Raw genomic sequence first — 72089 nt, forward strand, 5'->3', positions numbered from 1 at the left:
ATAATGTATGTAAAACCAGAGTGCTTAGTACGTAGAAAATCCTGAATAATCATTAGCCATCATTATTATGATTATTATTAGCGCTGTCCAAGATACACATCTGATGTATGATATTATATATATTTTCTATTTACCCAGCTTCACAGAATACTTAAATCTTTTCTTTAGCACTAGAAAAAACTAGGTCCTAATGGAAGCTATTACTTCATCCATTTTACAAACATAAGTGATCAATGAAGATAAACAAAAATTCGTATTTTAAGGATTTTCTTTTTTATGTCACAAAGATTATCAGTGATTTTACATGAAAGGGCATCTATACATGTTTATTAAACTATTTAACGTTTACACACAATACATAAATGTTTGGAAACCTCAAAGTTCTTTGATAATTGCAATATCATTTTCAAATAAAGCATGGTAGAACCTTAAATATTACATCATTTAGATTATTTTTTAGAGAGATACACCTCTAAGAGATCATGCCAACGTAACTGTCCTTTAACTAACTGGGTGCTAGTAGATGTTTCAGCATATGGTTGGTTCCTCTACTGCATGGGCACCCTCTGTGACAGCTTTGACACATTTAGCCATTGTCTGTGAGGCTCTGCTAATTGAATCTGAAAGATATCAAGAAAATGTGCGTTTTGATAATACAACTTCAAAAGAAGCACACAGTAAAACTTTCCTGTTGCACATATTCAGGAACAACAACAACAAAAAAGACTGGAAGAGTCTATGTAACTATACGTAAACATTGTAAAATCAATAAGTTCAGAAGATAAGCCCATTAATAGCTAAATGCTTTTAATAAGTACTCCTAGGAATGATTAAATAATTATATACAGCCATACAAAGGGCCAGTATGCAACCATTAAAAATATTATAGAAAAGTATTGAAGATAGGAAAAGAATGTGCAATATACCATTATTGAAAAAAGGTTACAGAACAGTATAATAAAATCCATGAAATCACTTTATGGGTGAATTTTATGTATGTGAATACTTCAATAAAGCTGTCCAAACCCTCTCTCCCACAGTAAATAAGTAATCTCATTTTTAGTTTAAATAAATTAATATATGTGTATATCCCTGGATGACTGGCCAAAATGTTAAACATAGTTATTTCTGGGTAGTGGGATCATAGTGATTTTTCCTTGCTCTTGTGGGCTTAGGTATGTATTCTACAATGAACGTAACTTTTATAATACAACTGAAAAAAACCTATTAAAAATAATCTTAGGGTTTCCCTGGTGGCGCAGTGGTTAAGAATCCGCCTGCCAATGCAGGGGACACGGGTTTGAGCCCTGGTCCGGGAAGATCCCACATGCCGCGGAACAACTAAGCCTGTGCGCCACAACTACTGAGCCTGTGCTCTAGAGCCCACGAGCTGCAAATACTGAGCCCGCGTGACACAACTGCTGAAGCCTGTGCGCCTAGAGTCCATGCTTTGCAACAAGAGAAGCCACCGCAATGAGAAGCCCGCACACCTCAAAGAAGAGTAGCCCCCGCTCGCCGCAACTAGAGGAAGCCTGCATGCAGCAACAAAGACCCAATACAGTCAAAAATAAATAAATAAATAAATTAAAAAAAAAAAAATCTTAGATACAAACTGCACCAAGAACTTGAAAAATATACTCCTATCTGCTTTTAGACAGAAAATTATTTTAAATTGTCTATCAACTACCTCATAACCTAGATGTTATATCAAGTGTTGTAAAATCTGTAGTAAACAAGTTTGTTAGTCTGCATTCCTTAAGCACATTCTTAACAATTTACATCAGAAGCACCATTTAGCATGTTTCACATTTTAGTGTTTTGATTCTTCTACTGTAATTCTCAGAAAAACCTTCACAGATGTTTGTCACTTAGAAAATTCTCCCTAAATTGCTACACAGTAATTCTTCATACAGTAGTAAAATTTTATATTTAAAATCTGTTAATTCTTGGATTTTCAAACTCTACTTACATTTCAGAAAGAAAAGAAATTAGAGTAAAATCAGAAAATATAAAGTTACATTAGTTCTGATATTTGAAAAATCTTCTGAGATTAAAAACATCAAATACTACCACTAGCACGTTGGAATCATAAAGCTAAATTAGGTGATTTTACTCCTTTCTACCGTTCATGTTGGGCAGTCATGCTGACAGCTGCGTACCTGTCATGTAGAAGTCTCTTATCGTTAGCTGAGGTGGAACAAGCGGATCAGCAAGAAGCTGCTGGTTCACTAGCTGCAAAAAGAGAGTTAAGAGATCAATAATAATAGTATTGAAAATCAGTACTGTTACACCAGAGGATACATTATAATGAAAACTGCGTATAGGCGTGTTTTTACCTTGGAAAGCTCATTTGCTTGCTGGAAATAATTAGCTCCTTCGACATCATCATATCGAACAAGATTAGGAGAGACTTCTTCCAATCTGTTCCTTACTTGATCCAGAGTATCATATGGAAGAGTCATACCTGCAATCTATAACATAACAGGTTCCAAAAATTGACATAAAGCATTAATACTTAAAAATTTCAAATAATACATCATTGCAACTATGGTAAAATAATGCAGTACTACTATGAAAAATATATTGGTGTCCATTTGTATGTATATTAAGCAGGTGGTTAAGTGGGGAATACTACTGTCAATAATTCTTCTAATTCATAAACAGCTGTCAATACATTAGTAATTTGTTTTTAGAAAATACACTGATTATGAAATAAAGAATTGCTTTGCTAAATTTGAATGCTTTGGCTAACCTGCTATTGCTCATATATAAAGTTGACAGACAACTGTATATTATTATTTTAAATCTCATGATGCTTCTTTTTATAGTCAAAAAGTTAAAAAGACAAGTCAAAAGTAAAAACACCTATTTCAAATCCCCATGGTTTTTTTTTTTTTTTTCGGCCACGCCACGTGGCCTGTGGGATCGTAGTTCCCCCACCAGGGATCAAACCCGCGCCCTCGGCAGTGAAAGTGTGGCGTCCTAACCACTGGACCGCCAGGGAATTCCCCAAATCCCCGTTTTCTGAACAAGTTTTTCCTACAGAGATTATTCAAATCATCTCTGCATTTCAGACGTGCATCTTCCTTGACTTCGAAAATCATTCTGACAAGCTAACATGTCAAACATTCCATTAGCAGCATCACTAAGGACAAATACCTCAGAAAGCGCTCTTATAATTTTCCAGTCTTCTCTTGCCAAGCCAGGAGGTGTCACTGCTACTTTAGTCTGCTGAGCTCGGCCCTCAGTATTGACATAAGTAGCAGACTTCTCTGTGTAAGCAGCGCCGGGGAGAATAACATCCGCTATAGGAGCTCCAACATCACCATGATGTCCTGCGAAAAGATGGAAAATGGCAAACCACATTTTAGCACAAAGCTGATTAGGTATTATACATGAACACAGGATATATCCTTTTAAAATTACATTTTTATAATTACAAGTGTTTCAAAAATTAAAACAATATAGTATTGAAGTATTTGGAATAAAAATTAAAGCCCACTTTGCCCACAGTTAAACTCCCTTCCCAAAGAAAACTATTGTGAAAGCATTTGGTATGTGTCTTCCCAGATTAATTTTTGCAAATACACAATTACGTATAACAGCATAAACACACATATTATGGGCAACTAGGTGTATCATTTCTCTTGATCATTACAAAGTGGAAACGCTCAGATGTATGTTAGTGAAATTTGGTAAAGTAAACTGAAATGGTGGAGGAACAAAAAGTGTCAGGAGTATGACATACAGGAGTACGATTAAGAGCATAAACAGAAGATTACAGAAAATAGTATGCTGAAAGACTATCACTCATTAAAAGTTTAACAGAAGTGTTGGGAAGAAAAAAGAAACTTTAGTTAATTGAAAGAAAGTTATAGAACAATATTTAAAGTTTGATCTCATTTATGTACATGTTTGCATATGCATAGAAGTACATATGAACTGTGCATATCTAAACCATCATCAGTGATTATCTCTGGATAGAACTAGGACAGGATTTTAGTTTATGCATTTTGGTTTAACTTTATTAAACTAAAGATAGGAAATATTACATAATGCTTTTTATGTGGCATGGCAATAAAAAGCCTAGTATAAGTGTATGGTGTTTGTGTTAAACGAAGTGAAAAGTTATATAATACCTTTCTCTATAAAATATCCAGGAATACTTGACTCCATTTATTCCAAAGAAGCTTGATTACATTTGCAATGAGTTAGAGTTCAAGAAAATGAGTCAAACACAAAAAACCAAAGGAGTGCTATTAAATATAATTCATTAAGTGTCTTATGACACAGGACTCGTGATTTTCTAACTTTTACACTGTTTATATATATAAAAAAGCTTCCCCTTGATTATATAATAACACTAAATATTCTTTGAAAAACTGAATTTAATGTTACATAATATTTTGTCATTTAAATTACTACTACTGGGGGCGTTTAGGTTTCTTCTAATTCTTTGTTATTAAAAAACATGAGGTGATAATTCTTGTTTTGTTTTTTGTTTTTGGCCACACGTCGCAGCACCTGGGATCTTAGTTCCCCGACCAGGGATCGAACCCACGCCCCCTGCAATGGAAGCGCAGAGTCTTAACCACTGGACCACCAGGGAAGTCCCTGAGGTGATAATTCTTAATAGCAATAGCAACTATGTAACTAATAAACCTATTTTTTTATAAACCTATTTTTTTAAATATAAAATCTAAAACATTTAAATATCTATAAAAATACATATTAACAAATATTTTTTTAAAATTGGTGTGTGTAGGGAAATTCTCAAATGGAAAATATTCAATCCACTAAATATATTGCCATACAGTTTCTAATATATACAATGTACTATTCTCTTCTGTTTCTAGTGCCATAGATGCTACTAACCTTGATAAATAATGAAACAATCCTTTGGCAAATCCTGTCGAGTAATACAACCTCCATCTGCTCCCAGGAGAAACAGCACTTTGGGAGGGTTCTTCCGAATTGCTTCCACCCCAGGTTTATAGCCAAGGTCCAAAGCAGCTACTTGGCTTGCAATCCTGTAAAACAATTACGAGCTTTTAGCATACTTGTTGTGTTTTCATTATAAAAATTTAAATGTGATTCTTGAAATGATACCTAGTCTCTTTTCTATTCAATGCTGTCAAAGATCTTCCCTCATCTTTTTTACCCATTTGAAATAGATGTCAAAACCAGAAGCAGCCGTCTTGTACTGTTTTAAGGATGGCAAAAAAGTAAATAAGATGCTTAGGACACTGTTTCTTCATGAAATAATACTTAATGGACTAATTCTGGAAACTTTATGCCAACTGCAATCGTCTTAAGTTGATTTTTATTCAATACAGTAAGACTTGATAAGTCAAGCACAGTCATTAGAGAAAAATTAGATGATTTTGAAAACCAAAAGGGAAAAATTTAAACACCACTCATAAAACTAATTCAGAGAAAACTATAATTAGTACACTGGTGTATGTCCTTATGGAATTTTTTCAATGAACATATATTACTATTACAAGCAGATAATAATCTTTTAAAGAAAGGTTTCAAAGAACTATACTTTGAGCATTTGGGAGTCTTCGGTCTAGTTTGCTATTGTTAATTTTCTTTAAAGAGATAGTAGCCACTTTGAGGACCTACTGTGAATAAAGCTAGTTGGGTTTTACCTATTTGGTAAGGGAGGAGAGCAGGTCAAACGAACTCCCACTAGATGCTGCTGCTCTGTCAAACTCTCTAATGGGACATCAAAAGAATAAAATACTTTGAAAAATTTAACAAAAGAAGTGCAAGATTTGTATAATGAAAATTACATAACAACTCCAAAGGAAATTAAAGACCATAACAAATGGAAAGACATCCTATGTTCATGGATTGGAAGACTTAATATTGTTAAGATGGCAATACTTCCCAAATTGATCTACAGATTTAATGCAATCCCTATCAAAAAATCACAGCTGAATCCCTTGCAAAAACTGACAAGTTGATCCTAAAATTCACATGGAATGCAAAGGACCAAAAATAACAAAATCTATCTTTTTTTTTTTTTTTGTCACTCTGCATGGCTGGCAGGATCCTAGTTCCCTGACCAGGGACTGAACCTGGGCCCACGTCAGTGAATGTGTGGAGTCCCAACCACTGGACTGCCAGGGAGTTCCCAATCAAATCTATCTTAAAAATGAACAAAGTTAGAGAACTCTCACTTCCCAAGTTCAATTTCAAAACTTAGCTCCCCCTGCCGCCCCACCTACACAATATTTTTTTTTAATGTCTCTCATTCTAAGCCTTGATGTCTCTCAAAGATCTGAGCAGAGACTCACACACTAACTTATGACAGAGCCCACCTCATCTTGGAAAACAAACTAAGTAACCTAAGTTTGCCTCTGCGAGAATGATCAGTAAACAAAAAAAAGATTAAAAGATTCTCCAAGAATTAGAAAATATGCTTTACTCTGAAATATACTATAAGAAATAAAGACAAGGGACTTCCCTGGTGGTCTAGTGGCCAAGACTCCGAGCTCCCAACGCAGTGGGCCTGGGTTCGATCCTTCGTCAGGGAACTAGATCCCACATGCCGCAACTAAGAGTTCGCATTGCTGCAACTAAAGATCCCGCATGCCGCAAGTAGAAGACCCCCCATGCTGCAACTAAAAGACCCTGCATGCCGCAACAAAGATACTGTGTGCTGCAACTAAGACCCAGCACAGCCAAAATAAATAAATATCCAAAAAAAAAAAGGAAAGAAAGAAAAGGTTTTAAAATATGTTTCATGTTCTCAACAAGCATTAAAAGGTATGTCCTAATAAACTACATTGAATTTTCATGAAAAGGAAAACTTAGGTAAGAATGAAATGAAATAAAAAAACAAGGTTAATCAATTAAAAATTACAATGATGTCAGTGCGCTCCATAATGAAAACTCACAAATGACAAAAGAAATTCTACCTAAACATCGAAAAAAAGTGAGAAAAATTATGAGAGAAAAGATAAGAGATAAAAGTCTGAAGGGCCAACCAACGCATAACAAATAGAAGCTTCTGCATGAGACCAAATAACAATGTAAAAGTAAACCAACTGGCTTTTTCTGAACTTAAAAGAAAAAACCATATCAAAAATTTCAATTTGAAAATGGAGAGTTCTATGATATTCCCAGGCAAAGGTAATGTCAAATGAATGTCACTCAGTTATATTCTAGTAGAAATTTTTAACATCAAAAATAAGGAATCCAAAGGGTGAGCAGGTGCACAAAAACACATACATATATAAAATCAGGTTATAATCAGAGAGAAAACTCAGATTAGATGAGATCTTCTCTAAAATGTGAAAGAAAGGTGAAAAAAATACTGAGTATTAAAGGAAACAACTTGTGATCTTTGTATCTAGCCAAGTGGTCATCTGTGAGAAGGCATCAGGAAGACATTGTTAGACACAGAAATTTTTCTTAAAAAGTTATTAAGGGCTTCCCTGGTGGCGCAGTGGTTGAGAATCTGCCTGCTAATGCAGGGGACACGGGTTCGAGCCCTGGTCTGGGAGGATCCCACATGCCACGGAGCAACTAGGCCCGTGAGCCACAACTACTGAGCCTGTGCGTCTGGAGCCTGTGCTCCGCAACAAGAGAGGCCGCGATAGTGAGAGGCCCGCGCACCGCGATGAAGAGTGGCCCCCGCTTGCCGCAACTAGAGAAAGCCCTCGCACAGAAACGAAGACCCAACACAGCCATAAATAAATAAATAAACCCAAAGTTTAAAAAAAAAAAAAAAAAAAAAAAAAGTTATTAAGTACCCATTCAGTAAAAACAAACAACAAAAAATATTAATAAAGACATGGATTCAAAAGTGAATTAAAAATAAGAAAATATCTAGTCTCTTTTCTATTCTAAAAATTCTAAAATGCTAAAAATTGTGGCTAGAAAGGATCTAGAGGTGGTCAATGCAAATAAACTATTTAAAAAATATAAAGTTTTTGGGACTTCCCTGGTGGCGCAGTGGTTAGGAGTCTGCCTGCCAATGCAGGGGACACGGGTTCAATCCCCAGTCCGGGAGGATCCCACATGCCTCAGAGCAGCTGAGACTGTACGCCACAACTACTGAGCCTGTGCTCTAGAGCCCACGAGCCACAACCACTCAGCCCGCATGCCGCAACTACTGAAGCCCGCGTGCCTAGAGCCCGTGCTCTGCAATAAGAGAAGCCACCGCAATGAGATGCCTGCGCACCTCAACAAAAGAGTAGCCCCCGCTCGCCACGACTAGAGAAAGCCCGGGCGCAGCAGCAAAGAACCAACACAGGCAAAAATTAAAAAAAAAAAAAGTTTTAGAAAATGTTTACGTGATAAACTACAATGCCAAATTAAACCAGTAAGTGGGGAAACAGAACACCGAAATTAATGTTTAAGAATGCATTTGAACACTTCTAAATTTAAAAAAGTTTGCCTAGCAAACTTAAGAGTGTTTAGCCTCAATCCTTAAACAAATTTGAAGATTTGAAAAATAATACTTAAGGTAGAAAGGATTATGGAAAATTGGAAATTCATTCACTAATGCAAAATGAATTACATGTTAAATAGAAGGAAAGGCTAAAAAAATTATATATATTCATATTATATAGCCATTAATGTTTATGTTTATAAAGAATTTCTAATCATGAGGAAATTGTTAATGAAAATCAATCAAAATCAGGACACAAAATTGCACACACAGTATGACTTCAACTATATAACTAAAATAATATTTATACACACACACAAAGAAACCCAGAACAAAGTGCACAAAAATTGCAACAGTAATTATCTACAGATTGTGAACTATGGATAATTTCCATTTTTGTATTCTTTCTTCTCTTTCCAACTTTTCTAAAATAAATCTGCACTATTAATACTGTCAGAGAAAAACCTCACTTTATTTGACTTCTCACGTTAGCTTACATTTTTTTAAAAAAATAAATTTATTTATTTATTTTTGGCTGCGTTGGGTCCCCGGTGCTGCGCGCAGGCTCCCTCCAGCTGCAGCGAGCAGGGGCCACTCCCCACTGTGGCGCGCAGGCCTCCCACTGCGGTGCTCCCCCTCTCCGCCCCCTGCCGCGGAGCATGGGCTCCAGGTGTGCAGGCTTCAGTAGTTGCGGCACGTGGGCCCAGCAGCCGTGGCTTGCGCGCTCCAGAGCACAGGCTCAGCAGTTGCGGAGCACAGGCTCAGCTGCTCCACGGCACGTGGGATCTTCCCGGGCCAGGGCCCGAACCCCCGTCCCCTGCATTGGCAGGCAGACTCTCAACCACTGCGCCACCAGGGAAGCCCAGCTTACATTTTTATCACTTAAAAGTCAGAGGACTTATTGCAATTTTTGAACCACAGTATATTAATATGATACATATTTTTAAGATTTTCTTAGCACTTAATGCAATTTGGATATTTTTAATATTATTTATTATCTTGGCTTCTTCTCACACAAAATAAAGGTTTCTATTTCACATCTGCTACTGAGATAATGTCGCTAAATATTAAGTTGTTTGTAAATCTAAATGTGACAGTGTACACAAAATATACACAAAATTACAGATTATAAAACAACTGCTCAACTTACCTATGAAGGATATTCATAACTTTCCAATCACCAGTAACACCACTACTCATCCGAATCTTTTGAGCAATGTTGGAAACAGCTGCAAGAATTGCTGCCCCATCATTTCTTTGGAGCGCAGAACTGCCTAAAACCACCATTGGTTTTTTAGCTTCCTTTAGGACCTTTTAGAAAAAAGAACTTTCATTTAAAAAAACATTAGAAGTGGGAAGGAAATCTAAAAAAGAGGGAATAAATGTATATGTATAACTGATTCACTTTGCTGTACAACAGAAACTAACATAACATTGTAAAGCAACTAAACTCCAATAAAAATTAATTAAAAAATAAAATAAACAAACATTAGAAGTAACTAAATCTAACCAAATTTGCATCTATAATATGCTGTCCCAAGTTTTAGTTCTAACGTGAATGTCTTAACTTGCTAGTCGACATATGGATATACATACAACCAGATTTACTCAAAAATCTCTTGCCAATGCTACTGTGAAATAGCTAAACTAGTATCAAATAAAACAGATTTTCAAAAAGGAAGCATTGGGAATGAAAACCCTAGCCAAACATCCTTTGGTCAGAATGACTATAGGTAGGTCCCAGAAAAAACTGAGGAATGTCCGTACAGAGGTTCAGGTGATACTTTGTAACAGGAGAGACCATGCTGAAGTACCATGTCTGCTATACTCCATCTGCTCTCTATGCCCCAGACAGGGAGGAGAAGGTAGGGAAAGCAATGATCACTAGATCGCAATGCAGAATACCTTAAAGTTAAGGGCTTTGCTTTAAACCACAGTAACTACCTGAATACCAAAAACTGAGAGGAAATGCATTGCAAGTGCAAAAGAAACTACACATACAGTGGAGGATGGAAAAATTAGAAGTAAAGCTGTAGACTATAACAGTTCACTCTCCTGCCCATCTTCTGTCATTCTTCAATAAATAGCTGGACCCAATCAATGAATCAGCATGAGAATTATGCCTAGATACTACAAAAGGGAGGACATTGACAAGAGGAATTTCCCAAGGAAATGTGAAGAGCTTTCAGTAGCCTCAAAAAAATAAGAAACAGTTTTCAATAGCCTCAAAGAAAATGAAAAACAAAACAATTCCTCACTTAAAAAAAGAGCTCAGAGAAGTTACATAATAGAGAGTATTATGGAAGATTTTCATCAGAGAATTCAAGAAAGAACTAGAAGAGAAACAAAGTAGAGATGAAAATCATTCCAGAAACAATAAAAAACAGAATTAAACACGACTGTAAATACCGGGGGAAGAAAGACAGTTTATATGAAATTATATAAAATAAACTGAAAAAGAACAAAAGAATAAAGAAAAAATGACAGAAAAGATAGAAGAGGAGATCCAATATCTGCATTGTTAAGAGTTCTTAACAAAAAGAACTAATTAATGGAAAATACATTTAAATATATTAGAGAAGAAAACTTTCCTGACGAACACTCATCACCTTCTGGGGCATGGGGATGCGAACTAGAGAGAAGAGAAGGATTCTTCTCAATACATTTTTAAAAAATATTTTTGATCACAGTAACAATAATGATGTTATTCAAAACCAACAAACAAAGAAGTTGGGTTTGGCTGCTTTGTCCCCTCACACTTGACTTTCTTCTTGCCTACACATGAAGCTGTCAGTAAAGCAACCATCTTGGAACCATGAGGAGAGGCTCACACACAAACACACGTGAGTGAGTAAATGCACTGAGGATAGCAAAGCAGGAAGGTAGGCTCCTGCCTTGATGACATCCTTGGACAACTGCACCATCTGTCAAACTGCTTACCTTCAGAACCACTGTTACGTGAGAAACAGAAACCTTTTACATTTTTTTAACAATCACCATCCCACACATCACATACACACACACACACACTACTCCTAAAATAAAGAGAATCTTGAATCTTCAGACTGAAAGGTGCATGTCCCATTAAAAAAAAAAATGGTAGAGAACCACCATCAGTAAGACATATTCTAGTGAAGTTACTAAATTTCAAAGATAAAATATCAAGCATGAAATATCAATAAAAAAGTATCTAGACAACAACAACAAAAAATAGGACAGGGTTGGAAGAGAATATGGCTGACACTGGGCTTCTTCTCCAGTTACAAAAGGCAGTATCTATAAAGTTCAGAGGGCAAAAAAAGTATAACCCTAGATCTTTATATCCTGCCAAGGCTCTCTTCAGGAATAAAATAAACATTCTCAAGTAAGAAAGAACTCAAGGAATGGTGCACCTACATCTCTTATTGAAAACAAAAACAAAAACAAGCAAACAAACAAAACCAAACCCCAAAGCTCTAAACTCCAGATGGCAATTAAATGAATGTAAATAAAGAACTTAGTAATGAAAAAGTCATGTAAAAAAAGCTGGTGAGGGACTTCCCTGGTGGTCCAGTGGTTAAGACCCCACACTTCCACTGTAAGGGGCACGGGTTCGATCCCTGGTCCGGGAAGTAAGATCCCGCATACCGCGTGGTGTGGACAAAAAAAATAAAAAATAAAAAAAATAAAAAACAAACAAAAACTGGTGAAATTTCTTTTAGGAATAATAACCCTTGCTGTAAAGAAAGATTTCACTGAAGTTTAAAGTTTAATTCTTTCAGTTTTACTTCATTTTTTAATGATAACTTCAAGTAAAATTAAACTCTGATAAATAAAAATGTACAGTATGATTTCATTTTTGTTTACCTATCCATCCATCTTGCTCTATATATGAATAGAGAAATGACTGTATGATGTTTCATCAATGCTTGTTTGGGGTAGTGGGATTTTGGATAATGTTTACTTTCTTATATATTATTTTCTATGTTGCTATATATATGTAGTTTTTAACAGCAATCACATATTATTCCAAAAATAATAAATTTTAAAAATAATACTTAAAAATCAACAAGAATAGATACATATAACTCAAGAGTACCTGGCTGAAAGGATGGCTGTCCGAAGCAATGTCTTGAAGAATTTTGGGAGAATCTCCCAGATGGTCGTAGCTGTAAGTGAGGTCAACAGGGCTGCCTATAAGGGCCACTTTTAAGTCATTATGAAGCCAGCTGAAAGAAAAACCACAGAGTTTTTAGAGCTAAATCACTAAGTTAGCAGTTACTGGTCTCTTCAATGCTATGTGCTACATCTATTTAAATTAGAAAATGTTAAAAGCACTAAAGCCCTCCTAGAACATTTAACTTTAACAGATATTATTGTGTACCTTTCAAAAATAAAGTGTTGTAAAAATACAGGCATACCTTGGAGATATTGTGGGTTCGGTCCCAGACCACAAAATAAAGCGAGTATCACACTAAAGCAAGTTACACAAATCTTTTGGTTTCCTGGTGCATATAAAAGTTATATTTACACTACACTGCAGTCTATTAAGTGTACAAAATCATTGTCAGAAAAACAATATACACACCTTAATTAAAAAATACTTTATTGCTAAAAACACGCTAAACATCGTATGAACCTTGAGTGAATGGAAATCTTTTTGCTGGTGGAGAATCTTGCCTCGTGCTGATGGCTGCTGACTTTGATCAGGGTGGTGGTTGCTGAAGGCTGGGCTGGCTGTGGCAGTCTCTTAGAATAAGGCAGTAATGGAATGTGCCGCATCGATGATCTCTTCCTTTCATGAACAATTTCTCTGTAGCGCTGTTTGATGGCATTTTACCCACGGTAGAAATTCTTTCACAATTGGGAGTCAATCCTCTCAAATCTCAAATTTATTACATAAATTTAAGTAATATTCTAAATCCACTGTTGTCATTTCAACAATTTCTTCACAGAATTCACCAGGAATAGACCTTATATCAAGAAACAACTTTTTTTGCTCGTCCATAAGAAGCAACTCTTCATCCATTAAAGTTTTATCATGAGATTGCAGCAATGCAGTCACATCCTCAGACTCTACTTCTAATTCTAGTTCTCTATTTCCACCACATCTGCAGTTACTTCCTCAGCTGAAGTCCTGAGCCCCTCAAAGTCATCCAGGAGGTTTGGAATCAACTTCTTCCAAACTCCCTTTTAACATTGATATCTTGACCTCTTCCCATGACTCAAGAATGTTCTTAATGGCATCTAGAATGGTGAATCCTTTCCAGGTTTTCAATTTACTTTCCATCAGCAGAATCACTAGCTATGGCAACTACAGCCTTATGAATGTATTTCTCAATAATAAGACCCAAAAATCTTACTCCTTGATCCATGAGCTGCAGAATGGACGTTGTGTTAGCAGGCACAAAACAACATTAATCTCATTGTATATCTCCATCAGAGCTTTTGGGTGATCAGGTGCAATTATCAATTAGCAGTAATATTTTGAAAGGAATCTTTTTTTCTGAGCAGTAGGTCTCAACAATGGGCTTAAAATATTCAGTAAACCATGTTGCAAACAGATGTGCTGTTATCCAGGCTTTGCTGTTCCATTTACTGAGTACAGGCAGAATAGATTTAGCAAAATTCTTAAGGGCCCTAGGATTTTTGGAACGGTAAGTTGAGCACCGGCTTCAACTTCAAGTCACCAGGTGCATTAGCCCCTAACAGAGTCTGTCCTTTGAAGCTCTGAAGCCAAGCACTGACTTTTCTTCTCTAGCTATGAAAGTCCTTCTCCAGCAATGGCATCTTTTTCCAATATAAGGCTGTTTCGTCTACACTGAAATATCTGTGGTTTAGTGTAGCCACCTTCATTAATTATCGTAGCTAGATCTCCTGGATAACTTGCTGCAGCTTCTACATCAGCACTTGCTGCTTCACCTTGCACTTTTATGTTATGGAGATAGCTTCTTTCCATAAATCTCATGAAACAACCTCTGCTAGCTTCAACTCTTCTTCTGCAGCTTCCTCACCTCTTTCAGCCTTCAGAATTGAAGAGAGTTAGGGCCTTGCTCTGGATTAGGCTTTGGCTTAAGGGAATGTCATGGCTGGTTTGATCTTCTATCCAGACCACTCAAACTTTATCCATTATCAGCAATAAGGCTATTTTGCTTTCTTATCATTCATGTGCTCATTGGAGTAGCACTTTTAATTTCCCTCAAGAACTTTTCCTTTGCATTCACAACTTGGCTAACTGGCACAAGAGGTCTATCTTTTGGCCTGTCTCGGCTTTCAACATGCCTTCTTCAGTAAGTTTAATCATTTCTAGCTTTTGATTTAAAGTAAAAGATGTGCAACTCTTTCTTTCACTTTGACACTTGGAAGCCATTGTAGGTTATTAAAACACACCAACATTTATTAAGTTCACCTTATTATATGGGTATGGTTTGTGGTGTCCCAAAACAATTACAATACTAACATCAAAGATCACTGATCACAGATCACCATGATAAAATGTAATAATAATGAAAAAGTTTGACATATTGTGAAAATTATCAAAATATGACACAGAGACACAAAGTGAGCAAATGCTGTTGGAAAATGGCACCAAAAGACTTACTTGAATGAGGGCTGCCATAAACTTTAAATTTGCAAAAAACACCATATCTGCAAGTACAGTACAGCAAAGTGCAACAAAATGAGGTAAGCCCGTACACACCAAGGAAATTCAATGAATTAATTTGCTGTGTTAGAATGCTAACTCTAAGCTAGCTATAAACAAAGACTTTAATTTTAGAATAAATGATCTGTAGTTTTTATTTTGTCATATTTACACAGCAGAGTCAGTTACCTCCTAATTATCCGTTAAGGCCATTTAAATAAATTTCATAAAAAACAAACTACATCATTCATATTTATTCTCTATGACAAGGAAGTATGGATCCAGCTCCTCCAAAAATAGTTATAAATGTGGTGACCATATACTCTGGTTTGTCAGAGACAGTGGTGGTTTTAACCTGTCATCCTGGAGTAATTAACAACTCCCCTTTCTACTCTCAACAGTGTCCCAGTTTAAACAATCAATTATATGGTCGATCTATTAAGTCTCTAAGATATAAAAAGATGGAGAGTCATTCTACAAAATAACTAGCCTGTACTCTTCAAAAAAAATGTCAAAAAAGGAGACTGAAGAGTCATGACACTAACTGCAATGTGTAACTCCAGACTGGATCCTGGGCAGGAAAAAAAAAAATTATAAAAGAAATTATGGAAGAATCAGTGAAATCTGAACACAAACTATAGATTAGATAATAATACTGTATCAATAGTAAAGTCTTGATTAAATAAAGAATCAAATTCTTAAATGGAGACTATCCCTTGTTCTCAGGAAATCCACACAGAAGTATTCAGTGTGGGATAAAAAGGGCATCATGTCTACAACCTACTTTCAGATGATTATATTCACACAAATATATACATGGAGAGAGAATAAAAAAATATATAAAACATGAACATTGACTAATCGGGTGAACATTACACAAAAATGGGTATACAAAGAACATTTCAAGTATCTTGAATTATTTCAAACTAAAAAGATAAAATAAAAAGATCAGCAGGGGGAGAAGCAGGGAACGGACCTGTTAGAAATTGCCCTCCAATTATCTTTTGGAGCCTCACTCCCACTAACACTATTAGGAATCAGCTAAAATAGTCATTTTTTCATATATAAAACAAATTATCATATAAATGTTTTTAAAACCCTGAATATTATTACTAACCTCTTTCGAATTCTAGCATTAAATAGTGGTGCCTCAAAACGTGGATTTGTACCAACCAGGAGGACAACATCTGTCTCTTCCACACCGGCAATTGTAGTATTAAGAAGATAATTGGAACGTAGATCTGTGCTAGAAACACGAAATATAAAATGCAAGTTTTACTTTAAAACTAATACACACTGACAATCCATGAAATACTCTCCTGTCATCAAACCCACGGCACTCCCAGACAAAAAAAATCTATGAAGCATTCTTCAATTACATCAAAGGTTCAGATACTTATTAATAACTGGATTCTCTAATAGCTCCTGCTTTGACTTTGGTCTATATGTGATAATAAGCTGGTAGGTATGTTGGAGTATCCAAGCTGTCACATAAAAGTCATTGATGCCATAGATGTGTTGGTTTAAACAAAACTTGTAACCAGAAAAAATAAAAAGAAAGAAAAAAAAAAGAAAGCCTAGATTCTAGCTTCAAACTTCTCACCCAGCTCCTGTGGTGGGGAAGACCTCTTCAGTGCATAGGGTGTCAGAGTCCACTCTATTAAGTAAATCTTTGAGTGCTACTAGGGCTTCAGCATCCACCAAGCCACCTGCAATTGCTGCCACATCGTTGCCTTGAAAACTCTGCAACTAAAAATGGATGAAAAGGCTATCACCAAGAAACCTTCATTCAGCAAAAGATCACAATGAAATGTTCAGAAAACAAAACAATAATGTCATTTTCAAGTACAAGAAAAGGAACAAACTTCTAACTAAAAAGTTCTGATTAATCTGAAAGTGAGAAGCAGAAGCGTATGTGGGGCCAAGGTTAATAACATCAGCCTGGAATAAAGATGTATGTATGTATGTATGCATGTACTTATTTATTTATGGCCGCGCTGTGTGGCACGTGGGATCTGATTCCCTGACCAGGGATCGAACCTGTGCTCCCTGCAGTGGAGGTGTGGAGTCTTAACCACTGGACAGCCAGGGAAGTTCCTGTTTGTTTGTTTGTTTTTTTTAAATTATTTATTTATTTATTTATTTATGGCTGTGTTGGGTCTTCGTTTCTGTGCGAGGGCTTTCTCCAGTTGCGGCAAGTGGGGGCCACTCTTCATTGCGGTGCGCGGGCCTCTCACTATCGCGGCCTCTCTTGTTACGGAGCACAGGCTCCAGACGCGCAGGCTCAGCAATTGTGGCTCATGGGCCTAGTTGCTCCGCGGCATGTGGGATCCTCCCAGACCAGGGCTCGAACCCGTGTCCCCTGCATTGGCAGGCAGATTCTCAACCACTGCGCCACCAGGGAAGCCCCCCTGTTTGTTTTTAAATTAGGAACAAAGGGTCTCAAAATGAGGTCTGGAAAATGAAGACTGTGGAATTATATCTAAATACAACTTCATCTGAAGGATCTGTCATTCCTTCAAGCCCTTTATGTATGTTGCTCTTCTCTGACCAGAAGGCCATTCCCCCTGTTTTTGCTCTGGCAAGCTTGTATTCATGCTTAGACTTTGCCTAAGGAGTCACCTTACCTATGTGACACGATACCTGGTTAGGCATCCCTCCAATGTGCTCTCTCATATATCATTTTCTGCACAACTACCCAAAGCAGCATATGATAATTGCCTAATTATGCATCTTTTCCTAAAAGACTGTGGGAGGTTAAGAACTATGTGCTAGTGGTCTTTATATCCCTACATCTAGCATGACATGTTGTATAATTCTCAATAAATGTTTTCTTTTTTTCTCAATAAATGTTTGTTAAATGGAAGATAATCTTGGCAAGATGAAAGAAGTGAAGAGAAACATATCCCCTCTTCATTAGAAAGATGTGCCTTGGAAATCACAAATATAGTTATTCTATACTTCAATTTTTTACCATTCCAGCTACACGCGAGAGTGCGTCCTCCCAGGTGGTGTATGTTAAAAGCCCCTTTTCATTTCTGACCATCGGCTCGGTAAGTCTTTGACGTTTTAGCCCATCATAGGCAAATCTAGATAACAGAAATTATACCATTTGTGGAATCTTGCTAAAAAGGCAACTATAATTTTCAAGTTTAAAATCTAAAAGAAATGTTATTAAAATACAGTACTGGTTAAAGGTCAAATAGAATAGTAAACACTTGGATAAAATAATTATTCCAGGTTTCTTTGGAGATGAACTAATAAATATTCTACAAACATCATCTAAAACTAAAATACCACCTAAAATGTTTGAGTTCTTATAATTTATTTTCAGCTACCTGAATAATCTTAAAATTACAATACACAAAAAATCTGGTAGCTGAAAAAGCCAAACCATTTATAAAACTTGAGTATCTTTAGATATTTCATCAAAATTATATTGTGCAAATCTAACTTATATTTAGCTTCTATTCTCCAATGAAACAGAGGTAAACTGAAATAGATTAAGTATCTTAATTTACTTCAACTTCTCTATCTGGGAGGAAAAAACATATTTCTCAATATGAAAGCCAGTTAATATGAAAGCCAGTGATATACCTAGGACTATTAAAGTCAGTTTTGTCCAATTCTCTATATAAACAGTCCAGATTTCAATAGTCTATATACATTAATTTGCAAATATAAAAGACTGTTCCTTAAAATCAAAATTATTATAAAATTTCCTTTAAATCAAGTCCAAAAGTTAAAGGAAACAATATAGCACATACCTGGTTTTATCAGAGATCCACTCTTCATTGATGTCCTCATGCATCCTTGGCAAAATCCTCATTACCTCTCCGGTTCTTGTGCTGACCACAATATTACTTCCAACTGCATCCATTACATCAATGGATTCTGTCTTTCTAAGAAAATAAACACATATATTTACTAGTTGATTTTGAAAATAAGGAAAAAGTTTCTGTTACCGGGTTTACCAAAAACAAAAAATTTTACAAATTTCCTTTCTGAATTTCTAAAACTAATGGAACTCAGAGGAACTGTGATTTAAAAAATAAAATAAATAAATAAATAAATAAATAAAAAATATACCCTCATATTTGAACAGACCATAATGCAAAAATGAAGCCTTTAAAACTGTTATCTAAAACAGAAACCAACTGGAACGGCTGCAAATAGCCAAATGTGGACAATTAGAGTACCAAAATGAATAATAAGAGGGGCAAGATTTTGGGGTATGGCTGATTAAGGAGCTTGACAAATCCTCCCCCCAAAAACAAAAATAAAGCTAGACAAAAACTGACAAAAGCAACCAATTCAGCTCTTTGGAGAGCTAACAAAAGCACACAATATCATGAGAAGCTTTCATGTGTGGGAAAAACTCCTGAACTTCAAGTAAGAACAGTGGAAATCAGTGGTGTTCTGGCTTGGGACTATTCTTATCCCCTTTCCTACCACCTTGAACTGGAGGTTCTGCCAAGATGGGGCAAGCTATGAAGACAGGAGCTTCTTTCTTTCCACAGACAAGGCTCACTCGTTTTGGAGAAATGGCAAAAGTTGTCTGTGGAAGTGGTATCTTGGAGGTCACTGAGCCAAGGAAAGTCAAGAGTACTAGCCTGAGGCTGTAGTCACAGTCAGGGCAAGCATTCCTACTGGAGGCTGCACATATGTGCAGCTGAGACCAGAGAGCGCCCAGGCTATTCGTACTCTCCTGGACAACACAGAGACCCAAAAGACCTGGTGTAAAGTACAAGCTGGGTAGACTTGAAAACAGCCTTAACTCTGAATATGCTCTTCTATCCACACACAGATCCAATGGCAGAGGATGAAAGCTTTATTGGCTCAAAGAATTTAAGCACAGTCATTATCTGACTACTAAGCTATGCAGACACAGGAACAACTCCTAAGAAGCCTTGCTTAAAAATAAAAACAAGAATATTAAAATATGTTCAAAGAAATAAGGAAAATCATGTTTAAAGATTAAAGGGAAGTATGAAACATTGAACCAACAAGGATTCCCAGTAAGGATACAGAAGTTACAAAAAAGAATGAAATAGAAATTCTGGAGTTGGAAAGTGTAACTGCAATAAAACAAATCACTATAGGGGTTGAACAGCAGATCTGAGATGACAAAAGAATGAATGAATGAACTTGACAGTAGATCAACAGAATTCATCCAATCTGAAGAATAAAGAAAAAAAAAGTTTTAAGAAAAATGAATAGTGTCTCAAAGACCTGTGACACAACATTAAGTGTAGCATTTGTATGTATTATGGAAAGGAGAAAACACTCTCTACTTAAACATTTCAATTACGTACTGTCTCCTCCCTGCCCCCAACTCCCTAAACCTTTTGTATACACAAATACATGGTTTAAAGCCTGGAATTTTAAGATACTCCCATATACTCTGGTAAGAGTTTAAAATTAGAAGGCAATTTGATGATATATTTTCAGAACCTTAAAAGTATTCAAATTTATTGCAACGATCTATTTCATTTCTTAATTTAATCAGAAGAATCAGAGATATATAAGAAAAGTTATAAATATGTTTATTTTAGATTTGTAGGACTTCCCTGGTGGTGCAGTGGTTAAGAATCCACCTGCCAACGCAAGGGACACTGGTTCGAGCCCTGGTCCAAAAAGATTCCACATGCCATGGAGCAATTAAGCCCATGCACCACGACTACTGAGCCTGCGTGCCACAACTACCGAAGCCCGCACGCCTAGAGCCCGTGCTCTGCAACAAGAAAAAGCCACCACAATGAGAAGTTCGTGCACCGCAACGAAGAGTAGACCCCGCTCGCAGCAACTAGAGAAAGCCCATGCACAGCAACGAAGACCCAACACAGCCATACATAAACAAATAGATAGACAGATTTTAAAAAATAGATTTGTAATTATAAAGAAATAGAAATAAACTAAATGTCTAATAAGAACTAATTAAATAAAGTATAATATGTGTACATGGTTGAAAATTTAATGTACAATGAGAGGAAACTGTAAATTTTTAAAAATCAAGACAATCTTATTCTTTGGAAGAACAAGTGAATAAAACAATTTTGTGATTAAGTACTTTGGAATTAATTTCCAAGAAAACTACAATTAATTTGCACAGGTTCATCCTATCCTTCAATTTAACAACTTATCTTCTATTAAAAGGGTTTTACTTAAAGCAAATAAATAAAAACTTGGACCAGAACAATTAGAACTCATGAAGAAAATGAATCTTAAATTTTTTTGAATAGTACTGAATTAAAGGACAAAAAATACCATGATGAATACCTTGTTTCCCAAGGCCGAGCAGTAAAGGCATAGGGCTTAGAGGTCAGGGCACCTACAGGGCAGATGTCAATGATATTCCCAGAAAGTTCAGACATGAACATCTTTTCAATGTATGTGCCAACTTGCATATCATTTCCTCTGCCTGTTGTTCCTAGATCATCTACTCCTGCAATCTCACTTGCAAACCTGCAAGATAAAAATGTACCATCAAATGGTCAAACGCAGCAAACTTACCTCCTTTCCTATTCATTATCACAAAAGTAATGATTTTCAAAACACTAAAAAGATAGATTTTCAATGGAAAATGCAGTCCCTGAATAAAAACAATAAATGTTTCCATTTAATTTGAGGTGTAACACACGTACAGAAAATTGCACAAATCATGTGCACAGCTCAGCAAGTTATCACAAAGTTAATGCTTTTAGATTTTGATTTTTAAATCCAAGTGAAGTTGATATTAACTAAAAGTGAAAACTTATTCATTTTACTGGCTTATGTAAAAAACAATGAATACAACATCCCTCTTCTTTCACCAAAAAAAAGTTGATATCCGTTCCAGTGGTGTTATTCCACCAAATTTTGTGAATATTAAATAAGTATACAAATGATATTGCAGAACAGAGAAGGAGAAAAAGATTACCTGATGCACCGAGTACACTGTATACATCTAGTCATAATGGTTTTTACCAATGGCCCAATGTTCTTGTCCTCCACAGCACGTTTCCCCTCTAAAAACCGGCTCCTATCACTTCCAAACATCATGGACTGATCCTTAAGTAGATTATGAAAGAGTTAACCAAATTTTGCTAACAAAATTAAGACAAAAAGATGTAAGGAATTAGACTACATACCTGCAGATCACATTCACCTCCCTGGTCACAAATAGGACAATCCAGTGGGTGATTTGCTAGTAAGAACTCCATCACACCTTCCCTGTAAAGAAAATTGTAATATATAAAATTACATAAATTGCTGACATTCAAAATGGTTTACATATAGACTATTTAAATAACTGTCACAGATGAATACTCTCATATAGTTAACATGGATTTTACATTTACTATCAGAAATGCCAATGTAACTATTATAAGAGTAGTATTAAATACATAATCTAAAAAATGTTTATAGGAGTCCAGAATAAAATATCATTAGAGAACCTAGAAATTGAGGGGTTTTTTTAAATTTATTTTTATTTATGGCTGTGTTGGGTCTTCGTTTCTGTGCGAGGGCTTTCTCTAGTTGTGGCAAGCAGGGGCCACTCTTCATCGCGGTGCGCGGGCCTTTCACTATCGCGGCCTCTCTTGTTGCGGAGCACAGGCTCCAGACGCGCAGGCTTAGTAATTGTGGCTCATGGGCCCAGTTACTCCGCGACATGTGGGATCTTCCCAGACCAGGGCTCGAACCCGTGTCCCCTGCATTGGCAGGCAGATTCTCAACCACTGCGCCACCAGTGAAGCCCTAGAAATTGAGTTTTAACAATACAGAAATACCAAAAGTTGCTGAATGGTCTTCAGAAAACACTGGCATTAATTCAAAAAAACATGAATGCAAAGCAAAAACAAACACAATCAGTGCCAGTACAGTACAGTACAATATCACTGCAATAATCTCAGTTCAATAAGCCCCAAACTCACTGTTACCACAAGATGAGCAAGGTTATAAACAAGGGATTTTAATGCTGATTCTGCTGTAGGCTCAAAACCATAAACACCTGACTTCACCTCCTCTATGTGCACTCACTTCCAACTGCTCCTAGAAGCCAAGCACGCCAACTTCTTCAGAGTTTGATACTGAATTTCTCACCTATGGGAAGGTCTACCTACTGAAATGTGCAATTTTCTGCTCTAATAAAAGTCACTATGCCGAGTTAACAATAAAGTACCTGGCTTTCTTAGTTTTCTCTGAGTTTGTCAGGATGTTCCAACCTTTCATTACTGGCATGGCACAAGCAGCTACAACCTGGAATTTCAATGCAAATATCTCTAAGTATTTGTATTTATTGGTAATTATAAGTTAACCCAATATAAAAAAAATATTAAATTATACATATGAAAACAAGGAAAGAACAGAGTATTTTTGAAGACTGAGTTTTTCAGTTTTCATATTTATAATATGATAATCTGGCACGATACATTTCTCTTAGAAACTAGACATCTTCTTAATTTTATTCTAATAATTTATGAGATTTTTTTTAAGAGGCTCTGAAATAGAACATCAGATAACTGTGTTTTGATTAACAGGCAGTACTGAATTAAAATTGCACAAGCCAAAACGAAATTAAACTGAAAGTGAACCTCTTCACTGCAACCCTTTTCTCTAGTGAAAATGGCACAGCATAAGCACTTCTAATGTGCTGCTTGGCAGCTCCACATCCTAGCTGTGTGTCACACAGCCATTTGGAAATAGTGACTGCTCTAAAAAGACCCATTTAATTTCTAAATGTTACCATTATATGCCACTTGCATTTATATAAAGCACTTTCTTCAATGTGTTTCCAGTTTTGAAATGAAGAGAATCAATCACACAAAAAATAAATTTATAGATAGAAGTAAACACGACCAGATTCTCCACTATAACAATATTGATTCTAAATAAAGTCTGCTGCAAGATTTAAAGTTTTCTACCTTCTACGGCATGGTGTGGAATTTTAGGTATCAAGTACCTTAGGAGCTTTCTCAATTTCAACGAGGCACATCCTGCAGTTTCCAGCAACAGACAACCTTTCATGATAACAGAATCGAGGGATCTGCATGCCAACCTTCTCACAAGCCTAGAAGACAAAGTAAAAAATGTTTGCTCTAGAATAACCTGACCTCATCCTTGTCTTGTCTAAAACACAGTAAAAACAAACAAAAAACAATCAAAAAAACATGAGGCCATCCCCTACCTATCTTATTACTCCTACCTACAAATACCTGTAACTTGATCCTCAAAGAGATTTCCCTCCTTTTCTTTGCTCTTGATTCCAACCCCCGTCTGCTCTGAAGCTACCTCTTTAAAGATCCTCACCGTGCCTATACCTTACGTGGAAGAAACTGGATAAAGAAGCATATTCTGACTGTGCTAAAGGCTTGACTCCCCATTTCTACTCTGAACCATTGTCTACAAAGACTCCTCCTTCAAACTCTGTCCCAGTGGTTTCATACCTGGACTTCCTCATTGACTAGCCTTCCTCCTTTAGATTAGACTCCATTTTATACCACCCAGCTGACTATAATCTGGTTCTATCTTTGGCTCCAAATACCCAACCCAGGACTCTCACTCCCTTCCCAGTTCCCATTTGCTTAGTGAAGGATATTAGTTCCCTCTACCAATTATCCCTGCTCCTTCTCTGAGCCTACAAATGTACTCAAATTTCCTCTAGAATTAGTTCTTCCATCCTTAGCCCTCACTCTAAAGCAATCTCATCGATTTTCAATATTTTAACTACTTAGCAAAAATGTATGGAGTCTTCCTGTATGCTAGATGCAGTGGGTCAACTGTCCCAGCCTTCACACTAGCTCATTTACATATGATTACATTCAAAACTTCATCTGTAGCCCTGATGGTCTGCAGCCCTGATAGTCCTCCACTTCTTTAGATGTAAGTAGGCATTCACATGTGTACACTCTATAGACAGTTAAAATTCAATCTATTTCTGTCCCCTACTATACATCCCCAAATAAGCTAACAAAGGCAGCAATCACAAAAACTCCTCTGCTCTTCATCATTCCTGAAGGCCTGTCTACCTACATCTCACTCTCCCTTGAATAGACCCTCTTGTTTTCATTCCATTGCCACTATTTTAGGCCTTTTCACTTCCTGCTCCACTAATGCAAGATATACTCTTTCCGTGTCTCATTCCAGTCTTATTATTCTCCAAACCACCATCCTCTACAGTCACTGTCATACTGCTTAGTAGCCACGAATATTCTTGATGGTCCAAACTATAAGCTCTTCAACATTGCATAGATTGTCTTTAATGACCAGACCTTCTCTACCAGAATAATCTGATTTCCTGTTATCTCCTCTTCTACACATACCTTATGTTCCATCAATACCAAACTACCTGAAGCTTCCTTGTCCACATATAAACACCTACTCATCCTTTAAAATCTTCTCAGAGATCACCTGAGATATTCCTGACATCTCTTTCTACCACCTCCTATACATGCCAAAATACTCTCCACTGTACATTGAACATAATTTTGTTATACATTTATGTTTACATGTGTATGCCTGACAGACAGTCTAGAAATTACTGTTAAAATGAATAAAGAGCATTTAGCTCTGCAATAATTTACGATGGAATGAAGCACTTCTTCTCCATGACCAACTCTGTTAGTTCTGGAGGAATTTGGAGAAATTAAATATTTAGGGCATAAATTCGAGAACCTACTACCCTCCATTTATCTGCTTTGTAGGACACATTCCTAGAAATATTATTAAAAATAGAAAGGTTACATAAAAGTGAAAAGCATCAAGCAGGCTCACAACAAAGGTTACCTTTTCCCCAAACTTACCTATATTAACTAATAATTTATTTTAGGTAACTTAAAACTTCTAAATGGGAATTTATTTGAAGGCAGAAGTGAAACAAAAGAACTGCCACAGTTCACTTAGAAAGTCAGAAACTGATAAATGATAGCTCACTCACTCTGAAATGCCAAGATTTCAAATCAAACTTATTTTCATATAATTTTACTATCTATATATAGTTCTTTAATGAGCATTTGTCAAGGAATCTTGAAAATTTTAGAAGTAAATGAACAGTATAAAGAAAATAAATTATTTTTGTTTTTTTAAATCGGAACATACACAAAAATAAAGAATTAAAATGAATGCCTACTTGGAGGATGGTAGTTCCTGGTTCCACCATGACAGACTGACCATCAACAAATACTTCAATCAAGTTGCTTGCTGCTGTGGCAGTTGCTCGAACTGACCATCAAAAATATTAAGGTGAAAACGAAATTAACAGAGTTCAAGTTATTACAGCAGAGGATAATGGATTAATTAACCTTCACATCTAAATTTTTTCCTCATTTTATACTATTCCCTTCTATTTCTCTAGATGCAAACTTCTAAATTATTGACTTAGAGGAAAGCTTTTCCAGTCCTGAATACCAAACAGAATATGGCTGTCTACTTTTAACAGCAGTTTAAGTTGTAACTTTTAATACCACTGAAAATATGTTCCTAGGGAAGACCACTTTTCAAAAGCAGAATGACTGCTTTTTCCATTTTGGCACTGATGGGCAATTCCTACTACTTTCTATTCCACGATAATTTCTATAAAATGTTTAAAGTTGTATTTTGAAAATTATTCTATTCAACTTGGGTCACTGTTTCCATTTTTATTTAATATATATTATGGGTCTTTCAAGAAACATTCCATAAACCTATGAAAAGACAGCAAGTCTAGTACCCACAAATGCAAATTCAAAAAAAAGACACTCACCACATCCTTTAGGAGACTTAGAAAGGCTCACTAAGGCCCTTCTTACAGGTATCCTTAACATATTGCTAAGAATAAAACAAAGAAGAGTTATATTATCATAGGAAAAACAATGCCAATCACAAACTTTTTGGTAATATTTTATGGTTTTAAAGCACTTCATATATATACATTATTTCATTGAACATTTCACAAGTCCTGATATTTTTCCTGAAATTCTAGAGATGAGAATACTCCATCTCAGATAGATTAACTGACTTGTACATCATTAAGAAGCTAAGAAGGAGCAGCTAGCATATAAAGTTCAATCTTCTAATTCTATATAAAGGGCAGTTTTGTTGTTTTTAATTATAAACAAATGATCAAACTTAATACACTACTATATAGTAAAATAAATTTCAAGAATTAACAGTGAGTTTACCATTAATTGCCATGTAAAATAAAGCCTACCTTTCTGCCTTCATTTCCTGCTAAAATGCATTCTAACATTCTACGTTCTGAGCAGTTATCTACTAAACGCTTCTGAGATATTCTGAGCTGGCTCACAAGCCCAAGCCTTTAAAAACTCTGGAGTGCTATTTTCTGTGTCCAGTAGTACATTTATCTTACAGATTTGCAATTATCTGTTTATGTGCCTGTTCTACCCCCACTGTATTATGAACTTCTTTATCTTTCTATCCTCAGTACCTACACCCAAGGCTGCCACACAGTAAGCTCTAAAACAGTGGTTCTCTATAAGAGATAATTTTGCTTCCCAGGGAACATTTAGCAATGTCTGGACAAACTGTCTGTTGTCACGACTAGGGGAAAGCTATTGGCATCTAGTGGGTTGAGGTCAGCGTGCTACTAAAGATCCTACAAGGCTCAGGACAATCTCCCATAGTAAAGAATTATCTAAAGTGTCTACAGATCTGCAGTTGAGAAGCCCTCTCTAAAGGATTTGCTGAATTACTGAAATAAACGGAAGTGGATTATATAAATTAACACCAATTAAAGGTATACATAAGCAAACAGAGAGAAAAGTTATCTGATCTTTTAGAGTTTTTTGTCCATCCACTTGATCATATCGGCGAAGCACTGAACCTTCTGTCTACTCACTTGATTATATGGGCTAAGCATCTAATTTTTCATTTGGAACTCTTAAAAATACAACAAATTATGTGATCAGGATGTATCACATAAAGAATTTCAAAGTTTATATTAGAAAAGAGTATATATACATAAGTTTTAAGCATAAGTTTCACAGAAATTTCGTTAATTCAGACTCAACTCAAACAATTCATTAATTCAGAATTTGTGATACTGAATCTGCAGACATCTGTCACCTACTAGTGAGTGACTTTTTGGTAAATCACAGTTTCTGTTTATCTATAAAAGAAAACAATACCTCTTAGGCTATGTGTTACTAGTAGGAGCTCAATAAATGTCAGTTATATCTGAATTCAATTTAGATGGGACTGGCCACTGAAAATCAGTTTTAAAGGGCTCTTCCTTTGCGCTCCTTCTCTTTACTACCAGCACACACTGTGTATGTGTATATATATATATCTATATATATATCTTTATTATTCCACCTACTAAACTGTAAGCTAGCAATCAATTTCAGTATCTCTAGTCTGTAAGCTCCTTGACAAGGAATGGTGCACTTTGGTCATTTCCCTTTTCTGAAAACCTAGCACAGTGCCCCTAAGAAAATGAACCATCAAACAGAGTTGACCCTTAAACAATATGGGTTTCAACTGCACAGGTCCACTTACAGGTGAATTTTTTTCAATAGTAAATACTACAGTACTACAAGATGTGAGATTGGTTGAATCCTCAGATGCAGAACCATGGATATAGAAGGCCAACTATAAGTTATATACAGATTTTCGACTGCACAAAGGGTTGGAACCCTTAATCCTCTCATTGCTCAAGGGTCAACTGTAGTCTTACCACCAAGTTCCAGAATGAGTAGCATCTGTCCTATTAAAATCTATTCATATAAAGGTAAAACTGAATTTGCTAAATTAAAGACAGATCAAAATCAACAATATTTCACACAACAATGTAAAAACTTTAATATTACGTTTGTCTCCAATATAATATGAAAGTGGTGCCCACTTTAGCTAGGAAATCCACCAGGACTAGGCTGTCTGTTGAAAACCCAGCATCAAGTGGAAGACTGCATAGCCCCAACATAAGAAATACAGATTTGCAAAACTTTGATAAGCACTTTACACTTATTTGGCTACCATGTAAGAACAGAAATAATCATCCCTAAGATGGGAAAATGCTAATGAATAATCATTTCTAAAACTAGACTGGACACTTTTTGGTGCAGGGACAATACTACTCCACATTCTCCACCAGGTATCCCACATCCATCCACTTCTCTCCCTCCAAGGTACTGTCCTATTCCAAGCCACCATCATCTCTTGCTTGGATTGTTACAGTAGCCCCCTAACAGGTCTCCTGGCTTCCACACTGCTCCCACAGCCTCTCCCATCTTCCCAGGGGCTGTGACCTCAGACGGAAATGCTCTTCCCTCAGATCTTTCTGGCCCCTCCTCATCCTTCAAATTTTGGCTTAAAAGGCATTTCTCAGGGAGATTTTCCTTGACCAGCCTAACTAAAATATCCTAACTACTCCCCAGTCACACCACCCATTTAATTCTTCCTTGTGGACTCACTTCTAGCTTATAATAGGCATTCAACAACTATTTGTTAAATGAATTCTATCTCTACTCTCTAGCCATCACTTCCACTTTCCTGGTATTAAAGAGTGCAGGTGCTCTGGCAGCCTTACAACACCCTGCTTAAAGATGCACACACAATTCAGCGGAAAAAAAGGACGTTCCGCAAAAAACCAACTTGATGTTTATTCATCAGAAACAGTTCACGTTACATTTTCTATACCCTCAATTCGTTTTTGAGCAGAGCTGTGTCTGATCCACGTTTTTACAGTACATGTACATGCATTAGATTCCCAAAACTTTTAAACAACGTAGCTTTGTTATTTGCAGTGCGACCTTGGGCCAACTTTTTAAACGTCTTTTTTCTTCAGTTTCCTCACCAGTGAAAAGGATAAGAAGTATTAGCCAACGCAATCTATGGACAAAACCAAAAAACAAAACAACAGAGGCATGGACGGTTGCTAAGGCAACAGCAGCCAAAGATGCACTATACCAGGTATGTAGTAATTGGGAGGGAAAAGGCTCAGTCTTTAGGCCTAAGTCCTTGACAGAGGTCCTCTCCCGGGAAACAAAACGGCCTCCTCTCCAGGAAGGGGACTGTCCTGCATTCCCCTGCAGAGGGAAGGTTACCCACAAGGCTGCACTCGGGCCAGCGCTCCCCAGGGCCTCCTGATTTCCACCTCCTCTCTGCTCCGTCAGACCAGAGACACTGGCTAACAGTCCTCACCTGCCAGCTCTCGGGGGTTCCCGAGGAGGCGGGGTGGGACGCAGCGCCCACTCAAGGGCAAGAGGAGAAGGAGTCGGTTGGGCCAAAGAAAACAGTCTCGTCAATAAACAAACTCCGGGGACCAAGGCACCTCAGCCTTCTCACCCAAACACAACCTCACCTTCTCCCTGGAGCCGCCGAGGCTGCCCTGCAGAATTGTCTACACCCCGCCGACCCCTTCAGAAGCCAGGCTTCTTATTCAATATGGCGGCCTCGGGTATCTCAGTCAGCCGGGCCTGGAAGAACGGAAACGCGGGAGGGACTAGAAACCCCAGTTCGACAATTTCCCGTTTAGATTGAGCTCGGCAACTTCCGTCAGCTTGACAGAGGGCGGGGCGGAGGGCGTAGCAGCCGGGAGGAAGCGGGGGCAGGATAAGGGGGCGGGCTCGGACCTCAGTTCCGCCGGAAGTAACCTGGCGGCCGAGGCCGAGCGTCTTTCGTCATTTCCGGCGCTTCAAGGGGCGGTTCCGGTAGTCTTCGCAAACCTTGGAGGTAGTAATTTAAGCAATGCCCATTTTATTAATTGATTTGCAAACACAACAAAAGCTCGGAGGATAATTTGTGGGCGATTAATTACGAGCCCTTGATTTTTACGTTGAGAAATCTTAACGTACTTTACTTTTAACCTTTAACCTGCTGCTGGGGGCATCGGAGAGAAACGCCTCCGTGTCTATATAAGGCATTTCCGGCCTTATTGCGGGCCTTTTTCCATCTTAGCGCTCGGCAGCGACCGTCTGCGCTCCTCTTTTCCTCCACTGCCGCCCAGTTCCCTGTCAGCCGTCGCCATGGGTTTTGGAGACCTGAAAAGCCCCGCCGGCCTCCAGGTGCTCAACGACTACTTGGCGGACAAGAGCTACATCGAAGGGTGAGCTGACGGGCCGGGGTCGGGGCAGGGCCGGGAGCAGTGGTGCCACGTGGCGCGGCCTCGGCTGCGGCTGTAGGAAAGGAAGCCCGACCCCAGGGCTCTCCCGCAGGAGGGGACTGCGAGGGGAGAAGGGTTAAAAATGTGCTTTGTTTCGGCTTACTTGACTCCACCAGGTTTTTCCGCGTCTTTGCTCAGTTAACAAATGTAAAACTGTAGGTCCACGTTAGCGATTGCAATTTCTGAGGTCTAAGTGGCAGTTGTGTCTCAGGATAGCTCGGAGAAGCAAATAAATGATCCCTGATCCTAAGGAACTTATTTTTTACAGAAAACTAAGGCTGCTTAGGTAGCCCGGTAACAAGAGGGCGAATTGCCACTAATTAATTTGACGGTCTTAGCGTTTGTCGTTCGTTGGCTGGTGTTTGTGTTTTTTCTTTTAAAGGCGTGTGTAATTAGTTTTGCATCATTGGCAGGTATGTGCCGTCACAAGCAGATGTGGCAGTATTTGAAGCAGTCTCCGGCCCACCACCTGCCGACTTGTGTCATGCCCTACGTTGGTATAATCACATCAAATCTTACGAAAAGGAAAAGGCCAGGTAAAAGTATCTTTGTGTTTATCTGAAGAATAAAATGCTTTCTAAGCTTAAACTCAGGGTTTTCACGTGACAAGTTAGGGTTCAGGCTACTTTAGTTTTGTGGGGATATTGTAAGCTAAATTTCTCTGTGACTTTAGAAGGCCAAGAGGCTGAAATCCTCCATTTTTTCATGTAACAAGTAGAACATGACAATTTCGAAGAAAAAATTAGTCAATCTAAGAAATAGAAAATTTCATTCAAGCCACACTGAGGATTATAACCTGTGAAAAGCTCCTCAGAAACCTCTGAAAACTGTTTTGTGCATATAAGTTTTTTTTTTTTTTTAATTTATTTATTTGTGGCTGTGTTGGGGTCTTTGTTGCGGTGCGCTGGCTTCTCATTGCGGTGGCTTCTCTTGTTGCGGAGCACGGTCTCTAGGTGCGCAGGCTTCAGTAGTTGTGGCTCACGGGCTCAGTAGTTGTGGCCCATGTGGCTTCAGTAGTTGTGGCACATGGACTTAGTTGCTCCGCGGCATGTGGGATCTTCCCAAACCAGGGCTCGAACCTGTGTCCCCTGCATTTACAGGCAGATTCTTAACCACTGCGCCACCAGGGAAGTCTCCGTCCATATAAGTTTTTGTTTTGTTTTGTTTTGGGTTTTTGTGTTGTGTTTTGTTTTTTTTTTTAACATCTTTATTGGAGTATAATTGCTTTACAATGGTGTGTTAGTTTCTGTTTTATAACAAAGTGAATCAGCTATACATATACATATATCCCCATATCTCTTCCCTCTTGCATCTCCCTCCCTTCCACCCTCCCTATCCCACCTCTCTAGGTGGTCACAAAGCACCGAGCTGATCTCCCTGTGCTATGCGAGCTGCTTCCCACTAGCTATCTGTTTTACATTTGGTAGTGTATATATGTCCATGCCACTCTCTCACTTCGCATATAAGTTTTTAAGACAAGGTTGCGCATTAAATAATGTATTATTGACAGTTAATACAATCCAGATCTACAGGTACAAAGCGAGTAGTGGGTCATGGGGTGATCATGGCCCAAGATTCAGAAGGAGTGTTATCTCCTCAGGAGGGCTGGTTAATGCAGATGCACAATACACAGTTTAGAGGAGGGAGGTGGCCCAAACAGGCAAAGAAAATTTTTATGTTTAAATTTTTCTTGTCTTGCCACAAAATATGAATTTTAGTTCATCAACGACAGCAGTTCAGCTTTTCCCCACACTGGCCTGCCAGTGTGCCTGACCCTGACCTGGGGACCCACCTCTGGGGTGAGGGGTGGCTCGTTCTTTCAGTCCTTTGCCATTTTTCTGAAACTGCTAACAAGGATGGAAGTTTGGGCAGGTGGACTCCAGTTCACTAAGAATGGAACTGAGCATACTTAATGAAATCTCAAACAGAAATACTCATTCTGAAAGTAAATCTTTGTGCATATTGAATATAGCGTTTCACATGCTACTGATGTTTGTTGGGTGAGGAGCTAAACATATAAAAGCATTTACCTGGGAATGCTGAAGGGTAAATTCTTGGTACAAAAGGGGTCTATTGATAAGTTGTAATGAAAACAAGTTCTCATGTATTGTTTGAAAAGGGACATCATACCGACCTAATAGTAGCTAGCTGATTAAATTTTTTTCAAGCCTGCCAGGAGTGAAGAAAGCTTTGGGCAAGTATGGCCCTGCTAACGTGGAAGACACCACAGAAAGTGGAGCTACAGATAGTAAAGATGATGATGACATTGATCTCTTTGGATCTGATGATGAGGAGGTATGGCATAAGTTGACATTTGTGCGTATCATTGTGCTTAGGCACAGGCTCTGTAGCAAAGTGCCTGGGTTTGAATCCTGGCTTCACTTTATTACCTGCCTTTTAAAAATTCTCACTGGCTACATGATGAATAAAATCAAATCACCATCTTTCGGCTGAGCTCATGATGGATTTGCTTTTTTCTGATAAAGCTGGTCTGCTTTAAGCTGAGGACCCACCAGCCTTAAGCTGAGGAACAACCAGCTTTGTGAAGTATATTAAATTTTTTCTTTACAGGAAAGTGAAGAAGCCAAGAGGCTAAGAGAAGAACGCCTTGCACAGTATGAGTCAAAGAAAGCCAAAAGTAGGTCATTTTATAATTTGTGTTTAACTTAATTGTTTTCATAATAATGTGAATAATCTTTTTTAAAGACTGATCCCCAAAGTAATTTCCTTTCTTCCCCATTCCTTGAATATGTCAGTATTTCAAAACCTTCTGTTGAACTGGAGCTTCCAAACTTCCACAGCTACTGGTCTGCAGCTGTTTTTATGGTAGCAGCTGTGGCATTCCTCTGTGGGAAAGAAACTGTTACACAACTAACACCTCTTTCTCAGCAAAATAGAAAGTGGGCATATGTGTGACAAACACAAGGTGTATTTTCTATAGTTTTATGTGGCTAAGGAGATGATCCATTTAGAAACAAATTAAGATTTGTTAAATGTCTTGAAGTAGGGCAAAAATAATTATTTGAATAATGCTGTTTCTTGTACTCATTTTTAGAACCAACACTTGTTGCCAAGTCTTCCATCTTATTAGACGTGAAACCTTGGGATGATGAGACAGATATGGCAAAACTAGAGGAGTGCGTCAGAAGCGTTCAAGCAGACGGCTTAGTCTGGGGCTGTTGTGAGTTTAGTCTTTCCCTTTGGCACTGGCATCTGGAGTTTGCATACAGTTTCAACCTTTGTCACTCAACAGGACTTTTCTAACTAAGATTTTTCTTGATGCTCTTTTCAGCTAAACTAGTTCCGGTGGGGTATGGAATTAAAAAACTTCAAATACAGTGTGTAGTTGAAGACGATAAAGTTGGAACGGATATGCTGGAGGAGCAGATCACTGCTTTTGACGAGTATGTGCAGTCTATGGACGTGGCTGCGTTCAACAAGATCTAAAATCCATCGTGGATCAGTGCTCTTAAATAAAAGCTCGAAAGACACCCTTGGCTCTTGACTTCTAAATAAGAGGATGGTATTTATTTATATTCCTTCCATTTTGAAGGAAGAAATTTAATGGATAGATAATTCATAAATAATATAAATTTGGGTCCGCATTGTCGTTCGACGTTTAGCCCAAAAAAGGAGGGAACTACCTGTTATAAATACTGTGACTATGCATAGATGTAGAGTAGACTTTATAAACAAATTAACAGAAGTGGACTCAGTACAACTTCTTTACCCATTAGTGATGTCCTCAGTGTGTGATGATACAACTTTTTTTTTTAAGTTAATTAATTTATTTATTTATTGGCTGCGTTGGGTCTTTGTTGCTGCACGCAGGCTTGCTTTGGTTCCGTTGAGCGGGGGCTACTCTTCGTTGCGGTGCGCGGGTTTCTCGTTGCGGTGGCTTCTCTTGTTGCGGAGCACGGGCTCTAAGCATGCAGGCTTCAGTAGTTGTGGCTCACGGGCTCAGTAGCTGTGGCTTGTGGGCTGTAGAGCGCAGGCTCAGTAGTTGTGGTGCACGGGCTTAGTTGCTTCGCAGCATGTGGGATCTTCCTGGACCAGGGCTCCAACCCGCGTCCCCTGCATTGGCAGGTGGATTCTTAACCACTGCGCCACCAGGGAAGCCCCCGATGATACAACTTTTACCGCAGTATTTCAAGTGTTTATATTTGCCTCGTTTTTTAAAAGAAATTGGGGAGGTAAACTTGACTGAAAATTTTGTAGTAAGAGGTGTTTTTTTTTTTTTTTGACCACGTCACGTGGCTTGTGGGACCTTAGTTCCCCGACCAGGGATCGAACCCGGGCCCAAAGCAGTGAAAGCATCCAGTCCTAACCACTGGACCACCAGGAAACTCCCAAGAGTTTTGATCTTAGATAATTAGTCCCATATATAATGATTCAAGACCTTGCCCTTTGCAAGGGATTACAAAGTTACTTAATATCTGAGCTGGCTTTCCTCGATGAGAATGTTGGGAGTACCTTAAAGAATCATGAGAAATGAGTCAAAAACAGGAAAGTGCTCAGGTCAATACACATAGCAAATAATGTCATTTGCCAGGTCATGAAACATTTGGAGGTAAAGGAATTAAATGCCAGGACTAATTTATAGTTAGTAACCAGTGACTTACAATGGCTGACAAAGTAATTTGTTGTGACCTAGCATCTTCAAGTTAGGGGTTACTTGTGACTAAAAAAAAAATCACATTTACAAATCCTACCTAAAATTAATGTTAAGTTATGAGTTGGCATGTGCGATTTACTAAAGGACACCTAACCCAGGGGAGGGGAGGATTCCCAGAGTTTGTCGAGGCAGATGTTGTAAATTTAAGGGATGCTTCCTGTACTGTTCAGGGAGAAGTTGTGTTGAGCATGTGATTTTGAGTAGTAGTGTGTCCTGGGAGGGAGGCTATACGGGTGACTGATCCCTCGGCTGCGGTTTGTAAGCCTGGCTTGGGTGTGGAGGTGGGACATCTTACCTGGGTTTGTAAGTCTGATTGAGCCTGTTGGGGTGCGGAGACTTCAGTACTAAGGTGGCGCTGCAGGTGAGTGTACTCAGGATGGTGTTGCTGTAGTCAGGTGAGAGTCCAATATTGGAAACCGCTGCATCTTAGTTAATTTGGGATGTATCGAACATTTGAGTATATATTTTTTAGAGTAGTAGTTTTCACAAAAGTAGAGCTTGGGAATTGTAGACCTCTAAAAATCTTCATTTTGTAGTCTCTCTGTAGGCCAAGGAGATGGAATGTTTGAGGTCCAGGTTTTCCTAGCAGAACCAGACGATGCTGTTTCCTTCCCTCTCAATCTGATTTTCTTTGTATGTGGGCAACCAACTTGAATGTGGGAAATTGTTTAAATTCTAAAGAAAATGTGTACTCAATCGGACATACATGTACTGATGAATAAAATCACCTTCAACATTTAGTCCAACAGACCCAGTCTGAAATCACTGGGGAAATTTTCAGGTTGTCAGTATCGTGAGAGCCAGCAGAGGGCAGCACTTCATTTTCTGGAGAACAGGAGAGCCCAGGGATTCTAGAAATGCTGTGGAAAAGTAGAGGTGTAGTAGTGAATAGCCAAAAATAATTCACAGTCACTGTAGCGAGTAACAGATAGCTTGATTGAGTACCAAATAGCTTGGCCAAAACGTTAAGTATTAAAATTTATTAATGATAAAAAAACCCAATGATTAAAAATGTGGTTAAAAGTTAAAAAATTTAAATAGTCAATACAAACCACAGCTGTCTTGTGAATCTTAATGAATGATGAAGCATGTGACTTTAAGATCTTGACTCCACGGCCTTGAATAAAAAATGTGTTTAATGGTATCTTTTTTTTTTTTTTTTTTTTTTAATTTTTTTTTGGCTGTGTTGGGTCTTCGTTTCTGTGCGAGGGCTTTCTCTAGTTGCGGCAAGCGGGGGCCACTCTTCATCGCGGTGCGCGGGCCTCTCACTGTCGCAGCCTCTCTTGTTGCGGAGCACAGGCTCCAGACGCGCAGGCTCAGTAGTTGTGGTTCACGGGCCCAGTTGCTCCGCGGCATGTGGGATCTTCCCAGACCAGGGCTCGAACCCGTGTCCCCTGCATTAGCAGGCAGATTCTCAACCACTGCGCCACCAGGGAAGCCCCTAATGGTATCTTTGAATGTCATTTTAAAAGGTAGATGATACATTAACATCATTCAAAATTCTAGAGGTTATACAGTGACGTCTTCCTTATCCCCCAGGTCTCCCATTCACTTCCATAAAAGCAACCAATGTCACCAGTTTTTTAGGTCTTTCCAGAGCTAGTCTAAGCATACGTGTAGGCTAATTGTAGCATATGATACAAACTTCTGCATCTTAAGTTTTGTCCATAGAAATAGACTTGGATATTTTGGAGATTATATCTTGGATATTTTGTATCGGTACATAAAAGATTTCCTCATTTTTTAACAGTTACAGAATCCATTGTCTCATATCTTATTGAACCAGTCTAGTTATTGGATCTTTAGTTTGCTTTCAGTTTTTTGCTATTATGAGCAATGCTCACATATTCATGTGAGCCAGTATACTGAATGAACTGTTTTTGAACCAGTGGGTTCAGAAGGCACAGGTGTACATAAAGAGATTTTTTTTTTTCTGTTTCTGGCTTTGGAATAAGAACCCACCTTTTTTTGCATGCTCCATAAGTGATTACATGACCGTGAAACCTTGTTTCTTTTTCACATTCAGCCATCGCTAGTACAAGGACTGGGCAGTGGGGGAATTCAAAACTGATTCATTTAGTGTCACTATGTTAGATGCTACAAAAATACAAAAGCATTAAGAAAATAACCATAAGGGTTATTCAAACCCTTAGGGTGGTTATTCAAACCACCCTAAGGGTGGTTCAAACATACTTAAAATTGTTAAGAATAAAAGTAATTTTGTGATTAAACAAGTACAGTCATCCCTCAGTATCCGAGGGGGCATTGGTTCCAGGAACCACCCCCCAACCCTCAGGTACCAAAATCCTCAGATGCTCAAGTTCCTTAGATAAAATGGTGTAGTATTTGCATATAACCTACTAATATCCTCCAGCATTAAATCATCTCTAGACTACTCATAATATCTAATACAATGTAAATGCTATGTAAATAGTTGCCAGCAGGCGACAAATTCAAGTTTTGCTTTTTTTGCAACTTCCTGGACTTTTTTCAGATATTTTTGCTTAGTGATTGGTTGAATCTGTGGGTGTAGAACCTGCAGATAAGGAGGGCTGACAATAATCCAAAAGTCCAGAGGGTCAGGGAAGGCTAGAATTAAATAAAAGTATTTTTAGAGGAGTTAGGACTTGAGCTGGATAGACCTTAATCAGTAATTCGTTAAAAAAAAAAAAAAAAAAATCCAGGATGGTGTGAAAGGCAGAATGATAAAGGCAAGAATGAGAACAGAGGTTTGGGAGGCAATTAGACCAGTTTGGCTGGATTTTGCAGTGTCAGTTTGGGATTAGATAGGGCCAGGTTGTAGAGGCATCTGAATTATAGGCTGGCTTATTCTGTGAGGGCAATGGGAAGCCTGGTTTCCAAGCCAGAGAATGACAAAAGCAAAGCAGAGGTGGAGGTGGGAGTGGGTGGGAGGGGTGGAGGGTGGTGAAATAGATGAGAGGAATTAAGAGGGACAAACTTCCGGTTATAAAATAAGTCACGGGGATAGAATGTACAGCATAGGGAATATAGTCAGTAAAATCGTAATAACTTTGTATGGTGACAAGTGATTACCAGACTTAACTGTAGTGATCAATTTTAATGTTTATAGATGTCAAACCACTATGTTGTACACCTGAAACTAATATAATATTGTATGTCAACTATATTTCAGTAAAAAAAAAGAAAAAGGCAGAGCTCCAATCTGGAGATGATGTGGATAGAATCAGGGAAATAAGAGGACTGTTTTAATAAACAGAAAGGGCTAAATTATGGCATATGTGAAACATTTTATAAATTTAATATATTTACTTTAGAAAGTAATGGAGACTATAGCAGCATTGAAAAATGCTTGATTTTTCATTGACTGTAACTATGAAAAGGTAAACTTACGGACAAAGACAGATACCAAAAGAGTTGCATTAGTGTTTTGGGATGTATGTATATTTTTTTTCCAAACAAATACATTTGGCAATGGCAGTTATTGTCCTTAGAACAAAAAAGGAAAAAAAATGCATGCCTCACATACACTGTCTAATATGAACCCCATTATAAGCCTGTGAGATAAAGGCAAACACTGTTATCAGCACTTACAGATGAGGAGACAACTCTGAAAGATGATTCCCCAGTTATCCACCTAGTAAGTGAGAGAGGAGGAACTCAAAACCAGGTCTTCATGGGCCAGATAATGTATTGGCAATAGAATGGGGAAAGTTCTTCATCCCTGCTTTCAGACAATTTGATTCTGTTTCATGTAACCCTTTCTTCATATCCTCAATTAGGAAAAGTAAGAACATTAAAATCACGTAAGTGTAAACCTAAAATGAAAATTGAGACAGATAAACAGATATTCTCTCAATACATGCCCTGTATAGATGATATTAGTTGCATTTAGAAAATGTCCCAAATGGAAGTCTGTCATTTGGAATGTCATTGGCCTGAATAGCTTTTAGTAAAGTGAAAATCAAAGGAAACTGTCCGTAGACTTCTAAGTACGCATCGCCTAAAGAACTACTGCTCACATGTGAGGATATTGAAGAACTATGAGTTACTATTCAAGCCTGATTCCAACCTGGAAATCTTCTATCCTCATGTTATCCCTATAAAATGGGACTAGTCTCTCTTTTCTGAACACAGCCTGTTTTCCAGCCTCTGAACATTTGCTCTTGCTATGCCACCTACCTGAAATAGCCTTTTTTTCACCTGCACTTGTTAAAATTACAGTCATTCTTCAAGATGCACTTAAATTACCTCTTTCAAGAAGTCTTTCAGTCTACTTTTTCCTGCCCCTTGCAGCCTCTCAGCCCATATCCTTTTATAGTATTTATAAACTGTGTAAATTTAAAAAAAAATTTTTAGAAAACATTTTATTTATTTGGCCACACCTCGCGGCTTGTGGGATCTTAGTTCCCTGACCAGGGATTGAACCCAGGCCCTAGGCAGTGAGAGCACGGAGTCTTAACCACTGGACCACCAGGGAATTCCCAATAAACTTTATGAATTTTTAAATAAAATTTATAAATTTTGAAGTTCTTTGTGTAAGTTCCCTTATTCTTCCTATGAGATTTTTACGTTCATTCAAGAGGAAGAAGGGATCTAACATTTACTAGGTAATTACTATGTCGGAAGGTGCCAAGAGTTTCACCAAGTATAATACCAGGTAATATATTAATATTAGGTATTTATAGGGCTAAGCACCACTTTTAGTGCTTTACCTGTGTCAATTCATTTAATTTTCATAATAACCCTATGTGGCGGTTACTACTATTGTGATCCCATTTTGCAGATGGGGGAAACTGAGGTCTAGAAATTTGGATTAATTTAGCCAAGGTCATAGAGCTAGGATATATTGGAGCCATAATGCAAAGCCAGATAGCCTGCCTCTGGAGTCCCTGAAACTTGCCCCCTGTTTCGAAGAGCTTCCTTCCATCGAGAGGGAGCCAGGTCTGTCTTGTTGGGTTTATGCCCCAGTCCCTGGGAGCCCTGAGATTCTTTATTCTCCTGCCAACTAGGCATTGAGCTTCCTTGCTTCCTCCTCAAATTGCCCCAGTGCCCTCCTCTCCTCCAGCCCCTCTGTCCTTTCAGTCACTCATCCTGTTCATTAGGGGTCATTAGACCCCTGGAGAGCCCCACTATCCAGATTCCAGCTGCCAGGGGAGGAAGCTGGCTGGGGAGTCTCCAATGCTGGGTCCAAGCTTGGGTCCTATGCTACACTTTACATCAAGCTGAGAATAAAAAATTAACTCCTGTTTCTGCTGGAAAGTTCCTGCCCTGGTTGCTACTTTCTACTAGTAGATTCCTGTAAGTCACATCCCCACTATCAGCTATTTAAAAAGCCACTAAAACTGGAGTTCTTAGCCTAGGGTACAAGGATCCCCTGAAATTTTATTTAAAAGCATTTTTCTGGGAAAAGGACCCATAACTTTCAATAGATTTTCAAATGAATTCAGAGTATTTATTAATTCTGACTTTTCAAGTTATTTATTATTTATTTATTTATTGGCCATGCTGCGAGCCTTGCGGGATCTTAGTTCCCCGACCAGGGATCGAACCCAGGCCCCTGGCACGGAAAGCTCGGAGTCCCAACCACTGGACCACCAGGGAATTCCCTCAAGTTTTCTTTTTCTATTCTAGAGCCAGTGATACTTTTCAGGATCTCAAATATTTTCATAGGCCTCTGGAAAGCTCACAGGCCCTAGATACTGTGCCCGTAGCCCGTAGCGTGGGAAAAACGAACAGCTCTGCATGGGTTCCTAACTCACAAAGCTTAGGAAGCACCGCCCTGAAATGTAACTTCCAGACCACCACCAGCTCTGTAACGTACTTTTGCCCCTGGTTGCTTAATCCCCTTCCTTCCTGCTCCTCAGCCTTCCTCTTTCTCCCCCAGCCTTGAGAGTCTGTCTCCCTTTGCCCAAACTAGGGATGAACCTACAGAATTCTCTTCTCTTTCTTGGATCCTCCAGCTTTTCTCCTGATCCTGGGAGCCTATCCACTGAGGGTCGAGGGGGACCCTGGAGTGGAATATCGCAAGCCCTGGTGGTGCAGGGGCGGGGTTCAAGGGTGCACAAAGGACTGGAAACTCACAATGAGCCTTTCTTTCCTTGTCTTCCCTTAACCCATACTGAGTATGGCAGAAGCCAGGAAGCTTGGGAACGACAGAAATTTGGGATATGCTGAGCTATGCCACACATTTTTTTTCTTGGAATAATTTCCAAACCAGATCTGATTGTTGCATGGGACTAACAGTAAAGAACAGAGCCAATAAATGATCTGATATTAGCATTTCTAAAAACTATGAGATGAAATAAAAAAGGATACCGATTCAAGGAATAACATAGCTCCCCTCACGACTTTCAAAATAAAACCGAGAAATTATAGAAAATTACATGTTTTAAAAATTGCAGTAAATAGCAGAGTTTGTATTCATAAAAGACAGGGTACAAGCAGAGACGTGGAAAAGGAGCAGGCTCTTTAGGAAACCCCAGTGGCAAGGACATAGATTTCCAATGTTTCTTTACCTGCACACTGGAGGCCATCTCTTTCCTCTGAACAGTCTACACTTGTCTTGGCTCTTTTATGGCACTTACTACTCTCTACCTCGTTTTAGGATTGTTTTTATGCAAGTTTAATCTCACCCCGTAGAAGTACCTTATGCATCTTGGCATCCCTCACAGTATCTGTCTACCATGGTTCTGTATAACTCTTATTCATCAATTTGCTAAAGGCATAAATGAATAGAAGTCAAAATACTATTAGTCTTAAATGCAACAGATTTGCACCACGAAGAGGTCACTGACTTAAAGGTATACTTTATTGGTCTTATAAATATAGGAATAGAAGGTAGAAATATATCAATACGTCATACATACTTTATTTTCCTGAAATCATTCTGATATTGAGCTGGCCTATCTACTATCTGGATGTCAGTGTTTCATGTTTATAGCAATCTTATACTTATTTGCATACATACATACTCAGAATTTTGCAAAAACATTAATATTTATAATGATATTGTGGGGGATTAAAGATGGGCATATATCCCCATTGAGATGTAGGGTGTATGTCCCCTCCCTTTGAATCTGAGCTGGCCAGTGACTGCTTTGGTCAGTAGAGTACAGTGGAAGTGATACTGTGCCAGTGTCTGGCATAGCCTTTAAGAGGAGTAGAAATTTCTACCCTGGTCTCTTAGAGCCCTACATTGCTATATAAGTCTGGCTAACCCTGAGGTGCCATGCTGGAATACCCGTGTGAAGAAAGGAGAGGAGAAGATAGAGGAGAAGAAGGGAGGAGGGAAGGGGAGGAGAGAGAGGGGAAGGAGAAGGAAGGGAAGGGGATGGGGAGAAGGGAAGAGAGCTGCTCAGTCAGTCGGGTCATCCTGGTCCAGCTGAGGCTCCAGATATTGCGAAGCAGAGAGGCGAATCGCCCTTCTGTGCCTTGTTTAAATTGCTGATCCTCAGAATTGTGAGATATAATAATAATAAAAAATTGTTATTTTAAGCGACTAGATTTTGGGACAGTTTTAACCTACTATAACCAACTATTACTTTAATTCATAAATGCAATATATAGATTACATGAAATAAAGAAATTAAGTACATATGTTGTATTTTAAGACTAGGTCTAATAGGTTACTTGTGCAAAATTAAAGTGAGCTTAAGCACACATATTTTTATATTTTTGAAATTAGTCATATATTTAATATTAAGATTTAGAACTTTAAAAAAGTCATTAAAATTGAAAAAATAGTGTTAATTAATCCATTACAGTATAATTAGCAAGAATAACACAGATAATTTAAGTTGCTGAAAAAAAACCGAAGATCCTTCTTATGTTTTATATCAATAGAAAAATATGATGCCAATAAAATGACCGAAAACAATAAAAAGATACAGTCAGCTCTATGTCTTGGACCCAAACAATCCGAAAGCATCTGTCAGGGGACCCACACGAAAGCCATATACTGATTTGTGGAAGAGTAAGAATTCACTGGGCTGTTTCCAGGAGACGCAGACTCTTGGTTTCAGAGTTCCTGAGCTGTTCGCTCACTGTGCCAGAACAACTCACTTCCCACAGCGTATATTTTAGTATCTCAGCAACTGAGGCCCGAAAGCGTGCTTGGAACTTCTTACTAATTAGGACATAAAGGATGGGGTTCAAGCAACTATTGAGGAATGCCAAGCCAGTGGAGAGGGGGATTCCGGCCTGCAGCACCTGGTGGAAATAGCTATTGTGGTGAATTGTGAGCTCCCAAATGCTAAACAGGTGATAAGGAGTCCAGCAAATCAAAAAGGCAATGACCACAGCCAGGATGGTCCAGAAATGCTTACTGGAGATCAGGGTGCTTCGCTTCTTCACCTTGAAGATGAGGCACAAGTAGCAAATGCTCATTGTTAGAAGAGGGAAGAGGTACCCAACAATAACTTTCACCCAGGTCAGGATATGATGCCTCATCAACGTGAGGTCAGGATCATGCTCGTGGAAGTTGTTATAGCAAAGAGTGTGGTTATTGAACTCCAGAGTGTCCCGGAAAAACAGGGCTGGACCACCCATTAGTGAAGCCAAAAGCCAAACAACTATAATAACAATCAGAGAGTTCCTTAGGGTCCGGTACCGATGAGATAAGACAGGGTGGATCAAGTAGATATAGCGGTCCAGGCTTATCACCGTCAGGAAGAAAACACTGGCAAACATGTTCAACTGGGCAATGAAGGAATTGGCCTTGCACAAGCAGATGCCAAAGGGCCAGTGGAAATTCATGGCCACATAGGAGATATACAGGGGCAAGAAGAGAAGAAAAATGAAATCTGCGATGGCTAGATTGAGGAACCAGAGAGTGGTGACTGTCTTCTTCCACTTGAATCCCGTAAACCAAATGACAAGGGCATTTCCTGGAATGCCCAGAACAAATGCCAAACAGTATAACACGAGGGAGACCCAGTGAACGACTCCTAGGTGTGCTTTCTCCTCCAAATCAGTCTCTGGGGAGTAATATTCCAGGGCATAGGAGTAGTTCTCAAAGTCTTCAAATAATGTTTCCTCTAGATCTTCCATGACCTTGCTAAATGCAGAATGAAGAAATCTATGGAAGCAAATTTAAAAAGAAAGAAAACAATTTTTAAAAGAACAAATGTTTAGTGAATGATACAGAACATAAGGATAAAAATATTTTATCTTAATAGACACTAATAACAATTTAGGACCAAAAGGGGGACGTAACCACAGAAGTAGAGATTTTTTTTTTTTTAATTATTTATTTATTATTTATTTTTCGCTTTGTTGGGTCTTCGTTTCTGTGCGAGGGCTTTCTCTAGTTGCGGCGAGTGGGGGCCACTCTTCATCGCGATGCGCAGGCCTCTCACTATCGCGGCCTCTCTTGTTGCGGAGCACAGGCTCCAGACACGCAGGCTCAGTAGTTGTGGCTCACGGGCCTAGTTGCTCCGCGGCATGTGGCATCTTCCCAGACCAGGGCTCGAACCCGTGTCCCCTGCATTGGCAGGCAGATTCTCAACCACTGCGCCACCAGGGAAGCCCCGAGATTTTTTAAATGAGAGGAAGCTATGAAAAAAATACTTATTTGAAATATTTGGCAAAATGTTTCCTAGAAAAAAATGTACTCTTCCAAAATGGACACAAGCAGAAACAAAACCTGAATAGACTTACAACCATTAAAGAAATATCATAGTTAAAAAAATGTTTTTCATCTTATGAACTAGAAATAGTATATTTCTTGGTAGGACTTGTGATTAACACTCCAGGTGTCCAAGTCTCAGTGGACCTAAGTTTTGCTATAATTATTCTCAAAGCTGTGAGAGTTTATTTTTGTAAAGTATTCAGTAAGTGCTAAATTAAAATGATTGACTCTATAGGTACAATTCCTATGTTCATAATGCTTGTAGGGCTGACTAGAGAGACTCTAACATTCAACAAATATTTATTAAGTTCTTACCAGGCATTATTATTTTATGCAAGATGCAAAAGAAAACAGATGAATACTTATGTGGTGATGACTTCAAAATCCTTATTTGTACCCTGACTTCTTAAGATCTAGACAGAGTTCCAATTGCTTCTTTGGCTCATCCACCTGGATGTCACGGGCAAGCACTGGAGATTTTGACCCACTCTTTTGCACCCATGGATGTTTTGATTCTAGGTTTATAAATTCAAATATGTTCATCAGAATTATATCAATATGGAAGGCTTTTCAACTACAAGATATATTTTGGAATGAACTTGACTATGACCACTTAATTCCTATATTAATTTCCTATAGAGTGCAGTTAAGCTTTGTTTAAATTTTTTATTTTCCTGAAATTTCTTTGTTTTGAATTAATTCAAAGTAATTCTTTTCTACATTACAACAAAGATTTGATTAATCAGTTTTGTTTATTTCTATTTTTTTAACATCTTTATTGGAGTATAATTGCTTTACAATGGTGTGTTAGTTTCTGCTGTATATAACAAAGTGAATCAGCTATATGTATACATATATCCCCATATCTCCTCCCTCTTGCGTCTCCCTCCCACCCTCCCTATCTCACCCTTATTTTGTTTATTTTTATCCATACCAAATGTTATCTATTATAATTTCATGCAAAGTATGTTTTCTTTTGTGGCCTTTTTTTTTTTTTCCCTGCTATCAAATCCAGTTTCCTGCGTTAAGAAAACTTGAATGTCAATTTTTCAACCAAAAAAGTTTACTGGGTGTAAATATAGCTTCATCAATTTATTTTGTGTTATTTCTATCTGTAGTATTCAAAATCAAGTAGAAAGAAGACTAATAGTTATATTCATTTCATGGAGCTATAGTCATTAATGGGGCAAATATGTATGATTTGAGATTATAGTAGGGTTAGAACAAAGAGGTCAAAACATCTTGTGTTGCTCACAGCCAGCTCAAACTCCATTTGACTAACACTAAATTCATCATCCTAACAAAAAACAAAAGCACTTCATTAGCATCCTCCCAACCCCAGACCCAGCTAACTTCTCTTTATTTTTCAATATTCAGCTCAAATGCCACCTTTTCTTGGAAACATTTTCTGACATTACCTTCCCCCAGATAATTATAATACATAATAAGAACTATTATTACACACAATAGTCAATGCTATTGGGAATTTACTAGATGCCCGGCATGTATGATCTAATTTGACCCTTGAAAGAATCATATAAAGTGGATAAGTACTATTATTATTTCCATTTCCAAGAAAAAATACTGAAGCTTCAAGAATCTTAGTGACTTTCCCAGTTTCTCGCAACCTATAATTAGAGAGTCAAGATCTAAATTCAAGTCTGTTGAACCCAGATCCTGGGCTCTTAACCACTACGACATTCCCCTCTTCTGCCATACTTCTTATTGTACTTAATACACTATACTGTCATTGATTTCTCTTTAATTCCTGCCCTACCAAACTGTGAACTCCTTGAGAATGACTGTCATCTCTGTAACCCACAGTGCCTAGTACAGGTCTTAACGTATCACAGGTGCTCAACATGTGCTCAGTAAATAACTGGCTCTGCTATAAAGCTTGTTCAAAACCAAATGTAATTTGAAAGCCTCAGGTGAGAGTTTGTGAGTTCACCCCTAAGTCACTCTCATTGCCAGAATCTCTCTGGCCTTGACCCACAGTTCTATCCTCAAGATCTAGACTTGTTCCTTGTCACTGAGTCCTTTCCTTCATGTGTCCAAGACTGGCTTCTTTCTTGCTACCCTTTTCTTTCAGGTCTGGGACCTTACTCTGCCCTCTTCACTCCTTCTGGTAGCTGAACCCCCTCCGTGTCAAATCCTTTCCAGCCTAACCTCCAACTCCCTGTCTTGGTTTTCTGCCTGTATACTAAGACACCCTTACCTTCCTGGTGCCTATGACCTATTCTTTTAGGCTATGAGCAATTCTGAAGTCAAATGGCCCTAAATCACCTTACAAAACCCTAAGCGGTGAGTAGATGGAACTTGATTCCCCAAACACAGAAACGCCAGTGGAGGACTTCTAATTACACAAAACCACTATCCTCAGCAAGTCAGGAGCTTACAAAGTCATTGCTGACTGTGCTGGGCCAGAATGGTCGCTGGGCCTGCTGAAGGATACCAACCACCCCTCATCCCATTTCTCTTGGGGAAGGGGGAGGTACCTTGAGGATGAGTGATCTTTCCGAACAGAATCCCTTCAAACAGAAACCCTTGTTCCAGAGAAATTCCTAATCTTCCAGAAAGCAGATGAGTAGGTTAGATGCAATGACCAGTTCAGGCTTGGAGAAAGATCTTCAAGAGGAGCTGAATACTGTGTGGAGAAAAGGGAACCCTCTTGCACTGTTGGTGGGAATGTAAACTGATACAGTCACTATGGAGAAGAGTAAGGAGGTTCCTTAAAAAACTAAAAATAGAACTACCATACGACACAGCAACCCCACTACTGGCCATATACCCAGAGAAAACCACAGTTCAAAAAGACACATGCACCCCAATGTTCATTGCAGCACTATTTACAATAGCCAGGTCATGGAAGCAACCTAAATGCCCATCGACAGAAGAATGGATAAAGAAGATGTGGTGCATATATACAATGGAATATTACTCAGCCATAAAAAGGAACAAAGTTGGGTCATTTGTAGAGACATGGATGGACTTAGAGACTGTCATACAGAGTGAAGTAAGTCAGAAAGAGAAAAACAAATATCATGTATTAATACATATATGTGGAATCTAGAAAAATGGTACAGATGAACTGGTTTGCAGGGCAGAAATAGAAACACAGAAGTAGAGAACAAACATATGGACACCAAGGGGGGAAAGCGGCAGGTGGTGGGGGTGGTGGTGGGATGAATTGGGAGATTGGGATTGACATGTATACACTAATGTGTATAAAATGGATAACTAATAAGAACCTGCTGTATTAAAAAAATAAAATTAAATTTAAAAAAAAGAAAAAAAATTGCAATAAATGCAGCTTTTTACAGCATTATACAAAAAAAAAAAAAAAAAAAGAGGCGCTGAATACTGCCCAGCTGAATCCTTCACAACAAATATAAGCTAGGAATTCCCCTCAGACTTGAGTAGATGTTTTTGTGTGCTGGTGATGGTGAGAGGGAGGGGTGGGATGGAGAAAAGTGAGAAGTAAGGCAGAATTCAGCAACTATCCTACCAAGTCCTTGGCTAGACACAGTTAACCCTTGAGGGCATATTCTTGCTTAATTATTGTACCTTGTTTGTGTATTGCTTTATAGTTTATAGGCACCTCCAGATAGAATTTCCAAACCTTACTTAGACCTACCCAAATATCTAGAGACTAACTAACTGTATTAGTTTCCCAGGGCTACTGTAACAAAGTACTCTAAACTGGATAGCTTAAAATAACAAAGTTATTGTTTCAAAGTCCGGAGAAAACTGAAATCAAGGTGTAGGCAGGGTTGTTTCCTTCTGAGGGCTATCAGTGAGAATCTGTTCCATGCTTCTTGTCTAGATTCCAGTGGTTTGTTGGCAAACTTTGGCAGTTCTTGGCTTGTACATGCAACAAGATGTTTTGACCTCTTCGTTCTATGCCAGAGTCTCGGGCCTTCCCCTACCCTCTTTCTCTTCTTCTCATTGGCTGAATGAGGATGCAGTGATGAGCCATCATGTACCAGGTGGGTAAGGAAAACATGATTGTTCACAAGATAGAAGCTTGGGTCCCTGGATGACCTCATGGAGCAGAGCTACCCTACTTCTCTGAACCACCTCCTTCTGGATTACTAAGTGAGAAAATATTTCCCCCACTATTCTTTTAAAGCAGCTGAACCTGTATCCTAACTAATATAGCTTCTCTAGGCCTTGACTTTAAGCACTGTGGTGGAGACTTGTCAGTGCTCACCTCCCGTGAAAGATGTTATAAGAAACCATTGAGGTGGGAACTATTTCTAACAATTGTCTTCCGGAAGAAAGAGAGGGGAGCTTCTCTTAGGGAGGGCAGAAAGAGGAAAAAGCTGGCTTTGTAAGGAGGATCTCTTTTACCCCAGCAATGGTCAGGGAGCCATTTAACGAACATCCTTTTTAGCCATCAAAAGAGAATGTGAGAGAGTTTTTGCAATTGATTCAATTGGTTACCATGGGCTGGTAAGACTCCTGCTTTGTAAGGAAATGGGCAGATCTAGAGTTGTAATAGACCTACGTTATTTGGGCAGAGTTAAACAACCTCTGCCCTTTATTTCATAATTTAAATGTCCCAAGGGCAGGTAACTTTAATGGATACAACAGTCCAAGTTGGGGAGACAGTGGGATTTGGGTAAACCAAAGAGCAGTGGACTTGCTTTCAGTGGAGAGCAGCTACTCAGTTCCAACCAAGTGCTTCCATGTGGGAAATGAGGGCTTAGTGTTGCCAGAGTTTTTGACAAATGGCTGAATATCTATATTTTTAATGTGAAAAGTTTCCAACTCCTAAACTACTGTTTTAAAACAAAATAGTTGTGGGCTGTATTCAGCCCAGCTATAAACTTGTGACCTCTGGGGAAGGCAAACTCTTTGAAGACTCTGAGCTCTTCAAAAGTATAGGAGGAGGCTATACATTAAATAAGACAGGAACAAAAGGACAAACGTATGATTGTTCTTGTATGCATAACTATTCAGGTTCATAGAGACAAAAACTAGAATGGTTGTTGCCAGGGACTAGGGGAAGAATGGAAATGGGGATTTATTGTTTAATGGGTACAGAGTTTCAGTTGGAGAAGGTGAAAAAGTTCTGGAGATGGATAATGGTGATGGTTGTACAACGATGTGAACGTATTTAATGCTACAGAAGTGTACACTTAAAATGGTTAAAATGGTAAATTTTATGTTACATACATTTTCCCACAATAAAAAAAGAAAAGAAAAAAAGAAGAAATTCAGAGAAGGCTTTCTGGAAGAAGTGATCTCTGTCTTGTCTTATAATTAAAGAATTGAATAAACAACACACACATATATTAGTTTTTATCTTCTGTGTATAAACATAGTAAATGTTCATTGTAGAAAAGTTAGAAAAGTATAAAGTATAAAAGGAGAAAATAAAAATTGACTTCCATAATCTCAAAAAACAAATAAATAAATAAAAATAAAATGGAAATAGAAACTCTGAGTTGGCCTCTGAGAATGACTTGCCTCTTTGTCCCAGCAAGGCAACCATAAGATTTAATGCTACTCGGGGCCTCTCCATAGATCCTCATTTTAACCTTCTCCAAATTGATATAAGAGATTGACTATAAGAGTTGAGACAACTCTTTTTTTCTCCAGGAAAAAAGATGCTATGTACAAGTTCCTAACTTTACTGGGTTTCTGTTAGTTACTAAGGAGGACCATGATAAGAAAGGCAAAAAAATGGATCATAACCTAGAACCAGAGCTATTCCTTGGAGCTGTAACAAAGCTGGTTCTCAAGAGGAATGGTGAGGAAACTCCCTGATAAATGACCCTCATCCTGTTTTCTGCCACCTCTCATTAGATCCCTATGTCCCCACCTCATCATTGCTCTAAGTCCCACAACTTGGGCCTTTCAACTCCTACCTGTAAGCTCTGCTCTGCCCCAAACTTGAACTCAAATATGTTCCTTGTTCAAATTGTAACTTGGCAGTCATCCTGATCCATGGTTCTCTTTCTACTTCATTCTCTGATTTGGGTAACTGGGTTTTTGCCTTGTTCCTAGTCCTTGCTCCCAGGTTCCAGTTTTGGATTGCTATACCTTAGGTCCTCTGGAGAACACTGACCTCTGTTACCACATTTCCGTGACTCTGCTCCTTTGCTCTCTGGGAGGATCCATGCTTCTCTCCTACATTGGTTAGACTACTCACTTACCACCCCAGGAGGCATTGCTCTGTCACTAATTCTCATCCCTTATTACCACCAACATCTGTACCAGCGGTACTCAACCAGGGACAATTTTGCCTCCCAGGGGATATTTGACAATGTCTAGAGACATGGTTGATTGTCACAACAGGGGATGGAGGATAAGGGGGGAAATGCTACTGGTATCTAGTGAGTAGAGGCCAGGGATGCTGCTAAGCACCCTGTAATAGACAGCTCCCCACAACAAAGAATTATCTTGCCCCAAAAGTCAAGGATGCCAAAGTTAAGAAACCCTGATCTACACACACTGAGCTCAGTCTGAACTCCTTTCTTCTGTCTCTTGCTGCTGAATCTGCTCTTTTCCCGTGGGCACCTTCATCTTGGAGTCCTGGCTTGGCCTGGTCTGCTCTATCCCACTACCAACCAACTGTGTTTTACAGAGGTTGCAAACTGTTAGTCTGTGTGTTGGTCTGTGTGTCTGTGGTTGAAAAAGTGTTAAAGATGTTTGGTGTAGATGCTAATATTAAACATTAATAGACTTCACAAAAAATATTGCAATTTTTAGCTTCTTTTGATAATTTGTATCATCTGGTAATAATGGGCCTGTATTTTCTGTAGCAGCATTTGCATTCCTCTCCAGACAAGGTATGTACTCTGACTTGCCATAGTCACCACCACTTCCAAATCACTCATTTATGACACTTTCCAGGATGCTGTCAGTACTTGAATTTGAAGTCTTTGCTAACACTATGCCTTGTATATAGTAAGAAATAAAATTATTGGGCTTCCCTGGTGGCGCAGTGGTTAAGAATCCACCTGCCAATGCAGGGGACGCGGGTTCAAGCCCTGGTCCGGGAAGATCCCACATGCTGCGGAGCAACTAAGCCCGTGCACCACAACTTCTGAGCCTGTGCTCTAGAGCCCACAAGCCACAACTGCTGAAGCCTGCATGCCTAGAGCCTGTGCTCCGCAACAAGAGAAGCCACTGCAATGAGAGGCCTGCGCACTGCAAAGAAGAGTAGCCCCCGCTTGCCGCAACTAGAGAAAGCCCCCGTGCAGCAACGAAGACCCAACGCAGCCAAAAATAAATAAAATAAATAAATTTATTAAAAAAAAAGAAATAAAATTATCAAAAAAAATAAAGCTATACACACATGAGGGTGCAAATGAAGTGTGTGATAATGCAATCTCAAGATAATATCTGCAATCTCAAAGTAAAAATATGGTCTGCAAAGAAAGGTTACTGCCTTGGGCATTTCTGCCAATTTAAATTTAAGGACCTACATTTAAGAACATGTATTTTTAAACTTTTAAAGACTGATATTCTGCTGTATCATCCATCATGATGTGTTATACTGATCTGTTTATTCTTAATGAGATAAGAAAGAAAGAGCAAAAAGAGGTACAGAAAGAAAATATGGGGAAATTTGCCCTCAGTTTCACCATGTGGCTATATATATACATACACAGGTACATACATGTGCATATACGTACATATATATATATATATATACACACTACTTTTTTTTCATATTTTATTTTATTTTTTTATTTTTTTTTATACAGCAGGTTCTTATTAGTTATCCATTTTATACATATTGGTGTATATATGTCAATCCCAATCTCCCAGAGACTCAGAGGTGAAACTAGAGGGATATCTGCGCAATAGAAAAAAGTCTTGCTAGGCAGTAACCAGAAATGAAGATGGGTAGCAGGCAGACTTAGGTCTTTAAATCCAGGTTTAAAGGAAACACTGCCATTTATTAAACAGGAAGAGTCAAACTGTCTTGGCTGGCAGTGACTTTCCATTGAGATGTCATATATTTTTCTCAGTTTAGAAGAGCACAATAACAATGCCAGCATGAGGCTTTAGACTTGACTGAAAAGAGGAAATAGCTACTGTATTTGTCTTAAACCATATGTGTTGCTGAAAGGCAAATAAATAATTCTCACTGAAATAAAGACTAATAAAGATCTATATGATCTTAAATCTTTTGAGTAGCCACTGAAGTGAGTGCCAGGCTGCATTGTGGACATGAATATAAACAGGTCCACCCAAGTCCATTAGAAATGTGTGAAAAATGCTTGGTGTGGAGCAAAGTTCAGAGAAGCATCCCTCAAGTTTGTGGTTTGGTTTCCAAAGAATGTGAAGAGGCATATTTACTACAGGGATTCAGCTGCTGTGAGGAACCAAGTTATCACATTCCTGGGTTACATTTACTTCGATACTCAAGTGACAAATGTCTAGTTCTGGAGCACAGAACTGTTTATTGAATTAAACAAACTGGTTTCTTATCTATGCAGATTTAATAGATGGTAAAGCTGAAACTCTTTTCTGAATAAATAGATTTCACTACAAAGAGTTCTGGCAGAAAGAATAGTGATAAATAGTCTATAAAATCCAGATGATTTGGGGAAAGGACGTCTGGTAGAAATGTGTATCATTAAGCTTTTAAATGTGGTTTTAAATGAGGCTTGGCTGTAGAGGGAAACATTTTGTTTATCCACCTTGACAAAACACAAAGATTCTTTCTGGCAGAACATTTGGTGAATGCAGACGGGTTCAATTTAGTTCCATATCGTTGAGTTAGATGGGTTTTCATGGACCATTGCAGAAATGTATACCTAACAGAACCTTAAGAAAATTTAGGCTCTAATCTGCTTTGATCAGAGAGAAGGATTTGATGTTGCTGACAGTTGTCTACGTGGATTGCCTTTGTAGAGTTCCCCATACACCCTGATAAAAAAGAACTCAAGAATGTATCTCCTGTGAAATGCATCTCCCGTGAAAAGAACAGGGGCGCTTGAGGGAAACTGTACTCTGCTTCTGATTGAATGACAGGAATGAGTAGAAAGAATCAATGGACATGAGAGAGAAACTCTTTGGTGAAAACCACAGATCCATTACCCGGCAAACATACATGGTCAGCAAACTTTATTTTTCAAGAGTCGTCTACTTAGGGAAGAGAGATTTTGTTGAAAAGCGTGTGTGTGTGTGTGTGTGTGAGGGTGGGGGGAGTTATTTGAGGTCATTGCTCAATATTTTCCACTAACTATCAAATATAAACTGTATACCACACCCCAGTTTATGCTCAAGATGTTTGGCACCAGCAGAATATTTTGCTGCCCTTTGGAAAAACGATCTCTGCTTGGAAGGTGTTGGGGCACCGTAGTATTTTATAAAGATTCCCTGTTTATTCACCCAAGAGAAACAAGGGAGTTTTAAATGGAAATTGAAGGTTGAGTGTGATATTGAGGGTTCCTGGGGTTGGGAGGTGGTAGAAAGGTAATTGTTGGATTGCACCTTTCCACCCCAAGGCCTGGCATAGCCTAACCTTGAGTAAGAGAATCATCTTGCCTATCTGTAGCTCCCACGTCATTTATTGCTTAATACCATAGTTTAAGACAAATGACAATATTCTTTGGCATATTAGGATAAATGTAAGTGTTTTGGTTTGGCTGGAAAAGACACAACAAAAAAAGGGAGTGTTTTGATAATGAAGGCCTTTGAAGGTCATACTTAAGCATTTGGGTTTTATTCCATTGTCAGCTGGGAGCAAATAAAAATGTTTGTAGCAAGGGAGTGGCATCGCTGAACTTTTGTTTTTGTAAAGATCATCTGGTAGCAGTTTGGGAGATATTGCCACAATTGAAGTCAAAGATGGAAGGGCCTTAGGCAGTGAGAGTTAGAATGGAGATGAGGGAGACTTATTTGAAAGACATTCATTTCGGAGATTAATAGAAGCTTTCAGGAAGCTTAGCTAAGCTAGGATAACCTTCACAATAACTTTTTTTATTGCGTTGTCATTGAAAATCAACCCTGGATAGAAAAACTATAGCTAATTTCAGGCATACAAATGTTTTATTCCATTTCAAAGGCAGTGGGGTGGGGGAAGAGAAAATTTTTTCTTTATGAAAAAAATACAATTGAATCAAGTGCACAGGAAATGATACCTATTTTCACTCTGCTGGGATCAAGGTCTTTTCATAAGAGGCACTTGCAGGCTGATTTGCATGTCCTACCCTCAGGCTTCACTAGGACAGTTTAAGAGAACACAGCACTTATTTGAAAGGTCAACGCCTACTTACATAACAGTTGATTTAATGCTCCACCCAGAAGTTTGTGTCTGATTTGTACAATCTGTATGGCTCTGTTGATTGTGGGGAGGAAAACAGAGTGAATGATTAACCTTGGGTCAGGGAGAAACTTTCAGGCTTAATTCCTTTGCAAGACTTTACGATAATGAACACATGGGTAAAATTTAAATATCAGGCCATAAAGTGGTCTATCGCCTCTAGAATCAGAATGCCTGCCTTCAAATCCCAGTCTATTTCTTCCTGGCTGTGGAATCTTAGACAAATCACCTACTACCTTGAAGCCTCAGTTTCCTCATTTGTAAAATGAGAGTAGTAATAGTTCTAACTCATAGGGTTGCTATGATGATCACAAAAGAAATCCTTAGAAAGTGGCTAGCTCAGTGCCTGGCACAGAAAGCATGCTCAATAATTATAGCTATTGATTACTACCAGTTTAAGACTAAAAGCAGTACACAGTGGAGGGGGGTAGAGGGAAAGTAGAAAGATAACAGGATTTCTTTGTATCACTTCAGGAGAAAAATGAGAAGATTTAAGTACAGATTTTAAAACTTGTTTTGTGTGTTTTATATTTTGAAAAATATTGATCTGTATTGAGATCACACCTTGTTAGATGCCTGCCTTCTGAAGGCAGTTGGGGGACCCCTATGTCGAGCCCCCAAAGGCCACTATTATCCCCATATCTGACCAAGAGTGGTGAGAAAATAGACACTGTAAAGCATTATATTTCTCTTACTTTTAAACAAAGCTATTTTCATCTTTTGTTAAAGGTCTAGGTCTTTACCTCACTTTTCTCCAAATTTTATCTAGAGTCTGGGAAAGAATCACCACCATTAGCAATGTAATGTTTCAAAGCCTTGGTCAGAGCAGAAATCCCTAAATTTCCTTAAAAAGTGATTTCTATGTATGCAAATAATTTTTTAGCAAGAAGAAGTAGGCACTTAATTTGGAAACCTTGATGCCATAGGACTTCTGTAACTATTTTTGTAGGGCATATGACTAGATAGCTACTGGAGATCTGAAATGTTCAGTTTATGTCGTGGATATTTTCATCCACATAAGCAGTCAAAACTAGAGCTTTAATCCTTTTTAGGGTCTTCTGGGCAATGTTATGTCTACTGAAGAACTGATCTTGGAAGCAGCAGCCACAACAGAATACCTACCAGATTATTAAACTGCTCAAAAATAGATACCACCCATGGTTTAGACAGTAAAAAAAGGTTGTATGTGACTATGTTGGTCTGCGTCTAAAATCGTTAACCATGACCTGAAATCTCTGCAGACAAAGATATGCTTCAGAAAACTCAGGGACACCGAGTGGAAGTTTGTGCTGCTACTGTAATATACCTCTGTTTTCTGTTTCATCATTACTTGGCACTAAAGATGTTTTGGTCTTAATCACATATTGTCAATAACATTGACAGAAATCTAGGAAGAATACCCAGTTTAGGATAGAAACTGAATTAGCAGCTATTATATGTTTATTTCAATCTGTATCAATATATTTCCTTTCTAAAAAAAAAGAAGGAAGAACACTCAAGTAATTTGCAAAATGTATTGAAGTTGCAGCCACTTCACGAAACTATTCATCATCCAGAGAGGTAGTTAGTGAACTTGGTAAAGCGGGTGGAAGGGAAACTTGTTTTGGTAGCAACGGTAATGTTTTTTCAAGACAGAAGCAAAAAAGTTGGGGGAGGTGGGAGGGGCAACAATTCTAGAACTTCCTCCCATTCATACAAGATTACACCTGAAAATACTTCTGCCTTTTTTTCACTTAGAAGGAGATACAGGAGGGAGTATAGGATCAAATGTAGTAGTGGAAGATAAAATAAAGCACCAGTTGAAAGATTTGCCCATTGACAGTAAACAAACCGTTGAGTTCCAGAATCATTATTGCGATGGTTTAGAGACATCCTTCATGAACACTTTTAATTATTTGACAGTAGTGAAAGTAAAGCTAGCAGGCTCAGCATTCCACTTTATCATGGTCAATCTATATTAGGTGTAGTTTGTTGAGGTCTGCAAAAACAGATGTTGAGGAGACCATTGGAAAAAGAAGCAGTGCAAAAGAAAGGACTCCAGCGACTGAATTATATCTGTTGGAATGGTTGAAGGAATCAGTGAGAAAGGAAGACTAAAGGAGTCTGAGATTGCAGCGCTGTTTATAGTAGCCAAGATATGGAAGCAACTTAAATGTCCATCGACACATGAATGGATAAAAAAAAGATGTGGTACATATATGCAATGGAATACTACTCAGCCATTAAAAAGAATGAAATAATGCCATTTGCAGCAACATGGATGGACCTGGAGATTATCGTACTAAGTGAAGTACGTCAGACAGAGAAAGACAAATATCATATGATATCACTTATATGCTGAATCTTTAAAAAAAATGATAAAATGAACTTATTTACAAAACAGAAACAGACTCACAGACTTAGAGAATGAAATTATGGTTATGGGGGGGTTAGGGTGGGGGAGGAGGGATAGATTGGGAGTTTGGGATTGACATGTACACACCGCTATATATAAAATAGATAACCAGCAAGGACCTACTGTACAGCACAGGGAATACTGCTCAATATTCTGAAATAACCTAAATGGGAAAAGAATTTGATAAAGAATAGATACATGTATATGTATAATTGAATCACTTTGCTGTACACCTGAAACACAACATTGTTAATCAACTATGTTCCAATATAAAATAAAATAAAAATAAATAAAGAAATAAATTAATTAGAAAATAAAGGAGTCTGAGAGCTGTTTTCAGATACTTGAAGATGAGGAAAAAGTAAGACATTTATGCTGTCTTAAGGTCATAAATAGTAAGACATTTATGTTGATTCCAAAGTTGGAGCTAGGGCAAAAAATTAGTTGGCATAATAGCTAGGAAAAGTTTGGCTTAGTGGATGGGATTTCCCTGGTGGTCCAGTGGTAAAGAATCCACCTTCCAATGCAGGGGACGCAGGTTCCATCCCTGGTCAGGGAACTAAGATCCCACGTGCCGCGGGGCAACTAAGCCCATGTGCCACAACTACTGAGCTCACGCGCCTCAACGAGAAAGCCTGTGTGCCACAAACTACAGAGCCCACGCACTCTGGAGCCCGTGCACCACAACTACAGAGCCCATGCACCCTGGAGCCTGCACACCACAACTAGAGAGAGAAAACCCGCATGCCACAACTAGAGAGAAGCCTGCGTGCCGCAAAAGAGCCTGCGCTGAAGCGAAAGATCCCGCATTCCTCAACGAAGATCCCAAGTGCTACAACTAAGACCCGACGCAGCCAAAAAAAAAAGAAAAGAAATAAATAAAATAAATATTAAAAAAAAGTTTGGCTTAGTGGAACCAAGAACTTATAGCTGTTCAAAACCTACCAACCGGAATTCCCTGGATGTCCAGTGGTTAGGGCTCCATGCTTCCACTGCAGGGGGCCTGGGTTTGATCTCTGATCAGGGAACTAAGATTCCGCATGTCACGAGACGAGGCCAAAAAAAAGAGAAAACCAACCAACAAACCAAACAAAAAGATATTTATACATTGCACTTGAATGGCTGCTTGTGGGGACACTGTAGAAGGCATTGACACCTACACTCAGGGGGTCCTTAACATCATCTATTAAGGACAAGAGTCTATGATAATAGACATTACTTTTGAGCCCTTATTCTCTATTTACTGCTTAGGAAACTGAAGGTGAGGAAACTTAAGGAAATTGCAAAAACCATTCAGCTGGCAAGTTGGCATGGTTAGATTCTTATCGAAATGTGTAAGTGCCCAAGTTCTTACCCTCTGGGTACCCAAGGTACAAGAATCCTTTCTCAAGAGTGTTTAAGGAAATAGTTTCTGAGAATGACACTGAGTTTAGAGAATAATTCTACTTTCCTTTTCTAGAACTGTACCTGTGGCTGAATAAAAAAGCAAAACAAAAATAAACCACTCTTCCCTGCAAATGAGGAAGACTATGTAGGAGGAAGCTCAGAATGATATAAGAAAAAGAAAGCCTCTTTGTTTCTTAATTAGACCCTTTCTCACCACTCCTCACCCGTCCCCGCCCCCCCAGGCCCAGTGGACCCAGCTTGTGAGAACGGTTTTTATCTTTGAGCTTCTGTTGTGGCTACACAGTAGTGCTGTGCCAGAGGCCCATATTTACCCAGAATCTATTCTATTCCTGGGCCTGGTTCTAACTCTGCTGTTAAAGTTACTGCAAATGTGGAAAAGTGAAGAACCAAATTACCAGACCAGGAACCAAATTACCAGACTATGGCTGGACTCCTATGCAGCCATGGCAGCTGGATTCTGAGGACATCAGGCAAACGCATATTCTTTACTGCTCCAAAGCAGGTTAAGTCTCAAGTCCCCTCGTGGTCTCTCGTGGTGACCTGGGCCATATATGGACTGCATTTGCCCAAGGGCCTCTTCTTTCTGCCGGGACCCCACCGTGATTTCTTCTTGTCCTACAAAGGGCAAGGGTACTTTCAAATGGTGCATATCCACGTCTTGGCTTAACACTTCAGGCACAGGACATAGGTGAGAGAGAAGAAAATCAGAAAGAGGAAGAAAAATTTAACCCAGTTTCTAGTTCTTTTTTTTTTTTTTTTAATTATTCTTTCTTTCTTTATTTTTTTATTTGTGGCTGCATTGGGTCTTCGTTGCTGTGTGCGGGCTTTCTCTAGTTGCAGCGAGCGGGGGCTACTCTTCCTTGTGGTGTGCGGGGTTCTCATTGCAGTGGCTTCTCTTGCTGCAGAGCATGGGCTCTAGGTGCGCGGGCTTCAGTAGTTGTGGCACACGGGCTTCAGTAGTTGTGGTTCGCAGGCTCTAGAGCGCAGGCTCAGTAGTTGTGGCGCACGGACTTAGTTGCTCCGCGGCATGTGGGATCTTCCCGGACCAGAGCTCGAACCCGTGTCCTTGCATTGGCAGAAGGATTCTTAACCACTGCGCCACCAGGGAAGCCCCCAGTTTCTAGTTCTGATCAAAGCCCTCCAACCAAACCCCACTGTGAGGCTCTGAGGACTCTATTTTCTCCTCACCTAGCAGAGCCCTCAACGGGAACCAGGTTCTTCATGGGAGCAGTGCCCCCTAGAGGTTAGCATGACCCATCGTCACATCTCGAGATTTTCCTCTTATCTTAGATATGTTTCTTATTAAAACAAACGAGAGCTATTTTATCTCAATACACTACTGTGGATCACTTGTGACCCATCTCTGAACATCTGGACATCTTACTCTATCTATTCCAGGATTCCTTCACAATTATCCCTGGTGTCCCAGTTCCAGAATAGTTTCTTGTTGGTTTTCCCCATTGGTTCACCCACAAATTCAGATTGCATGACATAGGGCCAAGATTAGGGTGAGGCAAGTGAGGTTGGGTCATGCAAGTACAGAGCCAGATCCTGACTTCACTTAAAATTTTGATATTTTGTTCAGCATGGATCTTTTACATTCATTTTGTTTACTGAGATTTTTGGTGCCTGTTAAATTTTGCCTTAATTACCTCACCCTAGTTCCAGCCCTGCCATGACACCTGAGCCCATTGACGTCCACGGTACTAGGTAGCCTATCATGTTGAAAGAGCATTGGAACTCAGGAGAGATGGTTCTAAATTTTTGTTCTACATGTCATTAGCTGCATGACTTTGGATGAGTCACATTCCCAATTAGGATCCCAGGGGCCAAATCTGAAAAATACAGGTGACATTTAGTTTAAACTTGTATGAGAAGGTCAGAGATGGCAGGACAATGTATTCTAGCTCTTTTACTGTCTATGCCTCCAAGTAGCACCAAATCCAGTGCTTTGCACAGAATGGGTATTCAAAAAATGTCTTCTAGGGACTTCCCTAGTGGTCCAGTGATTAGGGCTCTGTGCTTCCACTGCAGGGGGCTACAGTTGAATGGTTGTAAGTGTACTGGTTGTTTACCCTCGTGATCACGTGGCTGCCTGGGAGCTGTGTCTGCTGCTGCCCAGCGTCAGGAGAGAGTGTATCGCTATATCATATACTGCAAATTGCTAGCTGGGAAAAGGTCAAAATCCAAAATTCCAAGTACAGTTTCTACTGAATGTGCTTTGCTTTTGCACAATCATAAAGTCAAAAAATAAGTTGAATCATCATAAGTTGGGGACGGTCTGTACTTTTGATAATTCAAAAGCCAAGTATTTCTCCAAGTACTCAAGCCCAAGAAAGCAGTCAGAAAATATCCTGGCACCTATACAAGTAACACAATATATCATCACTAAAACATAATGCAAGCAGTTTATTTCCTGACAAGGAACTTGGAAGAAACTGAGTAGCAAATCACTTGATAGAATAAAATTTCTTTTTAAAAATTCTACTTTTAGAACACTTTCCTGTATCTTTTCTGTCCATCACAGATTTTCTCTAATAAGACAAAGTCAGACAAACCATTTCAAGCCTAAAGTCTGATTCCCTGAAACTATGTTTAATAACTCACGTGACTAGTTATTAAAAGAAAAATCTTGGTAATTCTAAGCTCAACTTTAAAGCCACCTAAGAATAGTCATGTTAATAGTAACCATAGATATCCTGAGTCAAAAACACTTTAGTTTTGCTTGCACTCAAGATAAAGTTTTGAAGGTTCTGGAAAGAGATATTCAGAATGGTCATTCTATTACTTCTAAAAAAGTCTAATTCCACCATACCGACCTGGAAAATTGACTGAAAGGCAGTGTCCAGAATGTTCTTTAGAATTTACCTGTCTTTCACTTCGGAACTAGCTTGTTAAGCGACACCTGCGTTGAACTTTACGCCAGTTACAGCGCAAAGCAAATCATCTTCTCAAACAGGTTTTCCCAGCTGTAATGTGCTTAGGCAGCAGTTACAGGCCCTGAATTATTACCCTAAAATGGATTTGGTAAGCCTACATTAAAGAGATACATAATATGAACTAATGGTTTATTCAGTGCCTTTTCAACAACCATGAGAAGGGAGTCGATGTGATGTACCCAGAAGGTATCCCAATCAACCACTTTCACCTGCATTTCCACGGGATGGGCACCGTTCACCCAGGGTACTGAGATTGGTGCCCTTTGGTGACCTCTTCTGACCTTTGGGCATGCTAAATTTCTGCTCAGCACAAGCTTTCTCCTTGACCATGAGCTCAAGTAAATCAAGAAAGGGATGTGGCAGCCTAAAATAAAAAGAGGGGGAGTGAATTTGCCCTTGGCTGTTTTAATAGAATTGGGGGAGTATTTGTCCAACTCTGCTTGAGCTGGTCAGAATGTACCCGGGGGTACTGTGTTCTTTCCTTGGAATTAAATTTATGAAGAACAAGGATAAACTGTAGCATGTCCAGAAGAGAGGGAACAGGTTGAAGAGAAAGCTTAAAATGACATCATGGGAGAAGTGTTGAATAAACTGGTGGAAGCTATTTATCCTGGAAAAGAAAGAGCAGGGTAACTTTTTTTCATGCAGAGAAGGGAATTGTTTTATCTGGCCAGAGAGAAAAGCTAAGAATATGAGGGAAAGAGAAATTTTAGCTCAATATAAAGCAAAACTTTCTAGAGATTATAGTTGTTAAAAATTGGCATTTATTCATTTAATACATATTTCCTGAGCATCTCCTATGTGTTCTAGGCCCCAGTGAAACAGAAGTGAATAGCAATGAACTGAAGCCATGGAGCTTTCAGTCTAGCACAAAGCTTTGTCAGATGATGGCACATTTCTCATACTTAGAGATGTTTAATGAGACAACCATAAATTGAAGGTTTTTCTGGCATCGAATGTGACTGGACTTAATGTCTAAAGTTCTGCCAACCCTGAAACTCTATGTTTTGGTTACTCTAATGTTACACTTGATGCAGTTTGATGGCTCTCCTGGCCGTGGGTCAGGATGTACGGTTCTGATTCTGTGGCTTAGCCATGGTCTTCTGTCAGTCAATGCATATATGCAGTGCTGCCTCTGCTAAGTGTAGTTTCATTTCATTTCATTCTATTTTATTTTATTTTCTTCTAAGAGGGATGGGGTGGCATGGAGAGAAAACACTATAAAAGTTCTTTCATATGTGATGTACAGTGAAGGGAAACAATTTTCTTATGTCCCATATTCACCCCCAAAGATCTGGTTGTCATTTCTATTACTTTTATTCTTTCTCAACTTGCCATTATTGCTTGGGGAATGAGAGCTCTTCCTTTACAGACCAGTTTCAATTCTTTAATCTCTTTGAAGGAGGATGGAGTCAGGTGGCTAAAAACCACAGAATCATAGTCCTTAAAGTAAGATGAGATAGTAGAGATAATCTACTCTAGTCCTTTCATTTTATACACAAGAAAAAAGAAATTTAGCAGAACACTTTAAAAGACCTGAATATGAAAGACAGAAGCACCAATAACCACTAGAATTTTAGGCAGAATATCGACTTAGGGCAAAGAAAGTTTTAAGAAGAATCAAATAGAGGGACTTCCCTGGTGGTCCAGTGGTTAAGACTCTGCCTTCCCAGTGGAGGGGGCACGGGTTCAATCCCTGGCTGGTGAACTAAGATCCCACATACCGCATGGCGAGGCCAAAAAAGAATCAAATAGAACTTCTAGAAATTACAAAGTTAATCTTGAAATTTAATTTAATGGATGCATAAAATTGTAGCTTAGACCCAGTTGAAGGGAGAATGTAAACTAGAAGACATATCTGAAGAAGCTATCCAAAATGTAACACAGAGAGACAATGATATGAAAGATATGAAAGGAAGGCTAAAAAATGAGGAGCAAAGAGTAAGAAGATCTAACATATATCAACTCAGAGTTTCAGAAGGGGATAAAGCCTTGTGTTAACCAGGTGGTTAAAAGTGGATGCACAGGGACTTCCCTGGTGGGCCAGTGGGTAAGACTCCGTGCTCCCCACGGAGGGGCCCTGGGTTCAATCCCTGGTCGGGGAACTAGATCCCACATGCATGCTGCAACTAAGAGTTTGCATCCGCAAAGAAGATCTCACATGCTGAAATTAAGGCATGGCGCAGCCTAAATAAATAAATAAAAAAGAAAGAAAGTAAAAGCCAAGGATCCTTAAAAAAAAAAAAAAAAAAAAAAGTGTATCCACAATCAGAATCTAGTTTATATTCAGATGTTTTGATCATTTAATAATAAAGGATTATAAAATAATGTCCATAATAGTCCTAATCAGGACAGAGGATGACTGATTTGGGTACCACTCAATCTGGTGATTCCCAGAGGTGCCAGATATTCTCTGGAGAGGAGAGGGTCCCCCATTGTTGTCTTGAGAGCATCCACAAACCCTTACATCTGTGGTTTAGGAGGAAGGGTTCCTGTGGTCTTCATCTAACTATAGAACAACTCTTTAAGAGAATAAAATTGGAAGACAAAAATTATCCTAAAAGGAAATCAGAACCATGATTTGTAAAATTATGAAATGCCTGTAAATTTCTCATATTGATCATGTTTTTGCTATCTAATTATTCTCCTCTAGTGAGTAATAGTAAAGTCCTTAAGACAAAAATAAATTTTTGCGGAGCAAAGAATATGGAAGTTGGAGAGGTTTGTGACAAGAGAAGTAGGTAGATCAGCTACTGAGAGAGAGGTAAGTGCTGAGTTTCTGGGGCCCCTCAAGGATAAGAAGAGAAAACTGGCAGCTGGTTCAAGCCTGGCTCTGAGGTTGAACAGTAGAAAAAGACAAGCAGGATTCCCCAACAATGCATCACTGCAGTCAACATAATAACTTTTTCCTCCTTACTATAGTCAGATAAGAAATGACAGTGTAGGTAGAACCTTCCTAAGGACAACAATAATATCTCAAAAGCTAGGTGGAGTTGTGTTTCTGGCAATATGGTATTATAGATATTCTTTTAAATCTTTTCACTACAAAATCTCTAAAAGCCACTGTACTAAATGTAAAAATCATCTTTTTAAATGTATGGCTGAGTTGGCAAGAAAGTAAGGAAAATCCTTAGTGGCCTGAACTGAAATGGGAACAGGAATCTAGAGAGACATCAAAGTTTTTGGCTGTTTTATCGCCCATGTGATCTTTCCTTTGTTCTTACCTCCATGCAAAGCTCAGAAGGTATAACGTAGGACCTGGAAATTTCCTTAAATGCCTAGAACCAATAAGTAACCCAGTTTTTGGTGAGAGGCTCTGTGTGCATATTGGGGGTGCATTTTCAACTCTGCCTTAGCTTCCACTTTCCTTGCACGGAATCTCAAGGTCATCCAGAGGTGAGAGTTTAGGGCCTTTTCAGGTCTTTCTTGTCAATGCACAGAGCCCTGGGCATGAGCACAACCCTATACATGCATGTGGCCTTCTTGATTCAGAAGCTTCCCAAAGCCCCTCTGTATGTCTCATTCTGTTTTTAATTTTGTGTTAGTCTAATGTTTTCCCCCAACTGGTATCCATCACCTCAGGCAGCTGCAAAGTTAAGTAATTGCCTGTAATTGTTTTCGACAAATGTTTATGGGGAAAAAGTTTTTCACACTTAATGAGCTCTGAGTTAAGTCAAATAGACGGTCTTGCAAGTGGGATTTTCCAGGGAACAAACAGGTCATATAATAAATCTCTGGGGATGAAGCTTTGAAGGAGCTCCAGCCCCTTTCTGTTCCTTCCAGTGGCTGTCGGGCTGCTGGTCTTCACCATGAATGCAGGCTGTTGGTTTTCAAGAATATCACAAAGCAGGAGAGTCCGAGATGGGACTAGCGCAAGTTAAAAATGCCACAAAGCTCATTTCTTTTACTGAGATTGAACAGTTTTTTCCCCTACTTCTCCGCCTTCTTCTTCTTAGATAAACACTCCCCAGATTGTTGCAAGCCTTTGGGAAATTTCCAGAGTTCTGAAACATTTGATTCTGACCATTTGCCAGTTTCTTGTTGCTTCTGTGGAAGAGAGAATTTTCTGAGGTCCTTACTCCACTATTTTTGCTGATGTCACCTGGATAGGGAGTTTGAATTGGCATACTCTGTGTGTCTGGAAACCACTTGGCCCAAATAGCATGGTGTTCTTTTAAAAAGTAGGCTTATGAGATCTAGGAGGAATGCAGACTACTTAATAGTTAGATTCCTATGGAAAAATGTATATTTTCCCACCATTTCCTTCTCCTTCCTAAGCTTGATTTAGCCCTAGAGACTATAAAAGCGAATGAATAAATAAATGAATTAATCAGTTAAATTCGTGACTCATCAAAGGGTCCAGTACAGGGACTTAAACATAACGGACACTCAAGGAATAGTGCTGAGCCAAAATAGATTGGCTCAAAATAGGCAAAATTGACCTGTTCTCTATTATATCTTATCCTATTCATAACATTAAATATTTGGTTTTATATTTATCCCACATAAAATTGTATACTTTTTATATTGAAGATTTCCCACTTCCTTTAGTTTTTATGGGATATATCTTAGTTCGGGTAAAAAATAAGTCCTATAATATAGTTTTAACAGTAAATTCTTTCCATTAAAAAAAAGAAGAAAGGAGAAAGGAGGGAGGAGACAGGAAGATATTCTTGTCAGTTGTCAAGGTGGTGGCCACTGACAAATTTTGCAAGTATTTTGACAAACACCTAGCAGAAATAGGCCTATTTTCCATCAGAAAACTCATAACTAACTCAATTGAAGGATATTAGGTAAAGAAGCCTGTTTGGAAATAATCTGAAAAGATTCTTGTGTCTCATGTCTTTCTTAATTTGTTATAATGAATGAGACATAATATTTTAAGAGGATTAGAGCTGCTTATAGTGAGAGTGCTACATTTAAAGGACTAACAATATAATATAATATGATTATGATACAACATAATATGATGGGATAAGATAATATGATTCTTTCATTTCCTGTTCTCACTAACACATTACAAAAAAAACTAAATGGCTTTTTATTTTGCTTTATTTTGTTAGAGAAGATGTGAACGTTAAGTAGAATCTGGCTATGTTTTCACACACAAACACATACGTGCACAAATAATGACAACTCAATTTTATAAAAATGTAATGAAAACGGTATAAAAACCATTTTATAAAAAAAAAACCGTTTTATCTCTTTACTTCTCTTTGACTCTCCTTAATTAATAATGGATATAAAAGCAGGCCTTCAATTATTATTCTAACAAAGATAGTCCACATCTTTAAAAATTATTTCATCTGTATTAATACTTAAAATCATCTAAGAAAAAGCAAATGGTATTTTCCTCAGTTCTTGTGACATTATGTCTTATGCCTTTCAAATTTGAAAAACAACAACAAAAAAACACTCTGAAAAATAGGAAGGTTCTTCAAGACATCACACCCAGTCTCCTTAGAAAGTCTTTGATATGGAAAAACAAATAGAGGGATTGTTCCAGTTTAAAAGAGAAAAGACCAAAAAAAAAAAAAAAAAAAAAAATGGAATTTAACGTGACCATTGATTAGATACTGATTTTAAAACTCTATAAAAGATATTTTGAGGATAATAGGGGGAATTTGAATATGAATTGAATATCATTAAGATATTTTTTCATTTTCTTAGGTATGTTAATGATATTGTTTTATAGGAGAATCTGCTTTATTATAGGTGCATGCTGAAGTTTTTAGGGCTGAAGTCTACAACTTAACTTTCAAAAGATTCAGAAAGATATATATATATATATAGTCCTGGGATAAACCATAATGGAAAATAATGTAAAAAAAAGAATGTATATATATGTGTAATTGAGTCACTTTGCTGTACAGCAGAAATTAACACAACATTGTAAATCAACATTGTAAATCAAAAGACAAGAAAAGAAATATATATATATATGTACACACACATAGTAGTTGTCCAGCTGGGAATGTAAAATCTGATTTCAATCATGGAATGTGGTAAATGGAAATGCATTGTCCAGATCCCCCTACAAGGACAAACTAACTCCTGGGAGAGCTGTCAAGAGGCCACATCCAACTAATAGCCCTTCAGAGACTGCTGCTACTACACAGAGCCCCTTTGCCCAAGGTCATGCCCTTCTAGGATAGCCAACTGTCAGCGATGATTGAGGTGGAAGTAGAAAGGCCTGGTCACTTTGGACCAATGGGGGATAATCCATTTTAGCTTCAGAGGCCCATTTGGAGTCGGCTCTGGCTGTCAGTCCTACCTTACAGCTCAACTTCTCCCTCTGCCCGGTTGTGTTGTTCCCCCAACGCCCCCACCCCCCATTCCACACGCAGGTATCGATCCTAAGGGCACAACCTAGTAAATACCTGACCCTTAAATTCTGTCTCAAAGTCTTCTAGGAGAACTGAATCTGCGACACAAGATGGATATCAGACAACCTCTAAATGAAGAACATTTTTTTTTAAAGTTCTGTTTTCTTAAAAAATGCCAGTGTCATCAAAAACAAAGAAAAGCTGTGGAAATGTTCTGAATTAAAAGAGGCTAGAGGGCTTCCCTGGTGGTGCAGTGGTTAGGAATCCGCCTGCCGGTGGCGGGGGACAGAGGTGCGATCCCTAGTCCGGGAGCATCCCACATGCTGCGGAGCAACTAAGCCCGTGCACCAACAACTACTGAGCCTGTGCCCTAGAGCCCTCGAATCACAACTACTGAAGCCCAAGCGCCTAGAGCCCGTGCTCTGCGACAAGAGAAGCCACCGCAATGAGAAGCCCGCGCACCGCAACGAAGAGCAGCCCCCGCTCACGCCAACTAGAGAAAGCCTGCAAGCGGCAAGGAAGACCCAATGCAGCCAAAAAATAAGTAAATAAAATAAATAAATTTATAAAATAAAATAAAAGAGACTAGAGAAACGCGTGACAACTAAATGAGATATGTGATGTTGGACTGCATCCTGTACTAGAGGAAAATAAAAGGCCAAAAAGAACACTGCTGGATCAATTGACAAACTAGAATGTGGATTACAGATGAGATTTTAAAAAGTATTGCATCAAAACTATTACATATAGAATGGATAAACAGCAAGTTCCTACTGTATAGCACAGGGAACTATATTCAATATCCTGTGATAAACTATAATGGAAAAGAATATTTAAAAAAAGAATGTATAGGGACTTCCCTGGTGGCACAGTGGTTAAGACTCCGTGCTCCCAATGCAGGGGGCCTGGGTTCGATCCCTGGCCAGGGAACTAGATCCCACATATATGCCGCAACTAAGAGTTCACATGCCACAACTAAGGAGCCTGCCTGCCTCAACTAAGACCCAGCGCAACCAAGTAAATAAATAAATATTAAAAAAAAAGAATGTATATATATGTATAACTGAATCACTTTGCTATACAGCAGAAATTAACACAACCTTGTAAATCAACTATACTTCAATTAAGAAAAAGTACCGCATCAATTTTAAATTTCCTGTAATTGGTAAATATACAGTGGTTATGTAGGAAAATGTCCTTGTTCTTAGGAAACAGACACTGAAAAATATAGGGGAAAGGGGGCACATTGTATGCAGCTTCCTCTCGAACGGTTCAGAAAACGTACACACATACATACATAGAATATAGTAAAAGCAAATGGGGCAGGGAATTCCCTGGTGGTCCAGTGGTTAGGACTCTGCACCCTCACTGCCGAGGGCCCGGGTTCAATCACAGGTTGGCCAAAAAAAAAAAGCAAACGGGGCAAGAGTTTAAAAATTGGTGAATCTAGGTAAAGGGGATATGAGAGGATTCTTCTTATTTTTCTTGCAACTTTTCTGTAGGCCTGAAGTTATTTTCAAATAAAAAATTAAATATATGTACGTATATATGTATATATAAATATAAATAATTACAGATCAACCAGCTGTAGCAAAATGTTAACAATTGCTTTATGTTATAAGTATATAGTTGTTCTCTGTCCTATTCTTTGAACTTCTCTGAATGTTAAAAATTTTTCATAATGAAAATTTGGAAAGAAAATACAGGCCAGGATGTTTGCTGTGGCTTACCTCTTTAAGGCTTGCAAGATTATGCCTTTAGGGCTTCCCTGGTGGCGTGGTTAAGAATCCGCCTGCCAATGCAGGGGACACTGGTTCGAGCCCTGGTCCAGGAAGATCCCACATGCCTCAGAGCAACTAAGCCTGTGCACCACAACTACTGAGCCTGCGCTCTGCAACTACTGAAGCCCAAGCGCCTAGATACCGTGCTCCGCAACGAGAGAAGCCACCACAATGAGAAGCCCATGCACCTCAACGAAGAGTAGCCCCCGCTCGCTGCAACTAGAGAAAGCCCGCGGGCAACAATGAAGGCCCAACACAGCCAAAAATGAAATAAAGAAAATAAATTAAAAAAAAAAATGATTATGCCTTTATTTCAGGTTGCTGCCATGAGTTTTCTGGTCACTCTATTTGTGATTAACTTAGAGAACACAGATTAGCATACCAATTAGACTCTTAAAATTTCCCCCTCTATAAAGTAGAACTCTGTAAATCATTAACTATTTACCTCCTCACTCTAAGAAACCCTGTTAGATATACAGTATAAACTCTGAGTACCAAAACTTTGTCCTTTTTTATTCTCTACTATGTCCTTAGTTGCTAGATAAATTCCTAGAGCATGGGATATGCTCAGTAAATACCTGTTAAAGGAACAAGTGAGGAAGATCTAAAATAACTATGATTTTGGTATAGATTAATAATCTTACCTACCAAACTCCTATCAAATCAACTCTTTTACCTACCAAATCAACTCCTAACATTATGGCCAAAATTAAATTTGATTTTACTGTTTTTGCTTACTTTCTCTTTCTTACTACAAGTTGGGAGAATCAGAATTTTGTAATTATTTCAGCAAACAAGCAATCAGGGTGAAGCTGAGCCGGGAAGTAGTTTGAAGTAGTGCTTCTGGGTTCCTGGGGGGAGCAGCAGAGAGCCTTTGGAATGCAAACCCATTAGGGTGCTCAGGTGCAGGGTGACCTTGAGGAAAGAGGTGCAATGGTAGCTAAGGGCTTAGGAGGGGAGGACTCACCACACAGGACTGAGCTGACTTGAAACAGGAGAACCAATGCTCCACTACATGTGGAGGAATGAAGTCAGGAGGCTCTATGAAGCCACATGTCAGAGAATATAGCCCATTTATTAGCAAATTGTCAATACTCACTCAGTGAGACTGGAAATGAATAAAGCTGCAGGAGACAGAGTAGCCAGGAATCAGAATGCAGAAATTAGGACTGGAGCAGGAACCAAGAGGAAACTAAACAGATGTGGAGATAGGGCACAGCAGCTGGAGGCATCAGTTTTGTCCTGTTTGGATGTTTCCCCACATGGGCCTGGGCAGAAGTGTTAACCATGAAACAAGAGCCTTCCCATGATCATGACCTCCTGACACACCACTGGGGCTGATGGTGCTTGTGGCTAACCGGGGCTAAAGTGTCCCTCTGAGGCACACGCTGCTGTTGTTTCAGGGCACCCTTTATATTCTGCTTTACTATCCTTACTGTTTCTACTTCCAGCTCAGAATCAGAGAAAGTAGAGCAAAGTATCACCAGGAGCCTGCCATTTTTCATCTTTATCCTCCCATCCAGAGCCCACCTTCTCATTTGCAAATCTAGAAAGCTGT

General features: G+C 38.7%; 3 protein-coding genes and 2 non-coding genes across 5 annotated transcripts; 3 read left to right on the top strand and 2 right to left on the bottom strand.

The window, feature by feature from the left end:
* Nucleotides 1-256: 256 nt before the first annotated feature.
* NDUFS1 (NADH:ubiquinone oxidoreductase core subunit S1) lies at nt 257-30501 on the bottom strand. The gene is made up of 19 exons (XM_061186763.1): nt 30307-30501; nt 26749-26813; nt 26137-26228; nt 23971-24078; nt 23191-23267; nt 22160-22241; nt 21949-22079; nt 21309-21494; nt 18797-18931; nt 18004-18118; nt 16633-16778; nt 16147-16275; nt 12486-12615; nt 9558-9718; nt 4876-5030; nt 3160-3335; nt 2337-2471; nt 2160-2232; nt 257-620 (listed from the first exon to the last, which is right to left on the bottom strand). Exons 2-19 carry the CDS (start codon nt 26807-26809, stop codon nt 529-531), a joined length of 2184 nt encoding a protein of 727 aa, XP_061042746.1. The 5' UTR covers nt 26810-26813; nt 30307-30501; the 3' UTR covers nt 257-528.
* A 304-nt stretch (nt 30502-30805) lies between these two features.
* Nucleotides 30806-34598, top strand: EEF1B2 (eukaryotic translation elongation factor 1 beta 2). Its single transcript, XM_061204145.1, has 6 exons — nt 30806-31050; nt 31521-31643; nt 33276-33402; nt 33679-33745; nt 34163-34288; nt 34400-34598. The coding sequence occupies exons 1-6, from the start codon at nt 30971-30973 to the stop codon at nt 34552-34554; spliced, it is 678 nt and encodes a 225-aa protein (XP_061060128.1). The 5' UTR covers nt 30806-30970; the 3' UTR covers nt 34555-34598.
* Nucleotides 33518-33596, top strand: LOC133079192 (small nucleolar RNA SNORD51). The gene has a single exon (XR_009698079.1). It is a non-coding gene; the product is annotated as a small nucleolar RNA SNORD51 (small nucleolar RNA).
* On the top strand, nt 33901-34032 carry LOC133079255 (small nucleolar RNA SNORA41). Its single transcript, XR_009698137.1, has one exon. It is a non-coding gene; the product is annotated as a small nucleolar RNA SNORA41 (small nucleolar RNA).
* A 9146-nt stretch (nt 34599-43744) lies between the features above and the next one.
* On the bottom strand, nt 43745-44835 carry CMKLR2 (chemerin chemokine-like receptor 2). Its single transcript, XM_061204146.1, has one exon. The coding sequence runs from the start codon at nt 44810-44812 to the stop codon at nt 43745-43747; it is 1068 nt and encodes a 355-aa protein (XP_061060129.1). The 5' UTR covers nt 44813-44835.
* Between the last annotated feature and the right edge of the window lie 27254 nt (nt 44836-72089).

Source organism: Eubalaena glacialis, chromosome 1 (assembly GCF_028564815.1).
Source record: "Eubalaena glacialis isolate mEubGla1 chromosome 1, mEubGla1.1.hap2.+ XY, whole genome shotgun sequence".
Taxonomy (NCBI): domain Eukaryota; kingdom Metazoa; phylum Chordata; class Mammalia; order Artiodactyla; family Balaenidae; genus Eubalaena; species Eubalaena glacialis.

Coding starts and splice junctions, on each gene's coding strand:
- NDUFS1 (XM_061186763.1), bottom strand. CDS start 26,809: ATGTTAAGGATACCTGTAAGAAGGGCCTTAGTGAGCCTTTCTAAGTCT. Junction 16,779..18,003: donor TCTCGCGTGTAGCTGGAATG/GTAAAAAATTGA, acceptor ATCCATTTTTAG/TTGCAGAGTTTTCAAGGCAA. Junction 621..2,159: donor AAGAGACTTCTACATGACAG/GTACGCAGCTGT, acceptor GATATCTTTCAG/ATTCAATTAGCAGAGCCTCA.
- EEF1B2 (XM_061204145.1), top strand. CDS start 30,971: ATGGGTTTTGGAGACCTGAAAAGCCCCGCCGGCCTCCAGGTGCTCAAC. Junction 31,051..31,520: donor GACAAGAGCTACATCGAAGG/GTGAGCTGACGG, acceptor CATCATTGGCAG/GTATGTGCCGTCACAAGCAG. Junction 31,644..33,275: donor TACGAAAAGGAAAAGGCCAG/GTAAAAGTATCT, acceptor ATTTTTTTCAAG/CCTGCCAGGAGTGAAGAAAG.
- CMKLR2 (XM_061204146.1), bottom strand. CDS start 44,812: ATGGAAGATCTAGAGGAAACATTATTTGAAGACTTTGAGAACTACTCC.